This window comes from Apodemus sylvaticus, chromosome 5, assembly GCF_947179515.1.
Source record: "Apodemus sylvaticus chromosome 5, mApoSyl1.1, whole genome shotgun sequence".
In the NCBI taxonomy this organism is placed as follows: domain Eukaryota; kingdom Metazoa; phylum Chordata; class Mammalia; order Rodentia; family Muridae; genus Apodemus; species Apodemus sylvaticus.
The window spans coordinates 143,374,293-143,431,944 of record NC_067476.1 but is presented as its reverse complement, the minus strand read 5'-3'; the positions used below and the strand labels follow the sequence as shown (position 1 = coordinate 143,431,944).

At 51.1% G+C, this 57,652-nt stretch overlaps 1 protein-coding gene across 1 annotated transcript; it reads right to left on the bottom strand.

Annotated features, from left to right (window-relative positions):
• Nucleotides 1-22,575: 22,575 nt before the first annotated feature.
• Nucleotides 22,576-52,441, bottom strand: Vstm2l (V-set and transmembrane domain containing 2 like). Its single transcript, XM_052181550.1, has 4 exons — nucleotides 52,321-52,441; nucleotides 31,453-31,622; nucleotides 29,796-29,846; nucleotides 22,576-23,082 (listed from the first exon to the last, which is right to left on the bottom strand). Exons 1-4 carry the CDS (start codon nucleotides 52,439-52,441, stop codon nucleotides 22,816-22,818), a joined length of 609 nt encoding a protein of 202 aa, XP_052037510.1. The 3' UTR covers nucleotides 22,576-22,815.
• Between the last annotated feature and the right edge of the window lie 5,211 nt (nucleotides 52,442-57,652).

The window sequence follows — 57,652 nt, the reverse complement described above, 5'->3', positions numbered from 1 at the left end:
GCAGATGGTCATGGTCTGGGCTGCTGCCTGGGGCCATGTTGATGTCTGTAGGCTGGGCAGTGCTGGCCCCATCCCTTGCCTGGACAATATGAGAGCGCTGGCTCTGGTGGTGTGAGCATGGGAGAGCTATCAGGCTGATCAGCTCAGCTACCACCCAGGCCCAGGTCCAGGGCTTTGAGTTGGCCCAGCCCAACATCCACCCCATCTATGAACTGCTGGAGTATGAGAAGGGGCTGGTCCTGCAGATCCAAAGATTCCTGCAGGTCCTGAAGGAATGACACAGCCAACAACAGGACCCAATGAGGGTCCAGTGCTGACAGCATAGCAGAAAGAAGCCAGAGGCCTCCAACCAGACCAAGGACTCACTGCCATAAGCATTTGCAAGAAAGGCTGGGCAAAGGGTGTACTGTGTGACACATTGTGACACAACACAGTTTCCATAGTGAGTTGTCTGGTTTGGTTTAGATTTTTGTTTGCTTTGAGTGGGAGGTTGCAGGCGCGGATATGGAGGAACGGGGAGATGATGATGTGAAATTCACAAAGAATCAATCAAAAGTTTAAAAAAAAAAAGAGGGAACAAGGTGAGTCTGAAAATGTGTGTGTGTGTGTGTGTGTGTGTGTGTGTGTGTAAAACCTGTGTCACAAGGGTGTTGATCTTCACCATTTGGAACACACACCACAAGGTGCCTGCTCGCAGCCCTCAGGCCTTACTCGTTCAGGTAGATGTACCAGCCACTTTCCAACTGCCTCCCGTTGGTTTCTTTGCCTGAGGACATCCTGCAGAGGGGGAGGCCTCTCATCTGCAATAGCAACAGGCCAGAATGCTTAATGAATTAAGCAAGAATTGGGAACGAAGACTATTCATATCTGTAAGCTCTATCCCCCACCTTCTCGGGGAGAATAGTTTTGAGTTTCAAGTTCTGAACAACTTCCCAGGGTTCCTGGAAGGACTGAACCCCACTTGTGTATTGTGTTTAAACTATCTGCCTACTGCCCATTTTCTGGGTTACTCCCTGCTAAGGAAGCTGGTTGCTTCCTGTCTGGGACACTTCTCCAATCTTTTGTCCCCATTCTGTTTCAGGAGGAACCCACACTGAGATGCCCTTGACACAAGACACACTCATACCTCTGACCTCCCCGTTCTCATCAGCCTTGCATGATGAGATGAGACATTGTCATCTCCGTTTGCTTTCTCATGTAGGGTAGGGATTGAGTATTTTATTGATTTGAACTTAAATTGATATACATGGGATGTGATAACATTTTGGACACATAGCTCTAGGATACACCCTAACCCTAGAGGCTTCAAAGTTTCACAAAGATCAAGCTTGGTGAACTCCGGGAAGGGTGGTGGACCCAGATCTGTGCTCCACCCCACCCCAACTAGCAGAGTGACTCGGCCACCAATCCTCTTCTTTAAATTCAGTCCTTCAGTTGTGCATACTCTGTAGCAGGCAACCTCCAAGGAGTCACCTACAGGGCACAGATGGTTAGGGCAGGAGGTGCTGGCAGATCTCTCCATCATCCTGGCTTTCTCAGTGTGCACAGAAGTGTTCACATCAGAATCAGGCTTGAGGTAAGTTATCAGGACTCTATCCCTAACCTTTATCTAAATGAAAGAGTCCTGGTATCTATCCCTGCATTCTATTGGTCCAAATGAAGGCCTCATCTCTCAGCTTCCCTTGCAGCTAGGTGTAGCAATGGGAGAAAGAACAAATGACCTGTAGCTTCAAGAAGATATGCTTTGGTTTGGGCTTTTGGCTTTATTTTTTGTTAGTGGTGGTTTTTGTTTGTTTGTTTGGTTTGGTTTTTTGAGTTTTGGTTTCTCTATGTAACCCTGGGTGTCCTGGAATTCACTCAGTAAACCAGGTTGGCCTCAAACTCAGAGATTATCTGCATCTACCCCTTAAGTGCTGGGATCAAGGGAGTCTGCTACCACCACCCAGCATCAGGCAGGTAAACTGAAAGAGACTGTGTGCTTCTCTCTCTTATCCTCCCCCTGCTGGCTGAAACAGGCCCCTTGGAGAGCATAGCAACCATCCTGCAAAGAGTCAGGGTAGACACTGTAGTAACAGGATAGAAATGCCACTAGCTCCCAACAAAGCACCTTGTGACATTTGGGAAGGAGCAGGCAGGGCCCCGAACTTCCTTCGATAGGATAAAATGCAGGAGATCCAAAGTTTGGACTGCTCTCAGCTGTTCATGCCTGAGTGGCACATCTTTTATTCATGGGCTTCATAGAGTGGGGACCAGAAGCTGAGCACCTCGGGTCAGGGCTGGGATGGGGGAGGGGAGGGATGCTGGGGACGCAGCAGCAGGAAGTGGTTGCTTGGAGACTGTCCTCAATGCCTTCATCGCCATCCCTGACATTTCATTCAAAAGTGTTTCTAAAGTCACCTGCAGTGACGATGGCACTGAGCTCATGCTTTAAATATACCCTCTGCTCCTCACTCAGAAGGCCAGGGTGCACAGGCAGCAGATGCTTTGGGGAGGAGCTCCACAGTTCTTTTTTCTTTCCCTTTTGTTGTTGTTGATGCTTTCTTTCTACAAGGTCTCATGTAGCTCAGACTGGTCTCAAACTCCTACACAGTCAAAGCTGGCCTTGAACCCCTGATCCTCTCGACCTACCTCCCAAATGCTAGGATTACCAGTGAATTCCACCATATCCTAACTTATGTTTGTGTATATGATATATATCATATAACAAACATACATCATGTACATATGCATATATATCAAATACACATATATATGTATGTGTGTATATATAAATTATATGTGTGTCTATATGTGTCTACCAGCCCCAAAGTGGACACAATTCAAATGTTCATTGAGAAAGAATGGATGACCACATCCTCATGTGACAGAATACCATTCCAAAGCCAGGAAGTGTGGAAGTCCCCACCAGGGACTCATCGAAAGATGCCCCACAGAGCCCATCCTGCCTGATCACACTGGCAGGGAATTCTGACAAAGGCAGAGAAATCTAGGGGTGGGCACCAGTGATGTCTGGGCCAGGGCTGGGGAAGGGCTATAGCAGAACAAGCAAACCTTTCAGGAGTAAAGAAAATACTTCTCATTGAAGTGATGGTTATGTGACTATAGACTCGTCAAAAGCCATTGGTGTATACACTCCACTTGGTGGTTTTATTGAATATAAGTTATACTTCAGTAGTTATGATAAGAAAAAACCATCATGAACAAATGTGGAAAATATCCTCCACTTATATACTGAAATAACAATTTTTCTTCTTCTTCTTTTTTTTTTTTAAATCAAAGACAGGGTTTCTCTGTGTAGCCCTGGCTGTCCTAGAACTAGCTCTGTAGACCAGGCTGGCCTTGAACTCACAGATTTACCTGCCTCTGCCTCCCAAATGCTTTGATTAAAGGCATGCACCACCACTGTCCCACTAATTTTATCTTAAGTTAAAAAAAATCACACTCCGAAATAAGATATTATTTCCTTCGGAATAAAAACACAGTGAACACAACATAAACGGGGCTCAGGACAGGCTATGACTCTGTAGGCAGAGACCATGACTAGGAGTCCAAGTCCTACAGAGCAGATTGGGATAAACCTGGCCTCGGGGCTGGAAACCACACTAGGTCACCAGAGGGGACAGGCAACCTGAGGCAAGCCACCCATACTTAGTCACCAGGCCTGTGACGTGTCCATCCTCACCAAAGACCAAGAACCCTGAGCTGTTGATAGGAAACTTGGCTTGGAACTGGGGTCTCGAGGGACCAGCTTTATCTGAGTTCAGTCAAAGAACATGGACAGAACTATTCTCCAGAATCAAGCCGCAAACAGGATTCTAAAGGTCCTGAAAAATGCCTGACACTGAGGGAAATCCAGGTGAGCAAGGTGACTCCAGGGGTAAAGGTGCCTGCAGCTTAGCCTGAGGACCAGAGTTCAGTCCCTGAGACCCTCGTGGTAGAAGGAGAAAAGACTCCTGCACGGTGACTCTAATATGTCTATGCTACAGCACACGCTCATATACATGCAAACACATACACAAAGCCAACAAACTCAACACAAACAATAAATCTACTTGTGGTAAGTATACATAATAAGCATTCTGAAAGTCACTTTAGAATGGATTTAAGTTCCTAACAAAGGTAAAAGAAGTTATTAAACAAACCAGATATAATTACCTGTCTACATGCAAAAGAAAGAGACACTAAAAGACAAAACACAAGATTGTTGAAGTAGGTTCAGATGGGCAAGTTCACAACACATAGACAAAGTCAAAGGAACAATTAGTGAACTGAAAGTCCAGAGGAATTCACCTAGAAAGTGTTACAGAGAGAAAAAATAAAGGACAGGTGGACAGACAGACAGACAGACACACACACACATTTGAAGATAAGTCTCAAAGACTACAAGAGAATACACACTAGTCTCTAAAGCAGTGTCAAGAAAGGTGACAGGTGTTTTGTTGTTGATGTTTTGGGTTTTGAGACAGGGTCTCAACTACAAGCCCTGACTGACCTTGAAGTCACAAAGTTTCTTCTGCTTCTGTTTCCCCAAGTGCTAGAATTACACGTGTGCACCAGCACTCACGGCTCAGGAGGTTGTTTTCCTGAGCAGCACTGGATGAGCAGAAAAGTGATGTTCTGAGCAGGCCCAGTGTGGAGAGCCACTCTTTCTACACTAAATGAACGTTCCAGAAGGAAAACCAGTTACAGGCATCTTCAGCCTGTAGACTAGTTCATCACCCACTGGTAAATCTAACTTCTGTAATTCATTTGTTATTTATTTGTATAAGGCTGGGGATTAGGGCCAGGCTCTTGTGCACTATAGACATGCACTCCCCCCCTAGACCTATATTCCTGACTAATACGTTCTAGGGGTATAGGCTCAGGAGGTAGAGTATCAAGCATGCACAAAGCCCTTGGCTTCATCTCCAGTTCAGCATAAGCCAGGAGTGCTGGTTCACAACCAAGGGCAGCAGGCAAGAGGGTCAGAGATCAAAGTTGCCTGGTGTGGCAGCACATACCTTTGTCCTGGCACTCCAGAGGCTGAAGCAGATGAATCTCTGTGAGTTCGAGGCCAGCCTGGTCTACAAAGAGAGTTCCAGGACAGCCAGGGATACACAGAGAAACCCTATCTCAAAATCTCAAAAAGAAGGGGCTGGAGAGATGGCTCAGTGGTTAAGAACACTGACTGTTCTTCTGGAGGTCCTGAGCTAAATTCCCAGCAACCATATGGTGGCTCACAACCATCTGTAATGGGATCTGATCCCTCTTCTGATGTGTCTGAAGACAGCTACAGTCTTACATACATTAAGTGAATAAATAAATCTTTTTTAAAAGAATCTCAAAAAGAAACAAAACAAACAAACAAACAAAAAAGCAAAAAGAAGGGTTTCAAGTCATCTCCAGCTGCACAGCAAGGCAAGTCTGAGCTGCATGAGACCCTGTTGTACACATAGAGAAAAAAAATTTTTTTTGAGACAGGATTTTTCTGTACTCCTAACTAACGGGAACTTGTTCTGTAGACCAGACTAACTTTGAACCCAGAGATCTGCCTGCCTCTCCCTCCCAAGTGCTAATATTAAGGTCATATGCCGCCATGCCTGACAACATATTAAAATATTTTAATGATAAATGTTGGAACTAAAATTCTAGACCATTGGTTCTCAACCTTTGAGTCACAAGCCCTTTGGAGTTGAATGACCCTTTCACAGGAGTTGCCCAAGACAATTGGGAAACACAGACATTTACATTATGATTCATAACAGTAGCAGAATTGCAGTTATAAAGTAGCAAAGAAAATAATGTTATGGTTGGGGTCACTGCAACATGAGGAATTATATCAAAGGGTCCAAGCATTAGGAAGGTTGAGAACAGCTCTAGGCAGCAATAAAGAAGATGGGATGGGGGAGGGGGGACTTCATTCGGTGGTTTTATTATATTCAAGAGATTGTCTCTTCTGGAGGAACAATACACTGTTAGGAAAATTTATACTTAAGCAACTATGTTAAAAATGAAAATGAGTAAGCTAGACAGAGGGATCGGGGGAAGAGCACTGGCCGTCCTTCCGTCTACATGATGGCTCACAACTATTTGTGACTCTGGTTTCAAGGGAATCCAACCCCCTATGCTGCTCTCCGTGGGGAGCAGGCCACAAAAGTAGTGTATAGACACAGAGGGGAAACAGCTGTGCACATAAAATAATAATGATGATGATGGTGATGATGATGATTTTTCTTTAAAATGAGTGTCTAGAGAGATGGCTTAGTTCTTAAAAACCCTTGTTGTTCTTGCACAGACCTCGAGTTTGGTTCCTAGAACCTACACACACTAAGTGGTTCATAACTGCCCATGACTCCGGATCCAAAAGATCCAATGCCTCCTTATGATTTCCAAAGCCACATCTGCGTGTGCACATGCACATACTAACACGCCAGCACACACACATACACAGAAATAATACAGAGTCTTTTTTTGTTTTGTTTCTGTTTCTATTTTTGCTTTTGTTTTTGTTTTAAACAGGGTCTCACTATGTAGCTCTGTCTGTCCCAGAACTTACTATGTAAACCAGGCTGGCCTTGAACTCACAGAGATCAGCCTACCTCTGCTTCCCAAGTGTAGGAATTAGAGGTTTGGAGGTATATGCCACCACATCCAGCAAGATTTCTTTTCTTTTGGAGTTGTTTATTTTGAGACAGGGTTTCTCTGTGTAGCCCTAGCTAGCCTGGAACTTGCTCTGTAGACCAGGCTGGCCTTGAACTCAGAGATCCACCTGCCTCTGCCTCCTAAGTGCTAGGATTAAAGGTGTGCAGCCACTGCCTAGTGCAAGTTTTCTTAAGAACTCAGAGCCTAGGGCAGTGGTGGCACACACCTTTAATCCCAGCACTTAGGAGGCAGAGGCAGACAGGTTTCTTATTTCGAGGCTAGCCTGGCCTACAGAGTGAGTTCCAGGGCAGCCAGGGTTCACTGCCCACTGAGATAGGGTTACATAGAGAAACCCTATCTCAAAAAGCAAACAACAACAACAACAACAAAAAAGAACCCTACCTCAAAAACAATTGCCAAGCAAATCTAGAATCAAAAACAAAAAAGCCAAACAAAGAACTCAGAGCCTAGCTAAAACTTTCCTATAAAGTACATCCAACGTACTGACAGAGCCATACTGAAAACAGGTATAGAAGATACCCTAGGCAAAAGCCAGCCAGGGCTACATAGAGAGACCTGTCATATATATATGTATATATGTATATGACACACACACACACACACACACACACACACAGAGAGAGAGAGAGAGAGAGAGAGAGAGAGGGGCAAAAACAATCTGGCCTGCTGATGATAATATCAGGCAAGTAGATTATATAACAGGAAGCAGACCTTGGGTTAAAGTAAGCCGATACATTCACAATGAAATCAACAACCCCACAATGATGGTGGCAGACCTGGAACTGGATAGTTCCCCAGCATTTGGATGGAGCTCTTACCCAAGAATTGTTTGTTCATTAAAACAAAACTTCACGCAGGCCTGAGTCCCTTAATGTGGAGAAGGATAGGATGTGAGGACCAAGGAGATTAAAAAATAAGGTTGCTTACTAAATTATTAACCATCAAGCTTTGGACTAAATCAACATAACTGCAACTCGAACAAAACAGGCCCAGTGCATCCGAAATCACCAGCAGTGCATTTGCATATTAAATTGGAACATTTATATAGACATAGCCTAGAAAAAGACCTTTATTAAAACCTGCCCACAGTTAACACTTCAGATACCTCTGCAGCTGAACAAGCGAAGCCTCCCGCACAGTCAGGGTGAAGGACAGGGGAGGAATTGGGCTCAGAAACCAGGGTGTGGGGCAAAACCACACACAGTGACCTTGCTGTCAAGGAAGAGGAGAGTCTGCAGGCTGTCCTGAACCCTCCAGCAGATGTTGTTAAGCAGAAGCACTTCAAACCAGACCCGATCCTAGGCCTGAAATTATTTACTAACCGTATGACCTTGATAAGGTCTTTCCTCTCATTACCCACACAGACACAGGGTGCATGGGGAGGCCATCAGACACCAGGCCAGAGTCAGTTCTCTCCTGCTGTGTGGGTTTGAGGGCTCAAACTCAGATTAAGCTTGGTAGCAAGTTCCCTTATCTGTGAGCCATCTAGATGGCCTTATTTTTATGTATATCTTGAGTATGTGTGTGTGTGTGTGTGTGTGATGCAGGGATGCATGAGTGAAACATGAATGAAGCATGGGTGTCTGTGTGATTTATGTATGTATGTATGTATGTATGTGCATCTGCATGCATGTGCATGTCTTTGAGTGTGGACATGCGTGTGCTATGGCACATGTGTGGAAATCAGAGAACTACTACTTTGAGTGTGAGTCCTTACCTTCCTCCTTGGTTTTGCCTGCCAACTGTGACCAGGCTCACTGCCTGCCAGGCTTTCTGTCCCTGCCTGCCATCTCTCTTGCCATATAAGCACTGAGACGACACATACAGCTTTCCCTCTGTGCTGGGATCCAGAATCAGGTGGCCCTGCTTGCAGGGCAAGCACTTTACCACTGAACCATCCACCCAGTTCTTCCTCCTCTTGCCACTTTTTATTCGTCTGGCTCTCAGTCTCTCCAGACAGAGGCAGTTGCCTATTTCAAGGCACTATGTGGATTAAATGGCGTCCATCACAGAGACACTCGGCACGCAGTGAGCACCAAGCGTTGCTTGTGCTTCCCACCCATAGAACAGGAAGAGGGCTCAGGAGCCACAGAGCGAAACGGGATTTAGAGTTCTGGTTGAGAGACCCGTTCGTTCCACAGTATGAGCTGTCGGTGATTTGGGGCTGTGGTAATAGGAGCGTTCTATCAAAGTTGAGGGCGGCCATAACTCGGCTTACCTCAAGTTGTGATTGCTGTTTTAGAAGCTGAGTGTGTACACACATGTGTGACTGCCCTAGACCTAAGACCACTGATTCTGAAAAGGTGGTGGTCACAGGCAGCACCAGGATCAGCAGCTGCAACAGGATTTTTTTTTTTAAAGAAATGCAAATTTTTATGACCTGCTCCAATCCTGCTGGATGAAGCCCAGTAATTTGCATTTTAACAAGCTACTGTTCACCAGTGTTAGCCTGATTCAGACACATGCTGTAATTTGAGAACCAGTGACCTAGCTTGACACACGGTAGGGAGGGATCAAGGTTTCAAACCAGGTCTACTGAGTTGTGGAGGAGAGATCGTACTAATCTAAATGACAAAAGAGCTGGCTGGTTTCTCTTTCACCACAGCCTGGGAGTTAGGCTCTGATGTAGGGAAAGTAGTGTGTGGGGTGTCATAGAAACAGCAGCCCAGGCAGATCAGTGCTGAGAGACCAAAGACCAGAGGAAGACAATCCAGGACGGCACTCTAGGCAGAGTGTCAGTGAAATGGTACAGGTGACACAACAAGCTCACATTCTACACGGGAGGAAGGGGTTTGTATGCTCAGGTGGACAAGGGTGAGTTCTGACCAATCAGCATGTCCCTGGGCTTCCTATAAGCCACGGATATGTCAAACACCAGCTAGGAATAGGTCTCTGGCTCATCTAGGACTAGGAAACTGAGCCCCTCAGCTGATTTTCTTAATGGCCCTGTTTCCTGTTTGGAATATAGACCAGGGTCAGCTGGGCAAAGAGACACTCAAAGACGGTGGTTTGGGGCTGGAGAGATGGCTCAGTGTTTGACAGCATGTGTTGCTCTTGCTGAGAATCCAGGTTTGGTTCTCAGCACCCATAAGACTCACAGCCATCCGTAACACCATGCAGGCGTCCGCCCTTCTTGGTTGTCAGCTTGATGACATCTGGAATTAAAACCCAAGTGGCCGGGTACACCTGGGAGGGATGTTTGTCTTAATTAAATCCATATGAAATGAGAATAGCCATTTTGAATCTGGGCCAGGCCTTCCATGGTAGCTTATGTAAAGAAACTTTCACTTTGCCTGCTTGCCCTCACCCTTGCTGGCAAGTCCATCCCCTCACTGGCATTAAAGCCAACTTCTGTGGGGATATACTGAGGACCAGCTGAGGAAACCCGCTTCATGAACTGAATAGCAAGGATTCTTGGATTGTCTGTTGGTAGACAGCCATTGTTGGATTAGCTGGGCCACAGTGTGTACGTCATTCTAATAAATCCCGTATATATTCATTCTATAAGTTCAGTGTCCCTAGACAGTCTTGACTAATGCATTCCAGTTCCAGAGGATTTGGTAACTTCTTTTGACCTCAACAGGCACCAGCCATGCCTGTTGCCTGTTGTACACATACATATACACAGGGAAAAATACTCAAAAATACATAAAATAACTAAACACACGTGAACAAAGAAGGAGGAGGAAGAGAAGAAGGAGGAAGAGAAGGAGAAAAAGAAGGAGGAGAGGAGGTGGTCAAGCCAAAACTCTAGGGTAGACTCCAGAAGGTTCTCTTGGCTACATGTAAGAGACAGCTGATCTAAATGGCCTTGATTGTAAGGATTTGCTGATGGCAACGGGAGTCCAGAGTAAGTAGCTTCTGCGTCTGGCTAAGCCACCAACTCCCAAACCCTTGAAGGCATAGGGGCTTCCCATCAGTCATCTCTGCCTGGCAAGTGGCTCTGCTGCTCTCCTAGGGGAAACACAATGAGGGAAGAAACTGTAGCCTGAGGTGCTCAGACTTCAAGCCGAGGAAGGAAGAATACTTTCTTCTGCCTTCTTTGAAGAGTTAAAAAACAAAAAACCAAACCAAACAAAACCCGCAACTTTCCCACGAGGAATCAGTGTCATAGGACACAGTGAGCCAGTATTTGGGAAGGACAATGGAATGTGAAGACCAGGTCTCTGCCTCTGTCTCTGTCTCTGCCTCTCCCTTCCCCCCCTCACTCTGTCTCTCTCCTCCTTTCTCTCTCTCTCTGTTACACACGGCAGACCATCTGGTAATGGTATAAAACTACAGATATATCAGAATACTTTTTAATTATTTTTTAAATTGGCAAAAGAAAACCCATTATACTGAAGTGCAGTTTCTAAAAATATAGTCAAAGCATGGTATAAGAATAAATATGCTTTCTTCTTTTCTTTCTTTCTTTCTTTCTTTCTTTCTTTCTTTTGTTTTTTGTTTGTTTGTTTTTGGGTTGGTTTTTTTTTTGGTTTTTTGGTTTTTTGGTTTTTTGGTTTTTTGGGGGGCCAAAGGATTAAGGGATGGAGCCCAGGCGCTCCCACATGCTAGGTAAGTACACTACCACCAGCCACACCACCAGGCCCCCCATATGTGTCTTAGTTACTTTCTTGTTATGTGATAAGACTCCCTGAAAGGAATCTAAGGGCGAAGTGGCATATTTTGTCTTACATTTCCAAGGGATGCAGACCATCACAGCATAGAAGACATGACCGGAGGCAGGAAGGCATTGGGGGAGAGGGAGGAGCAGGAGACTGGCTGGTCATACGGCATCCACGTTCAGGAAGCAGAGAAACTGGACAGGAAGTGGGATTGGTCTGATAAGACTTGAAGGCCCACCTCCAGGGACGCAACCTCCAGTGTCTTAGGAAATGGTTTCCATTGCTATGTCGAAAAACCACAGCTGAAGCAAACTGGGAAGAAAAGGGTTTATTCAACTCACACTTCCACAATTGTCCACCCTTGAAGGAAGTCAGGACAGGAACTCAAACAGCAGGACCTCAGAGGCAGGAGCTGACGCGGAGGCCATGGCGGGGGTGCTGCTTACCGGCCTGCTTCTCACAGCTTGCTCAGCCCTGCTTTCTTAGAGAACCCAGCACCACCAGCTCCCGCATGGCCCCACCCACAAGCAGCTGGGCCCTCCCTCCCACATCAATCACTAATTTAGAAAATGCCTTCCAGGCTTGCCCACAGCCCAATCTGATGGAGACATTTTCTCAAGTGAGGCTCCCTCCTCTCCAGTGACTCTAGCCTGTGTCGAGATGATATGAAACCACCCAAGGCTCTGTTTCCTAAAGGTTCACACAACCTTCCCAAATGGTGCCACTGGCTGAGGACCAACTGCCCAAACACATGACCAGTCCATGAGGGACATTTCCCATCCAAGACACGAGGCCTGATTCTTTACTAGAACAGTAAATAATGGGACCCAGCAGCGGACCTGATAACAACCAGTTTGAAAGCCGCAGTACACGCGCACAGTGTCCTGGACCACCTGCAGAAAGCACTTCAGGATGATACAAAGTCTCTCTGCAGTTCCCATAGTGACAAAGTCACAAGCTGGCGACTTGACAGTGACAGCTAACAGGCGTCCCTTTTGTTCTGGAGAGAAGGAGATGCTGAGTTTTATAGGAGGTTAGCGAGAATGGAGGGTAAGCCTTTCCCACCCCCATGTGCAAACCTTGTGTTCTAGCCCCGGAGCACTTGGACTTCATAGGAAGAACTCCTGAGTGAGCCAGACCTTGGGGCACAGGCCTGTAGTCCCAGCTAGGAGGCAAGCTGAGTTGGTGTGCACAGGTTCAAGACCTGCCTAGTCTATGAAGTTGAAGTCCAGCTGGGTCGACTTAGTAAGGCCATATTTCAAATAGAAAAAGGGCAGGGAATTGCAGCTCAGAGGTCAAGTGCTTGTCTCATGTATGCAAGGTGATAGAATCCTGTGATGCAATCCCTCCTGCTGGGGGACCCCCTCCCCCCTCTTCTCTCCCCCTTCCCGCAGTCTAATCAAGGCCAACGTGCTGAAACTAGACAAGTCTTTTTCCGAGAAAAATGGTCTAAAAGGAGTGTAGAAAATGAAACCAAATTAGGACTAAATCAAGAAAAGAAAAAAACCTGTAAGATTAGGGAGAGAGTGGGAGCAGCTGGAGGAGGTGTGGGCGGACATGGCTCCAGGGTCTGCCTCAGTAGTGACAGCAAGGGCCTCTTTGGGGAGAGCATGGTGCAACACACGGGGAAGAGACGTTGTCAAGGGGACTCAGACACCAGATGGTGCGTATCCCAGGATCCGTGCCAGCCACAGCATCCCTTCATCTCCCATACTTTATTTACTCTTGCGTCCTGATTGGTTTTCTTCAAATATTGATCTATGTTTCAGGTGCAGATGTAATACTTACCCTTTACAAGCAGCCGGCATCTGAGCTCCATCTTTTCTCTCCCACTTATCAGAAATGACGAAAGCTCTCGCTTCATCTGTCTGCTCAAACACCTCACTCTGCACAAGGGATATCCCAGCAACTCGCCTACCCAGTGGGGCAGAAAGGCAGAGTAGCAATGCAGATTCCCAGGCCCTACCCTGTCACCATCCTATGCTTGTCAATGAGAACAGCCTCATTGAACCAGATGCCAACTTCAGTGCCTACATAAATCCTCTAGGAAATCCTGGGAGTTCAGGAAGAGGAAGTGGACCTAACATCACATACCTCAAAGGTGACAAGAGCTTGGATTTGAACCCATGCCTATCTGTTGGCTTCCAGAGTTGTACTTAGAGATGACTAGCAAAAGCCATAAAGCCATTCAGCATAACTCTGTAATTGTTTTCCTTCTGGATATTGGGTAGTAGGGTGGGGCATGCCCCTGGGACCTACCTGAAACAGCACTCACACTAAAGTGTTTAGAAGCTTTGCTAATAAGGTTGAGGCTCCTAAAACATTCTGCAAAAGTGGAACTGTTTGAAAGGATTAGAAGGATTAGGAGGCGTGGCCTTGTTGGAGGGGGTGTGGCCTTGTTGGAGGGGGTGTGGCCTTGTTGGAGGGGGTGTGGCCTTGTTGGAGGGGGTGTGGCCTTGTTGGAGGGGGTGTGTCACTGTGGTGGGCTTTGAGATTTCAAAAGTCCACATTAGGCCCAGGCTCTCGTCTCTTCCTAATGCCTGTGGATTAGGATGTAGCTTTCAACTTCTTCTCCAGCATCATGTGTGCCTATGTACAGCCGCGCTCTGTGCCATAATGATAAGGGACTGTTGGCCAGCCCCCAGTAAAATGCCTTATTTTACGAGAGTTGCCTTGGTCTTGGTGTCTCTTTGCAACAATAGAACAGTGACTAAGACAGTTTCAGGACATTGGACAGTGCTAGGGGGAAATTAAGCATTCGCATTGAAGTTAAAAGCACATTAAAGCCAGGCATGGTGGTGTAGACCTTAGATCCCAGCATTTGGGAGGAAGAGGAAAGGTGGCACACTTGCCAGAGCTATTCCCTCCACCTCCCAAAAAAACCACTCTACTAGCCCTCTCATTTTACAGAAGACACTGGCCAATGCAATTAGAGAAGAGAAAAGAATAAGAAGTGTATAGGTTGGAAAGAATTCAATTGTTGTTTACATGGCTGGGCGGTGGGCATAGACACCAAGTGGGAAAACACTGCCAATGTTAAAAATCCAATACAATGGCTGGATACAAAAGTGGAAAATGACACAGAAAACAGATTGGGGTGTAGCCCAGTGGTGGAGTGAGTGTTTTGCAGGTGCAACACTTTGGATTCAAGCCCTAGCACCAAAGAAATATGACCTACAGAAGCTGGTAGCCTTCACACATATACAAAGATCAATGTATTAGAAGACAGCAAAGGGGGCTGGTGAGATGGCTCAGCGGTTAAGAACACTGACTGCTCTCCCGAAGGTCCTGAGTTCGAATCCCAGCAACCACATGGTGGCTCACAACCATCTGTAATGAGATCTGACCCCTCTTCTGGTGTGTCTGAAGACAGCTACGGTGTACTTACATATAATAAATAAATAAATCTTTAAAAAAAAAAAAGAAGACAGCAAAGGATTTTAGTGCAATGGTAACAGCAAGAAAAGTGTGTGCTAACTCACTAAAAACTACACACGGGGGACTGAGAGATGGCTCAGTGGGTAAGAGCACTAACTTTTCTTCCAGAGATCCTGAGTTCAATTCCCAGCAACCACGTGGTGGCTCACAACCATCTGTAATGGGATCTGGTGCCCTCTTCTGGTGTGTCTGGAGACAGTGACCATGTACTTACATACCTAAAATAAATAAAATCTTAAAATAAATAAATAAATGATGCACAGACTATAAAAAGACAGCATCTTTACTATGGGATGAGGGTCTTGCCTTTGCTGATCTCAAACTCCTGGTTTCAAGCAATCTTCCTGCTTCAGCCTCCCAAGTGGCCAGGAGGACAAGCATTTGCCACTGTGTTAGGCTCAAAAGAAAACCTAAATGTTCTCTCTTCCCTCAGCATCTCTTTTGAGAAGGATTTTATTTTATGTATGTATGTATGTATGTACGTATGTATGTATGTTTGTATTTAGTCTTTGGAGCAGAGTTTTTTCTGTGTAACCCTGGCTGTCCTGGAACTTGCTATGTAAACCAAGCTGGCTTCAAACTCATAGAGATCTGTCTGCTTCCCAAGTGCTGGAATTAAAGGTGTGTGCCAACCACCACCAAGCCGAGAAGGATTTTTCTTTTAAACTATATGTATATGTAGGGTCTGGAGAGATGGCTTAGCAGTTAAGAGCACTGGCTGTTTGTTTGTTTGTTGTTCTGTTTTTTGTTTTTTTTCAAGGACTGAGGTTTGTTTGCCAGTCTCTACATGGTGGTTTACAATCCATAACTCCAGTTACAGGGGATCTGATGTTCTTTCTGACACCCAAGGTATCAGGGCATGCATACACACACACACACACACACACACAAAGTGCATATATATGCATTCAGGTAAAACACTCTCAGACACAAAATAAATTTAATCAATCTAAAAAGAAAGGCTCATAAATTATATGTGAATGCACATGAGTTCCGAGCCTGAGAAGGCCAGGAGGGGCTGTTTGATCCCAGATACTTGGTGTTAAAGAAGATAACAAATTGCCCAATGTGGGTTTTGGCAACCAAGCTCAGGTCTGCTCTTAGCAGCTGAACCGTGTCTCCAGCTCCTCCCTCAACATCTTATTATTAGATGTCCAGGACTGAGAGTGCAGCTCAGTGCTGGAACACTGACCTAGTGTGCCAGAGCCCTAGATTTGATCCCTAATGCCCTCAGCATTAAAAAATTTTAAAAAAGTTTTAATAAGCATAAAAGTTGATCTAATGATATAGAACACACCCACATACCCACCACCTTGATTCTCCAGTCAGTTTTTTCTGTATTTCACAATATGATCTATGGCAATCCACAGGAGTAGCACAGATATTTTCATTCTCAATCAACCATATTCCCGAAACACTTTTTTGGAGAGGTTCAGAAAAGAGGCCTAAACCAGGAAGGGAATGCTGAGACACATGCAGACATGGCTATGTAAGCATTTGCTACTTTAACTTACGGTTTTAACATAATTCCAACAGTGGTGGCTTGGGTGAGAATGGCCTCCACAGGCTTATATATTTCAATGTTTGGTGCCTGGTTAGTAGAATTGTTTTGGGAAGGATTGGTGGGGCGTGGCCTTGTTAGAGGACGTGTGTCAGTAGGAGTGGGCCTTGAGGTTTCAAAAGTTTCTCTCTCTCTGTCTGTCTCTTTCTGTCTCTGTCTCTGTCTCTCTGTGTGTGTGTCTCTCTCTCTCTGATTCTCCTTCTCCATCTCTCTTGCTTTCTCTCTCTCTCTCTCTCTCTCTCTCTCTCTCTCTCTCTCTCCTCTCCTCTCTCTCTGATTCTCCCTCTCCCTCCCTCTCTCTCTGTCTCTGTCTCTCTCCTCTCTCTCTGATTCTCTTTCTCTCTCTTTCCCCTCTCCTCTCTCTCTGATTCTCCCTCTCCCTCCCTCTCTCTCTCTCTGTCTCTCTCCTCTCTCCTCTCTCTCTGATTCTCCCTCTCCCTCCCTCCCTCCCTCTCTCTCACTCTCTCTGTGTCTCTGTCTCTGTCTCTCTCTCCCTCTCTGATTCTCCCCCCATTCTCTCTCCTCTCTCCCCTCTCGCTCTCTCCTGCTTGTGGATAAGATGCTAAGCTCTAAGCCACTGCTCCAGCACCATGCCTGCTTGCTGCCGTGCTCTCTGCTATGAAGGTCATGGACTCACCATCTGGCGCTGTAAGCAAGCCCCTAATGAAATACTTTTTAAATAAGTGGCTTTGGTCATGGTGTTTCTTCACAGCAGTAGAAAAGAACTGTAACCAAGACACCAACTAAAATAACAACTGGGTTTTGTCTGAGCCAAGGGTTGGATGCAGAGCCTTGGGCATGTAGAGGGAAGACTTTCTGACTCGATTCTAGTTCTAAAAGAGCGAAGCACTAAGTTCTGGAGACAGAATATTACACTAGAGCCAGGTGCACAGTGGCGCATGCCTTTAACACCAGAACTTGGGAGCCAGAGGCATGAAGATCAGTATGAGTTTCTAGCTACCCTGGTCGACATAGTGAGTTCCAGGCCAACCGGGGCTATGTAGAAAGATCCTGTTTCAAAAAAACAAGAAAAATGCTACATGGAGAGGGGAGTAGAAAGTCGCAGAACACATTGAAATGTGTCACAAAGCTGTAATAATTAACACGGTGTGATACTGAGCCATCGTAGGAATAGACAGAAGATGGGGGACGTGACCCTGGGGTGGGGGTGGAGCTTGGCTGATGGCCTCTTGGATCAGTTTGGGGGTGGGGGAGAGGATGGAGGTGCTGCTGACATTCTAGAAAGATTAAAAAGTGAGCTCATACCTTAAGACAATTTAAATTCCCAGAGCCTCCAATTTATGTTTATATAATGAAAGGTAACTCAGAAATGATAACATAATAGAGAGACTGAAACCACTTAACAATAAAAAATATTTGTCAAACAAAATGTCAAAAGGAAAAACAAGACAAAACCAAATTGAAATTCACTCCACAGAGATGCCACAAGTCAACAGGATGAGGGGCAGAGACTCAGCCAACAGTGAGACCCAGCCAATAGAGAGACAGCCCAGACTGAGCCGTCAGATCCCAGGGAGGGTGAGCAGGGGGCTGGTCAACCGGCAGAGAGCTGCTGGGTCAGTGAAGGGCAAGCATCTGGCTTACTCCACAGACGCAGAGATCAATGCCTTTGATTCTAAGGTTGTGGAGACAGGAATGAGGGGCTGGGCGCACGCTCACACACCATTTATAGCAGTGTAAATTGCTCCCACGTCCATGGAAAGTAATTAACAAGAATTAAACCAGTGTCAGCGCTTTGACCCTGCAGTTCTAAGGTATAGAGACATCCTACAGAAGTGCTCTGCCTGTGCTCTGGCTTGCCAGGTGGAACACTCCACACAACCTTGTTACTGGAAGCAGGAGATCCCAGGGACCAGCTTCTAGGAACCCTCTGAATAAATCATTCCCTGTCCAACAATGGCATAGCCTACAGCTGCTCAAACTGCATGGGAGATGTATTGAAATGTAGTTACCCTGGGGTTGCTATGTAGCTATAGATGTTCATGCGGTCTGAAGGCCAAGAATTTAGAACAAACTCCATACTGGATTCTTTTTGTGGTGTGTGTGTGTGTGTGTGTCCAGCCTTGAATTCCTGGTTTCACTGGCTATAAGGCATTTTCTTAATTAGTGATAGATGCAGAAGGGCCCAGTCCATGGAGGGTGGTGCCATCCCTGGAATGGTGGTCCTGGGTTCTACAAAAAAGCAGGCTGATGCTAGGCAGGGGTAGCACATGCACTTGGGAGGCAGAGGCAGGTCAATATCTGTGTTCAAGGCCAGCCTGGTCTATAGAATGAGTTCCAGGACAGCCTGGGCTACACAGAGAAACCATGTCTTGAAAAAAATACCGGAATTCCTGGGTTCAAGCAATCCTCCTGCCTCAGCAGCTAGAGTGACTGGGGACCCAGGCATATACCACCATACTTAATTTTCAGGTTACTCTCTGAAGCACATGCAAATGTATGTGCTTGCCTGTGGAAGCCAGCATCTCAGGGTCCTTCCTTGGCTGCCAGGGTTCTGCCATCGGACTGGACTCTATAGGCCAAGCTGCCTGGCCAGAAGCTCTGGGATCCTGTCTGTCTCCAGCTCCCCAGCCTTGGCGTAATTCGTAAGCATGCCTATGTTTTTAAAAATGTTGGTTCTGGGGATCAAATCCAGGTCTTGATGCTTGTAGAGCAAGCAATTTATCAGCTAGGCCATCTCCTCAACCCACAGGCTATTCCTGTGTTGGGTACAAAGGGGGAAAATGGCTTGCAGCATACCCTTAGGGAATGTTGGGGTTGTTTTGAACCTTCAGGACAGGCCTGGGCACCACCTTAGGACGGTGTCTCCCAGCCTCATTGTCTCCATTCCCCGCAGCCGCCACCATCAGCTGTGCCCTGCTCTCCCTAGCATTCACTTCAAGAATCACAGTAATAAGTAAATAGAAGCTCTCATTTCCCGAGCGCCTGCAGAGCGCCTGGTTTTGGCATATGGGCACAGGGCTGCAGCTAGGAGCAGTCCATTCCTTTTAACAGCTTTATCGAGTGTTCCACATACTGTATATTCATCTACTTAAAATATCTGTTCCTTGATTCAGCAAATCTACACAGCTGTACAACTCCCATGACAAGCAATCTTAGAATATTTCTATCACTTTCCTTATCGCAATGCTGTCAAGGTTCCTGTATGTATGTAGTATGCAGGAAAATGTGCTTTTTCATCCCCAAATAATATTTCACTGCCTGGATAGACCACATTGTCTTCGTCAGTCACTCGTGGGTGGGTGGACGCTAAGTTTGTTTCTGATTGGTGACGGCCATGAATTTTCATTCATAGGCTTTTATGCGGACATGTGTTTCTCTTGAGAGCGGGCCTGCTGGGAGGTGTGGAGTCTGTCACGAATGGGACTGCCTCACTTCCCATCCCCCTCAGCCGTGTGGGTGTTTGGGCTCTGCACAGCAAGCTCCCAGCATTCCCCATCTGTCCTTCGGATGACAGCCCTCCTTGGATGTGATGTTGGTTCACTGTGGTTCAGGTCTCACTTCCCCAGCCACATCACCACTACACAGAGAAGGAAACTGAGGTTCAGGAAGGTGAGGCGGGTCCTGCTGGAGGCCTGTCAGCGAGGATGGGCAGAGGCAAGACTCAAGTCCAGGCACTCTTCTTCCCCAGGGCCCTGGGCCTTCCGAGGCCAGCGTTGCCTTTGGACACTTCTGAAACGGATCACATTCACTGAATAAATGCTAGACACTGACCAGATGACCACTGGGCAGACAAGATGGCCCTTGGATACCCAGATTCTGCAACAGGTGCAGGCCCTACTGCCTCCATAGCTAGGTTAGTTACGTCTCAACTAACCATCCATTCATCTGTCCACCCACCAGCCATCCATCTACCCCCCCATCCATCAGCCCTTCCACACACACATATATACGTCAGTATATGCATACATCAGTCCTTCCAATCCTACAGCAGACCACCCACCCACCGATCCATCCATCAGCACATCTATCCAGCGTCCACCTCTTATTTATTCATCCACCCATCTATCCATCATCCATTCATCCACCCACCACTCATCTATCCATCATCTATCCTCCCACTATCTACCCATCATCCATACACCTGCCAGTCCATCCATTGTCTATCCACACACCTGTTGTTCATCTATCCATCCACCCTGCCTGCCCACCTGCCTTCAGCTGTCCTCCTCTGAACTTGTGTCCTCATTTCAAAAGTTGAGGATCCAGGGCCTGTCTTGGGGGTACCGTGGTGCTGCAAAAGTCTTGGGGGTCCCTGGGTAATGCTACTGGTTTTTGAAGGTGCAAAGACAAAGGACCTGCTGGCCATCCTGGCTAGAGAGATCCGTGTCAATTCATCCACAGGTAAATCTCAGTGGAGGCGTGGCAGTCGGGAAGACCCCAGGCATGCACGCAGTGGAGGCGTGGCAGTCGGGAAGACCCCAGGCATGCACGCAGTGGGGGAGAAGCAGTTTGAAAGCATCCATTCTTGGCAGGGGCCAAGCACTCCCACTTTTAGGCTAAGGAAGGTTCAACTATCGTGTAAGCTAGGGGGAACTATGTCCCTGTCCCTCATTTCCTCCTGTGTAATAGAGGCTTGGAGACTGTCCAGGGGAATATGAGATCCCTTTGTGGACAGCCCAGAGCACAGGCCTAGCAAAGGCTCCTAAGGCTCTCATGTTCAACCAAGAGCAGACATAGAGGAGGAGCTCAGAGCAGCAGCCTTAGATAAAGCACTCAGAAGGATCACACCCTGTCGGCCCTGTTCTGGAGAAGTTGAGGCAGGAGGATCAGGAGCTCAAGGTCATCCTCTATTAGACAGAGTGTGAGGCCATCCTGAGCTACGTGCGACCATGTTTCAAACACAAAACCACAAAGTTCAAATATGTGGGGGCTGGGATAAAGCTCCGTGGGAGAACACTTGCCTAACATGTGCAAGGAACCCCATTCCCATCACTGAAAAAGAAATTAAAATATCTCATTTAAAGCGACAGTGGGTGAGACAGCTCAGTGGGCGAAGGTGCTTCTCTCCAAGCCCGATGACCTGAGTTCGAGTCCCAGGACCCACGTGAGGGAAGGAGAGGACTGACATCCCTGATAGCCTCAGGTTGTTCTCTGGCCTCGGTATACATCCCCCACCTCACCACTCAAAGATGAATGTAACAAAAAATAAAGTGGTGTACATATAGGCATTAAAACTAAAAACAGCTGGGCGGTGGTGGCGCATGCCTGTAATCCCAGCACTCTGGAGGCAGAGGCAGGCAGATTTCTGAGTTCGAGGCCAGCCTGGTCTACAGAGTGAGTTCCAGGACAGCCAGAGCTATACAGAGAAATCCCGTCTCGGGGAAAAAAAAAATCCAAAAAAACCAAAAAGAAAACAAAAAACAAAAAACAAAAACCCCTAAAAACAAACCTGCTAATCTATAATCCCAGTCCTTGGGAGACTGAAACAACAGGACCAGGGGTCCCAGGCCCACCAGGGCTATATAAGACTCTATGGCCAAACCGATGATGATGATGATGATGGTGGTGGTGGTGGTGGTGGTGGTGGTATTACCATAAGAATCATCACTGGGAATCACCTGGGACAGTAGAGGGTACTGAGGGCCAAAGTGGGGGTCCGCTATAGGGTGATGGGTTTGTTGGGTGGCAGCTACAAAGATGTTTATCCACACGTGCAAACATGCTTCACAGATTATTCTCTGTGTGTGATTATCTCAGAATCTAGGACTAATTCGGTTCAGGCATTCACAGCAGGGGATCGACAAAGACTGTTTCTCTCCCTTTGGGGACCCCTTCCTCAGCAGCAGCAGCTCCTGCTCTCTGCAAAGCTGCCAGGTTCCTCTCAGCACCAGGTCACCTCTGCTCAGTGCTGTGACCTACGAAGAAGCCCTCCCTCCCTCCCGCCCTCCCTCCTTCCCTCCTTCCCTCCCCACAGTGGCTCAGCTCCCAGCCTCAGCAAGGCACTGTCCGGGTTGGTTTAAACCGCTTTATTGGAGTTGGCTGGTACTCACAGGTTGGGTCGTATACACAGGGCCCGCTCACCCCTAGGCAAAGCCCTGGGCCTCCCACCTCCCCTCCATCACCGAGGGTGGCCAGAGGTTTGAGCCAGTTCCGGGGCGGGGTGGGCCCAATAGAAATATTTACAAACCACCAGGGTGAGTGTCCCCTGATCGGGAATGGGGATGGGATGGGTGGTGGGGGTCCCTTGGGTGGACGTCACAGGCCCGAGAAGGGGCTGGGCGTGGGGTGGGGGTTGCCGGCAGAGGGGGGCTCGGGGAGAGCCTGGGGGCCCTGAGCGAGCCTGCTGGTGCTAACTCTGCCTGGCGGGGCAGCCTCCCGCGTGGGGCTGGTGGGGCTCCGCCTCCCTGGGGGTCCCGGAGCCGGTTCCAGGTAGAATGAGGAGGAACAGGAGCGCGGGGCCCCGGCCCGGCTCCTCACCAGGGGGGTGGCCGCGAGGACGGGGTGCACGAGGCGGAGCCGGGACGGGGATAAGCAAGCAAAGCACACGCGGGACTCCTCTGCCGCCGTCGCCGCAGGGCCGGGAGGACTGCATGCGGGGCGGGCGGGCTACAGGCTGCAGGCCTCGGGCAGAGAGCGCTTGCGCAGCTCGCGGCCCGGCTTGGGCGGCGGCGCGGGTGCGGCGGGGGGCGCATCAGGCAGCTGCAGCACCGAGTTCTCCCCGGGCTGCACCCGCAGGTAGGCTTTGACCTTGTGGTGCCGGGCCTTGCCGTCGCTGAAGTCGATCACGCGGCACTCGTAGGTGCCTTCGTCAGTGGGCTTCACCCGCGACAGCCGAAGCTTGTGGGAGATGTTGCTGCCCACCACCTTGACCACCTGGGGGCGACAGAGGCACCGTGAGAACCGGCCGGGGTCGCGAGCCGAGCCGTCAGGCTGTCCCCAATCCCACATACAGCCAGGGAGGGGCCCCAAGGTCAGCATCCGAACCGTTGAATGGCAGACGGACAAACAGAAGCAACGCTAACCCTATCCACGGAGGGTTGCGTGCAGTCAGTGGAATACCGCCCAGCATGAAGAAGGGTGAGCCAGAACTGAGAGTTCCACCGACAAGCAGGGGACCAGACTCCTGGCAAAGGCTGTGCTGCCCCGCATAGGACCGAAGCCTGCAGCCTCACAGCAGAGCTTCGGTAGAACTCAGGAAGGCTTGGGAGGTGGGGGTTGGGAAGGTGTGTCCCACAGTGAATGTGTGGCCAGAGGAAAATCTTCAGGAATCCCCTCGCCTTCCATGGTCTGGATCCCTAGAATCAAACTCATGTATTTGGCTTCATGGTCAGCGCCTGTTACCTGCTAAACCAGCTCACCAACCCAGTACTGGGCCTGAAAACCAGGGACTGGAAAGAAAGTCCAGATCTTAAACGCACTGGCTGCCACTGCACAGGACCGGGGTTCAGTTCTCAGCACCCACGGGGCTGCTCACAATTGTCTATAACTTCAGTTCCGGGGGATCCAATTCCCTCCTCTAGCAAGGGTACCAGGTACACGTGTGGTGCAGACATGTATCCAGGCAAACACATCAAATAAAAATAAGTAAAATCTAAGAAAAAGAGAGACACAGGCTGACGACGGAGCACTGCAGTTGGATGCTAGAGTTTAACTGTCCACTCCCCGGAGGTTTGGCTTTTTATTGATTTGATTATTTTAAAGCTAAAAATCTCACTGTGTTGTCCAGGCTGGTCTCTAAGTCAGGACCCTCCTGCCTCTGCCTCCTAAACACTAGATTGTAGCACCTCACCTGACCCTTAACACAGTTTTTAATTTTCATTTTACAGTTGGGGCCCTGTTCTCCTGGGTCAAGAACACCTAGCTTCATAGACAGCCTATTCCTGCTGTCTGTGGGCCATAGTTTAACTATATTCCAGACCTCTCTTGGGGAGGCAGATGCGGGTGTGGGTGGGAGGTGTGGGTGGGGGTACCAAATCTGACTCTCTTTCACACAATCAGCTGGCTCTGTTCATTGCTGTGTAGTATTCTATTGTATACTTGCCTACACAGTTTCCTGTTGGCTGGTATTCAGGTAATTTCCAGATTGGCACTCTCATAATTAAATCTGCTCTGAATATAACTCTGTTGGCAACTTTTTTTTCCATTACAAGAGAAGAAGCATCTGGAGTCAAATGCACCGTTAGGGAGACTGGGCGATGGGTATGGGGACTCTGATCTATCCTTTTGTAAATTCCTACATGTCTATAACTAAAAATAACAAAAGGAAATGTTAAAGAGGAAGGATCCTGGGGGTGTAAGGACCCAGTTTAGAGCTGAAAGCCCAGCTATCATCTCACAATTCTCACCCTTCTGGATATCACGGTAGCGGGCTGCTAACCTCACCAGCCCCATCTCTGGACGGGATCATCTGTGCTATGCCAAGTCTCACAGATCAGCTTTGGGACCTGAGTGATTCCCTGCTGTTCCCACCTCCCAAGTGAGGGCCCAGGGTAAAAATGATGGTCCCCGAGAGGGCAGGTGTGGCTTGTAGACATATTTCCCAGCCTGCACTGAGACGCAACATCGGGGAACACAGGATGGTAGATACCTCACAAACAGCAGCTAGTGTCTCTTGAGTGGAAGGACTCACCCCATCTCCTTTTTCCAATTGGAGTGGAGCCCTGATGCTGTCCCTTTGCCTTATGGTGCATACAAATAAGGTGGCGGATTTACTGAGGGGGAAACTCCAAAAAAGGAGTTTTGGCCTGGTCAGGTGCCAACCTCAGTATGTAGACAGGCTAGGAATTGATTTCAGGCTAAGCTCACCTTGGAAACAATGTGACAGACCCACAGAGGACTCCAGAGTTGGCAGCACAGGCCCCAGGAGAGGCTCCTGGTGAGGAGCCCATCCCCCCCAGGAAGCAGGAAAGCCTGAGGTGTGGTAGAGCAAGGAGCACTGGGGTGGGACGCAGACCAGACGAAACATCCCAAAGGAAAACAGGTAACTGAGCCAAGAAATAGGTGCTCCCTCTCTGTGGGGCTCCACTCTGACCGACTCCATCACCCTGACCAAGGGCACAGAAAGACCCCCGCGGTCCCGCCACTCTCTCTGGTGAGTTAGGAGAAGCCATCGCAAGTGCGCAGCGGGAGCGAATTACCTCAACATCTGTTTCCCTCACGGATATTAATTATCCTTCATTTGTCAACCCTACAAGGCGCTAATGGAGTAATAATGCGCAGCACTGGGAGCAGCCGCTCCTGGGGAGGGAGGCCTACGCCCCGCCCTCCAGGCGCAGGCAGAGACCGGCTCTGAGACCTCTGCCCCGAGTGCCAAGCCCCTCCGCCACCTCCCAGAGGCCAACCGACCTTGGCGGCCTTCAGAAGGGCAGGTGGTGGCCTCGGTTAGCACAGAGGCTACAGTACAGCCATAGGGGTACCCTGGCCATCCAAGGCCAGATGGAGGCGAGGCTGCGGCCAGACTTGGCCCTCACTCAGCACGGTGTGCAAAAAGGCAAAGACCCGAACAGCAGCCAATCCGTGGTCGGAGCACTTCACAGTAGCATGCTGTCCAAGGCGCGCGAGGGAGAAAACCCAGGCTCCCAAGATCAGGCAAGCTTGACCAGGCTCGGGGCGTGGCGTTTGGGCAGAAAACCCTCCCACCTCCCTCACCAGCCCTAGCCCTTTGTCTTAGGGACGACGCCCTGTCCTAGTAAGACTCAGCAGCAGCTGCTCCCTTGAAGGGGCTCTCTATTCTGCCTCAGTTGTTTGGGGTAATGGGAAGAGACCGCAGGGCTTCCTCATTCAGGAATCTGCGACTAGAGAGGCCAAATGACACACCGGGAGAGCAGCCTGGCTGTAAATCATAATCACAGCCCAGCATCGACAGGCCTCAGCGATTAAGCACCTAATCACGCCGAAAAAGCCTGGCCAGGTTGGCCCTGACCGCCAGCCTCTTGCTGGCCAGAGCCACACACCCCAGGCTCTGTCCTCCCAGCTGGGCCAAGAAGAAAGGCCAAGTCATCTGTGCCCATGGTGTGACCCTTTCCTCTGTGTGGCTCCCACGGGAGACCTCGGAGGGACCTGGGGAGGGAGGGAGGAGTGGGCGGGTCTAGCCAGGGCTAGTTTCTACTCCACTCTGCCATTTCACCAGGCCCTGGGCAGGGTTAAAGCCCAAGTTGGAACCCTGTGGGTCTGAGTACCTCTAGCTGGTCAGACTGTGGTCACCTTGCTGGACTGCCACTGCCACTGCCCCTGAACATGTGAGACACTACCCTTCTATGGAGACCCCACCATCTGCAGGAGCTAGGGCAGACCCGCTGAGTCCTCGCTTTTCCTTGACTGGCTGCAAGCCCCACCCACAGCTGGCACAGTGCTGAGAGCCCTGGAGGTCTCAGCCCTGCCCTCTAGAGAGCCCCCAACCCCGTGTCAGCTCAGGCCAGAGGTCTCAGAGACCAGCCCTTCTCCTCCTGTGGTGGTGGCTGCGTCACGTTTCCCTTTATCCCCTGGGAGTAGTGGATACATGGCCGGCCATTTTCCACTGGACGTAAGTGACTGTGACCTTCTGGAATCATCTCTTGCCTACTGTGACAGCAGTCATCACCTGACAGGCCCAGAGAAAGGGGAACATTTTCCTTTTAACTAATTTTTGTGAGTGTGTGAATGTGTGGGTATGTGCTTGTTTTGAGACATATGCGGAGGTCAGAGGATAACTTATCCGGGTTGATTCTCTCCTTCTATTGTGTGGGTCCCAAGGATCAAACTTAGGCCATCAGACTTGGGGACAAGCACCTCTACCTACCGAGCAGTGTTTCCTGCCCCAAAGGGAACTTCTTAAGTCAGGATGTCAGCACCATCTCTACCTGTAAGACTAGTGAATGATCAATGTAAACTCTAGTGCACAGAGCCTTAGCCTAGATACCTAATATGTGCCAGGCTCTGTGCTGGGCTGCAGAAATGCAACAGTGGACCAGACTCCTCCTGGGCCTACTGTCTCTGAAGGAGACTGATATGAAGAGAAAAATCTGGGCGCAGGGTACCTCGCTTACTGAGCAGTGAAGGGAGAGGTGGGACTAGATAGGAATCACAGCAACCCTCCCAGATCTTGAACAAGGCTGGCAACCCAGGTACCCTAAGCTCTGCAGGATGGCAGCCTGCGGGTCTGAAGGCCACAGGTCAGTACTGGAGGTGGGTTCCTCAGCCCAAGCTCATTCCAGTTTCTGGTTGTTTTTTTGTTTTTTGTTTTTGTTTTTGTTTTTTGTTTTGATTTTCTGAGACAGAGTTTCTCTATGTAGTCCCGGCTGTCCTGGAACTCACTCTGTAGACCAGGCTGGCCTCGAACTCAGAAATCCACCTGCCTCTGCCTCCCAAGTGCTGGGATTAAAGGTGTGCGCAAGCACCACTCACTCATTCCAGTTTCTAGTGTTTTCTTATATCATCTTATTTCAGAAAGAGGGCTAGAGAGTACGCAAAGCCAGACGCAGAACTCAGCTCCCGGCATGCTAAGTGTCAGTTCCCTGGTGTCATCAGGATCCTCAACTACTGTTGGTAGAGCTGACCCTGAGTTTGGAAGTTAGTCCAGTAAACCTGGTCTTTGGATAATGTGAGAATTTGAGGTGGGTCCCCTCTGGGTCCCTGTGGTCCCCACATGAGTTCCTCCGCGATCACCTGGACACACAAGTGAACAGGTGCATCGAGTCAGTCACACCATGGCAATACCCACATATACAGACAGGTTGGCATGTACATTGGACTGAGCGTATGTGAGAGATATAGTAATCAGTAAGTGTTAACTGGATACCTAATATGTGCCGGGCTCTGTGCTGGGCTGCAGAAATGCAACCGTGAACCAGACTCCTCCTGGGCTTACTATCTCTGGAGGAGACTAACATGAAGGGAAAAATCAGGGCGAAGGGAGAGATGGGACTAGATAGGAATACATTTCTAGGCAGAGAGCCTGGCCTATGCAAAGGCCCAGGGTTGGGAGGGAACAGATGGCCCTAAGCCTGGCAGAATGGTCACAGAGCCTTGAAGGCTAAAAAGAAAAGTTTGTACCATTTCCTAAGACATCAAGAACCCAGGCAGTAATGCACCTTGGGTGTGGTCTGCTCTGCCTGTGTATTTAAGAATGCCGGCTTCCATGGCTATGTAAAATGCTGGGCTTGGTACCAGACCCGGAAGCCCCAGCTGGTTGGAGGATTATAGAGATGGCTGGGGGTGACTTCACACTCCCACGGAGAACATTTATTTTATTTAACTAATTAGCATCGCATTCCCCTCTCATGAGGCAAGCAGCCTGGAATTATAATCCTCTCAATCAATTAGATAATTCTTTCTTTGCCAGAGCCCAGAGAAGCTCATGAAACAGTAGAGGCAGAGGGTGTGTCCTCCAAGGGGCTGTATCAATAGTTACGCAGACCTCTGCCCCAGAGGCTGATGGGTGCAAAGGCAAGAAGAGAGCGTGCTGTTGGCTGAGGGCAGGAGGGCAGGGTTGGCAACCTTGAACCATGGATGGCTGTAATTTCCATAGCCTTCCAAAAGGTACCAGGGAGACTGTGACCATCCATCCATCCAGGGTCTGACTTGCTGTCCCCTCCCCTGAGTAGCTGTAGGAGCCTTCTCCCTGGCCTCCTGGCCTCAGCGCCTTTACTTATCCTGGTGGCAGCCCCCAGTGCAGGGACACAGGTTCCAGTGTGGCATATCCAGCTGGCCCCAGGGCCCTGAGTTTCCCTATATTCCTTAAGAAGCTGTGGGACTTGGGAAGGGGACTTGGGAAGGTTGCCCCAATATACATGGTGGCATGTATATTGGCCAACCTTCCAGTAATCCAGCCTGGTTCTGTGGCAGCGCGCGTGCCCAGAAAAGTCTTCTCTGCTCAGTGTTTTTTTTCTCTCCTATTGTATGTTTTTGTTTTTTTTTTTTTTCCTTAACAGTTCCTATCTCTTCCAGGTTGGACTTTAGGTAGTCAAAACCCTGCAGTAACTGTCACACCCCAGCTCCTGGTGTCCCTGGCTTCCCTGGGCTCTGGCAGATGGCAGGAAGGTCAACAACACTAGTCACACTCCAGTGTTCCACTGCTTCAGCTGGCCAGCCTGTAAAATGGACAAACCTCCGCCCTCCCTGCCCAGGGTCACAGAGGAGCGGATGCCTAAGGCTGGCCAGGCCTAGAGTCCCTGTCCTGGAAGTCACACCCTGAGACCCTGAGCTTCTTCAGCTTTAGTAATGACGGGCCAGAAAGAGCCCACTCAGCCTCCTGAGACCTTGTAGCTTCCCAGTGACAAATGGGGCTGAGTGAGGCATGGAATACCACAGAGGCACACCTGGCCTTGGCCCGCCAGGGGAGAATTCGTCTTCTCTCTCTTGTCATTTATCCTGCCTGTCATTCAACGGACTTGAAAAATCTCTGGCTAAAAGACCCAGAAAAACAAACAAACAAAAACCTCACCAAGATGGGGTTAACCACCCCCCCCACCCCGTCCCTCTCCCACTTTCTCCCACTTCCTCCGGCTTCTTCCCACTACCAAAAATAAAGTCAGCTTTTTTTTTTTTTTTTTTGGCTACAGCTGTATCTTCCATTAGACCATTTGTGGAAAGTCATTATCAAAACTCACACTTATTTTGGTGGCGTCCTTCCCCGAGTCCTCCTGCTGAGAAGCTTTTAGCTGGGGGTGGGGAGGGAGGAACAGAGAGTAGAGACAGGTGTTAGTGAGGGGTGGGGGTGGGGAGAAGCACCACGGAGACAGAGGACAGGCAGAATCACCGTCAAAGATGCTGGATCTATCTCATGAAATGTCACCCTGAACCCCGTTCATACAGACACTCACACACATCCTAGTCAAAATTTAAAATGATAATAAAATAAAGGCTGGAGCGGTGGCTGAGCAGTAAGAACACTGCGGCTCTTCTAGAGGACCCAGCTTAGTACCCAATGCCCAGCTCCAAGGGATACAGCGCCCTCTTCTGGCCCCCCTGGGTACTTGCACTCACATGGTGTACATACACCCACATGAAACTAAAATAATAAATAAATCTTAAGAAAAATATAAGAAAAATAGAGATGGTGAGGTGTGGCATTGGTTCCCTCAGTTCTGTGTTTCCTGGCAATACAGGAGAGGGAAGTCAATGGGAAATGAGTGAAATCTGGAAATACCAACCACAAAGCCAGGTGTCTGAGCTCATGAGGATGCTTGGCTCTCAAGGGGGTGTGTCCATGTCTATATATAGATAGGGAAAAGTGTTCTCCATCTGGGAGTATGCTCAGTTCACCTAAACATGTTGCAGCATATGCAGTTGCATCTTTGGCCACGTCCTAGATACTTCCACCTCAAAAATACCCCAAGAATACCCTTAAACATCCCCCAAACACCCAAAAATCCTTTCATAAAGGTTTCCTCTGACCACAGGAATCTTCCACATCTGCATGTGGCAGGCTGACATACTGGGAATTTGTTATCCCCATAATCAAGACAGAGTTTGCCACAGATGCCCCATCACCTCACCAGAGGAGTGTGTGTGTGTGTGTACATGAAGGTATGCACACATCTGTTCATGTGGGTGTATATGTATGTGTATGTATTGTATACTATATGCTATATAGACATATATATGATAGGTTTCTCAGGCATGCCTAAAAGCAGACCCAGAATGCATAATGGAAGTGTACTTGACTCATTTGGGAGGGAAGGCTAGGAAGAGGCAGACAATGGCTTAGCTGGCCAGTGACACCTGAGCTGCCACCCTACCCTGCCGAGGCACCTTGGGGACACAGGTCTTATCAATGTCTCAGCCTTAGGGAGAGGAGGCAGGTTGCTAATCCACCACACCCTTTAATCTACAGATAGCAAGTGTGGATTCCCAGAGAAAACTCTTAGAGTGGTGGAGGTGATGGGCTGGTGGCAGTGTGAACTCAGGAAGGCTGAGTGTGTGTGCTCCAGTGCAGGGAGCCTATCTGCATGTAAGCATGGTGCTTGGAATGCACTGTGTGACAACGTGGCCTTATGGGGGAGCTCTCTACAAAAATATTGCAGGTGCTAGGGGGAGGGGATAGGAGGTGTCCTGAGACCCCCTTCATCTGTACCCGAAGGAGGTGTCATGTCGCAGGCCTCAGGCTCCCTGACACTAGGGGAGGACCTCAAATGACCATCACCTGCCCTACCTCTCTCAGGAAGAAGGGAGTGCCAGCAGGGTGTTGCAGAGGACAGGCTGCCAGATGCAGAGTCCCCAAGGTCCCCGCAGCGCCCCCTAGTGAAACCTATCCCAAGGTCTTACCTGGTTGGAGGCCCAAGTCTGCTTGTCAGTCCAGTCCCGGTGGCTGCGCAGGTACCACCACTGGATTTCCAGAGAGTAGGACGGGGAGCCGCTACCTCGGAAGGAGCAGGCCATCTCCACGTCCTCCCCTGTCCGCGCCGTCATGTCATGGGGCGTCTCTGTGAAGAGGGCTGTGTGGGGAACAAACAGACCAGGGCTCAGAAACAGGAGTCTGGCCCTGGGGCAGCTCTGAATGAGAAAACACTGTTCCAGAGGCTGAGGGGTACGTAGGCGGAGGAGTGATGGAGGACGGCTGACTTGGAAGAGAGTGGGGAGGCCGGGAGGCAGGGAAGCTGCCAAGTTTTGTTCTTCCAGATTCTTCCGTTCACCCCGCCCAGTGCCCAGCCCTGGTAGCCTTGCCCCAAGTTGTGGCAACCTCACCATCTCCTAAGTCAAACCCAGCCGTGAGGATCCCACGTCCCTTGGGGAGCATGCGCACAAACTCTGGCCCTCCTGAGGGACTCTCCTGTCAGGCTCCTCCCCTCCGCCTGGGGTCTTGCCTCTCCAACCTCTTCTCCAGCTCCCTCACCTCTGGTTCCTGTGAGCAATCAAAGCTCTGGTTTCAAGGTTTCAAGTCATCCTTTTGTGGGCCCCAGCAACATTTTATTCAGTGGTCAGCAGCCTGGCTGCTGCAGATATGCCGAGAGAGAAACAGAGAGAGGCAGCCACCCTGCCTGCAGGGCCCACCAAGTCACAGAACAACCAGTTCCAGGAGGCAGCAGCAATCCTGCCCCAACCCTCCCTTCCACCCAGGTCACTATGCTGCCCGCCCCCACTTCACAGGCCCGGCACCCCTTCCCTCCATATGCTCTGGTTCTTTCTCCCCAAACAAACTGTCTGAGACGCAGCAATTAGTATGCCTTCCTCCTCTCAGGAGAGATTATCTCAGACAGAAGGGAGATGGTAGATGCCTAGCAACTGCAGGTCACCTCAAGAATGTGATGTCTGTCAGCACCCTCCCCTGGACTATACAGTCCCTCAGGCCCAGCTCAGAGGAGACACTCCTAGCCCCAGAGGGTCTCCTGTCCCAGGAAAGAGGGAACCATGAGATGGGAGGTGGCACCCTGAATTCAAGGGGCATAGGCCTTACCCCCCTCCACAGGACAATGGGAGTTTTGCGTGATCAGGTTTGACCCGGCACCCACCTGGGGGCTTCTCTCTCTTCTGTGTACAAGGTGCCTGTTGTTTCTGCAATGCCTCTGGGTCAAAGCCCAGGAGGCCAAGGTTTACAAAGCTTCTTACGAAAGAAAAAAAGCTTTCCTGTTTCTCTGCAGAGTGGAAAGGCTAGCCGGGCCTGGGTCCCTAAGCAAGGCCTGCTTGATGATAGGAACATGGATTTAACCCTGGGGGTGTGGGGTGCTGTGAGCTACCTTTATGTGTGGCCATCCCAAGTGCTGGGCTGTCCTTGTCCACCCCTAGGGGGCAGGAGGAAGGCAGACTCCTGCAGGGGTGGGGCCAACAGAGCATGCCCCTCTTTGTCACAGCTCAGGACCTGTGCCAGGAGCTCAGGTTACATGGCAAGCCGCCTTTGGCTCTCTACCTCAACTCTCCCAGCTGGGTCTGCAGGAAACTCTAGGGGTGCTGGCCCAGAGGGTCTCCAGACCCCAGCCCCTTGCTGTAGGGCTAAACCGCCATTACTGTGCTGGCCTCCCTCTCTCCCTCCCTCCCTCCCTCCCTGCCTCCCTCCCTCCCTGTTTCCTGAAGACTGTTTTCATAAAGCATGCCTACCCCACACCTGCTCCCCTCTAGAATCTTCTGACCTAGGGTAGGAGCCAAAGTCCTTACAGGGGGAAGCTGGTCTGTATGTAAGCTAACATAGTGCCCGCCAAGGACAGTTTGCTGAGAGGATCAGGGACCTAGATTTTAGATTTTATTTATTTAATTAATTCACTTAAATGTAACCATTTGTGTATAGGGATGGTTACTGTCCTGGGTGGCATAGCTAATGTGTTATCTGTTCTTCCAGGAAGTAATAGCCATTTCTGACTTGTCGTCTGTCTGTCTGTCTCTGTCTGTCTATCTATCATCTAACTATTCTTTATCGTCTATCCATCTGTGTATCTATCATCAGTCATCAGTAATGGGAAAAGAGCCTTGTTCCCAGTAGGAGGTCAGTCGTACTTCTAAATGGCTAGAAAATGGTCTCCAGAATCCACATCTGACGATCCTGGGCCAAGCCGTTGTGGCCAACATCTTATTTTCCAAGTAGAAAAGACTCCAAGGGTGTCACAGAGAACCTGTCACCAGGAGGAGCCAGTGTGGCCCTGGAACAAGTGGCCCCTGGGTCCAGGGTCTTAGATCTGGGTGGCCAGGAAAGTGACCAGTAGGGCACGCACCTGTGTCCTACCCAACATGCCACTGCTAAGACTCAGAAACCAGAGAGTGGCCCTCCTTCAGAGCAGGCTCCACTGAAGATCCTGGATCTAGGCAATCGAGGCCACATCAGGCCTGACACATGACCCGGGAGGCTCCTCTCCTCCCAAAAGTGAGATTCTAGCAGCCACACGTGGCAGACAGGGCGGAGAGGGTCATCTACGTGGTAGCTCCAAGTGGTAGACAGGGGAAAGGGTGACGGGGGCCCAAGGAAGGGACATGCTTCTGTCTGTCCCTGCTCAATCTCTCTCTTGGCCACAGCCCCTTTCCCACCTCCTCCCCAGAACCTTCAGTTTCTCTCTCGAGGTTCAGAGAGGGCAGAGCAGAGGCCGAGTAGTCCAGCAGTTAGGGTCAATGAGGCCAGGTCCCAGTCTTTGAGACTCTGAAATGGCCCTGCCCTGGCCTGGGGTGGGAGAACGTGGGACAGGGCCCAACCCAGGCCTCCTTCCCTGAAAGCCCACTGCTGGTCTAAGCTAGCTCTTTCCAATGGAAATAGGCATGGAAGATTGAAACAGCACTGAGAGTCACAGGAACACTCCATTTTCTGGTTTCCTCATGAAGGAAGTTTTTTTTTTTTTTTAAAGCTAAAATTAATTTTAATAATATATTTTACTTAAATCAATTCCACAAATATTATTTCAACATTTAATAAAGTTACTAATGGGATATTTTACATCTTTTTTTTTCTTTTTTCTTTTTTTGCTAAGTAGTAGAAATCAGAGCATATCTGTTTGGGCCTCAGGCTCAGTGTTTGGTGGCCTCTGAGCAGATGTCTTAGCAAGCAATGAACTCCCTTGCCTGTCCTTGTGATTTAGAGGGGGCCCCCACAAAGTGCAACCCCCCCTATACTACAGTAGAGTCAGAATTTGAACCCAGGACAGCCTGACCCCCCCACTCCCTGCTCTATAACATACTTCTTAGGACACTCAGCTGCTCTGGGGCCAGGGATCATTTCCTTTTGTTTTATTTAAAACAAGGTGTCATTGTGTGGCCCTGGATGTCTTGGAACTTGTAGACCGGGCTGGTCTCGAACTCAGAGATCCACCTGCCTCTGTCTCCTGCGTGCTGGGATTGAAGACTGTGCCACCGAACTCCTGCATCTGTTGTCTTTTCTTGTAGAGCTCGTTCTATAAAGGGGCAGCCCTATGCCAGGAGTGAGGCCAAGCCATGTCAGTGCTGGCCCAGCAGGCATGAGGCCCTGGCTTTGGTCCCTGGAACCACACACTCAGGGCACAGTGGCAGACAACTGCAATTCCAGCATTCAGGAAGTGGAGACAGAGAGATTAGAACTCAAGATCATTCTCAGCTGCATGGTGGGTTCAAGGCCAGCCTTGGACACATGAGACTTTGTCTCAAAAACGAGAAAGAAGGGGGAGTGGTCCCTGCTGGCCAATCTGCAGCTCTGGAGGGCAGGTGGAGGTGCAGATGGGGTTTCATCAGTGTACAGGCCTGGAAAGGCCACTGAGGCAGCTTGCCCAGTCTGAGGCAATCAGGAAGACTTCCTTGAGGCGGTGTGCCCTGGTCTCAATCCCAGTACACATACCGGCCCGAGCACACGGTGGAGAGGGTTGTCAGAGGAAGACTACAAGGCCATCACTGTGGCTACCACAAGCAGCTCCCCTTCCTACAGGGACAGTGAGTTCCCTAAGACTTATCAGAAACTGCATGGTGGGGTGTGGTAGGGCTTCCCTGGATCCCCTCAGTTTTGGCCTCAGTGAAGGGGCAGAGTAACTGAGAGACATATAAGGAAGCAGGCTCTGTGCATGTGACAGAGCATCCAAGCGTCCTGTCCCCAGTCAGCCAAGTAAACACCTGTGCTGTGTCGCTCCATGCAGCCTCCGGGTCCAGTGTATGCGGGAATCCTGAGCGCACTGGGCCAGGAGCCGGCAGTGAGTTTGCAGCCTGGCTCAGCTGACTGTTCTATCCTCAGCTCAGAATGTCTCCCCATCTTGAGCACCAGTTTGTCTGTCTGCAAGATGGGCTGAGTCCCAAGGCCACTCCAAGGAGAGGACTATGGTATATATCAAAAGGCTGGGCTCTGGCCTTAAGAAGGAAGCAATTGGGGAGAGCTTCCGAGAGGAGGGGAGCTGGGTACAGACCGATGCCAGGGGTCAAACTTAGGAAAGCAAGTCAGCTTTAGGAGCAAAGGAAGGGTTGGGGTCCTGCTGGGCTCTGCAGAGTCTTGTGTGTGTGTGTGTGCGTGCGTGTGCGTGCGTGTGCGTGTGCGTGCGTGCGTGCATGTGTGTGTGTGTGTGTGCGTGCATGTGTGTGTGCGTGTGTGTGTGTGTGTGTGTGTGTGTGTATGTGTGCGCGTGTGTGTTGGGGGGGATACATGGCTGCAGGCCACATACTGTCCATCCACCATGAGCCAGTGCTGCACAGACCTCATCTCCCCACCCAGCTTTAGAAAGGGAGCTGAGAAGATCGAGGAGCTGCCCACACCCACGCGGAACCACTCCCACGGGGAACCACACCCACGCGGAACCACACTCTGCACAGACATCTGGACAGCCCAGGTACCCAAGATGGCTGCCCCTGTGTTCCCCTACTGGGCAGCCAGCTGTCATCCTAATTGTCCTGTGTTTTCCCCCGATGAAGCTGGGACTAAGAGAGGTTAAGCAACTTACCCATGGCCACAGAGTGAGTCACTGGTTAAACTGAACCCAATTTTAGAGGACCTGAGAGTGGGACCCTCGTCTAGATCATCTCTAAACACCCCTTCCAAGCCCCAAGCCCCTCTCCTTCCCACCAGCCCTCAGCCTCCCAGGGGCATCTCAGATATGAGCTCAACTGTGAACCCTCTCCTCTTTAACCACCTCCAGGTTCCTTCCAGATTAGGTTCCTCATGAGGCCACAGTGTGTCCCCCGGGTGGTGTAGTTATAGATTTTGGAGGAAGGGTATATGTGTTCTCCAGCCCTAGGGCCTGAACCCGCCTGGGAGACTCAGAGGAGACAATTAAATCCAGCATCCACAAATTAGGATTCTGCAGGAGAAGGAACAGGGGCTTGATTGAGCGTGACATCGGCTGCCTCTCTGCTGTTAATTGGGGCAGCGATACACTCATTAACCCTAGGCCCTATCGGGCATCGGCTGCAGGGACTGGTGCTGACGCCTGGCTGAGCCAGGCTTCGGCTTCTGGCAGGTACAAACCAGCTGAGGCCGGTCCTGTCCTCCAGCATCAGGGCCGTCTCGAAGCCTGCTCCTGGCCTACCCACATAGCTTTGGCTTTGGCTTTGGCTTCAGTCCTGTCAGCTCGTGCCCCTCACTGTTCGACCTGGGCCAGCCCCTTTGCCTCTCTGAGCGGGTTCCTTTATCTGCCAAAGGGCAGGGGCTGCTGAGAGAAATGGCATAAGGCAGCATGTGTAGGTATTCACTCAATAACCACACCTCTCAACCCTCGCTCCCTAGAGACGCATCCTCAGCACCTCGTGAGGTCACATGACAAAGGAGCATCTCTGGCCCTGTGACCACTCATGCACCAGTTGTGGCCTTTTTGCCCCAAAGGCACTCCTTCCTGAAGCCATTAGGGTCTTGCACACCTGAGGGACTCATCGCCACACAAATGGGCAGCCACGCCTGTCTTCCTGCTCTGAGCCCAGATCTCTCTCTCTCTCTCTCTCTCTCTCTCTCTCACACACACACACACACACACACACACACACACGCGCGCGCGTGCACGCGTGCGCACACATGCACATACACACACGCATGCACACACATACACACATGCACATACACATGCGCGTGCACACACATACACACATGCACATACACATGCGCGTGCACACACATACACACATGCACACGTGTGCACACACATACATACACACATGTACATGCATTCACACACATACATACACACACATGTTCACGTGCACACACACACACCACATCATTTAGCTCCTCTCACATGGCTGTGTTTAGTAGGAAAGGGGCTTCTGTCAGGGTGCAGCCTCTGCCTGCGCTGAGAACATTTCTGGATGGTTCTGACAACAGTGCAGCACACTGAATACACTTTAACTGTGTATTTCACACACTTAAAAATAGTCAATATGGGGGACTAGAGAGATGGCTCAGTGTACTTAAGAATACTGGCTGCTCTTCCAGAGGATCCAGGTTCAATTCCCAGCATCCACGTGGTGGCCTGCAACTGTCTATAACTCCTGTTCCAGGAGATTTGACCCCTCTTTCAGACATACATGCAGGCAAAACATTGATGTGCATAAAATAAAAATGAATACATTTTAAAAAGTCAGCATGACAAGCATATGCTCTGAGTGTTTTACCACATTTTTAGAAGCCGGCAGTGGCTTTCCTGAAGTCAGAGCAGCCACCCCTAAGTGAACATTTCATAGCTTGTAACCAGACTATGTCCCCACACTGCATCCCCTCCATGTGCCCAGAGCTTTCCTGAGCTCTTCACTAGCCTGCTGTCTTTGGGCTTGTCTCTGTTCCATCGTCAAACGGAAGCACACTCTCCTAAAAGCAGGGATTCAGGCTGTCTCCTGCTCGGTCCCAACCCACCAGGATGGTTCAAGGTACACAGCAGGTACACTGGAATCCCCCATAGTGGGGATTGCATCCCACTATGTTTGGGAGTGCAATCCCCACAGCTCCTGTCACCCCCTGCACAAATCCATGGCTGAGCCTTTCTGAGCTGCCCTAGAAGGCAAAGCTCAGAGGACCCAGGGCCTTCAGGGCTAGCCCCCTGTTGTGGCATCAAAGGCAGGATACCTATTTCGCACCCCAGTTTTTGTACAAGAGACCCTCCTTCTTTCAGGCCTGGCTAGGTGGACAGTTATCAGTCTACTTCATTGGAGAGTCCCAGTGCTCAGAGAGGGAGGGGCGGAGCCTGAGGTCACAGAGCAGGGAGGCAGGCTGTCAGCTCACAGCTCCATGGCTGGCCGGGCAATCCCCCCACCAGAGCTGGCATTTTATCTAGGCCCCCTCTTATTTCAGTGTAGGAAGTGTGACACTTGGGGACTATTCTAGGGAAGCTGCTTGGGGCCCAAACCAAAGCAGTATCCCCTCCCCCACCCTGTGCTCTCTCCATTCCTGTGGGGATAGATGCTCTCCTGATCCGATTACTTTACGGATCCAATTCTCTCACTTAGCACTGCTTAGGAGAGGGGCAACTCCCTGAAGGAAAGGCAGATAAAGAGGGGCAACAGAGATAGTCCCAGCCAGAGCTCCCCCCCCCCAGATTGTACATGCCACTGGGATCCCCTCAGGGGAGGTTTCTTCCTGGGCCTCTCTCAGCCTGACAGATTGCCTGCACTTGGAGGAGAGGTGTATAAAGTCCAAGGACTGTCTGTGTGAGAGGCAGATGGGAGGATCCCTGTCAGACAGCTGAAGGCTGTGTCTAAAGATGGCTTCCCGATGCAGGAGGGCTGAGAAAGACAAACTCTGACCCCTGATCCCTGAAGAAAGGCTCCGTCTCAGAAAAAGCTGGCCTTCAAGGAGCACACCGAGGAATACAGACAGGCACTCCAGGGGCCACCGTATGAACAAAGGCTGAGACAAAGTGTGGGTGCTGTTGAGGGCGTGTCCTGATTCTGGCGGTCTTGAGGCACAGCATCCCCCACCCCTCTGGGCTTGTCAGACTGTTTGTGGGAACTGTGGAAAGAGGCAAGGGGTCTGGAGGATCCTGAGGAAAGGTAGGTATGCATCAGCATGGAGAGTCCGAGGAGGCTCTCGGCTGAGAGGACAGGCTTGGAGTTCAAGCCGACTGATGCTGCACGGTGGGGGGGACACTGGAGCAGCCAAGGGCTTGCCACAGGCAGATTTCCACATCTGGCTTTGGAGGACAGCCTCCACTCCTGCACAGGGCGCCTGTACTCTCGGTGCTGTTATTTACTTAATATTTATTTTCAAAGCATCTTTCTCATTTTACTTAAATAAATTCAGCTTAAAAGGAGACTTTTATTACTGCCATAAATGGAAAATCAGCATTGCTTGCCATCCATAGGGGGAAATTGTAAAAAGCAACACCAGGCAAAGCAGCCTGGTGAATCCCAGGCAACAAGGCTGCTGCGGGCTCCTGCCTCTGCCTCCAGTCTGCTCCACAAACAGGGAGGCGGGAGAAGGGGAGGTGAGCCAATAGGGTTTTTGCTAAATCCAGAGGGACACCACACAGAGACATTCTTTTCCACTCAAAAGGACTTGTCAAAAAGACATAGGTCCCTCTGAAGTGTGGGTACCCATGGGTACCCCTAGTTTCCTGGCTTGGTTCTGTCTCACTGGTCACACTTAGAACTCTGAGGCCGGGCCGGTGCTGTGTCACAGACCCCAGCCTTCGCCTGCTGCTGCCATCCATACTTTGTAAAGTCCTCTCCACTTTGTGATACTTGGGGTGCTCAGAACAAGTGAGGCAAAAACCAAGGCGGGAGAACCTCTAGTCTGTTCCGCTCCGAGCAGGCACTCGACGGGCTCAAAAAGCTGGCTTCCCTCCAGAACAGAAGAATGAGGTGTGTGCGGACACAGGAGGGAGCAGAAGACAGAAATTCATGAATTTTGAATGAAATGGGGAACCTCAAGCTGGGTCTCTCCCTGTGGGAACCAGCCCCCCCTTCTTCACAGGAGCGATACCCAGTGGCTGTCTCCCTGTCCCATCTGATCCAAGGCCCAACTCACCCCAGCAGGCTGAGGCTCCTCAGCCCCTGTGCGGCTGTGCTGGCCTCTGCAGGAAGAGAAGCAGAGGGGAAGGGGAGGGGCCAGGGAGAGGAGCCCAGGAGTGCCCTGTCAGGGTGTGAGCTATAGCCTGGAGGTGTGGCTATCTCTGAACTCTGGTTCCTAGTTCCTACCCACTGCACTGGCTGAAGGCTTATTTTGAGAAGGGGATAGATTAATGAAGTCAAAGTAGCTGCTGATGTGTACTGCACGATAGGCTGCCAACACCCTCTGTTCTCTGGTAGGATTATACACTGATGAGGTTTAGACATGAGCATGTTCACACAGGGGTGGGGTCTCTGCCCACCCTGGTGTGTGTGCGTGTGTGTGTGCGTGTGTGTGTGTGTGTGTGTGTGAAGGTTGCTGTGAGATATAATACTATCACTGCCTAATAAAGGGGTCTGTTTCCAACTTGGGGAGCAATTTCCTTCTCCTTCCCCAGTGCCGGGATCAAAGACATTATGCCACCATGCCCAGCAGCCGGAGTTATTTTCAGCCCAGGTGAAACTGACTTAAAATCAACCAACCCAAAAAAGTGAAGGATAAGAAGTTTCCCGGAGACCCACAGTACTGTACAACCCTCGCTGCGGCTGTCTAGTCCCTCACAGTCTCACCACACCAAAGGGAGCGCCGGACCAGTGGGTAATCTCCCCTGCTCCACTTTCCTCCAGCCCTGGCAGCGGTACATCTGCACGGCCTTGCCCGATTGGCCTGTGCTGGGCATTCCTGTGTGGTCGGATGTGCTGTTCCACGATTGACTTCTTTCTCTGAGCACAGTGGCTTTGAGGGGAGCGTCAGTGTCTCATGACATTTGCGGTGTTTGTTTGTTTTTATATTTTTATCTATTTTACTTTGTAAAGAGTCAGGTGGGGCTTGTACCTTGGCACTCAGATGGTCAGAAGACCCTTCTGGAAGTCAGTTCTGTCCTTCCAGCATGTGGGTCCTAGGGATTAAACTCAGGTGGCCCGGCCCGCCTGGCACCTTTACCCATGAAGACGCTTCACTGTCCCTAGTTACTCTTTACACACATCAATCAGTCCTTCCCTCTTTCCTTCCTTCCTCCTTTCCAAGAGAGGGTGTCACATATGTCCCAGGCCAACCTCCAAATTGCTAAGCAGCCACAGATAATAGCCTCGAACCCTTGACCCTCCTCCCTCTGCCTCCCAAGGGCTGAGATTATAGATGTGGGATACCATGCTCAGTTCCATGGTACTGGGAATAAAACCTGGGGCTTCAGATATGCTGGGCTGGCACTCTATCAGCTGGGCTGTGTGTTTCTTGTTCTTTTACTTGCTTGAAACAGGGTTTCTCTCACTTTGTAGCTTGGGTTGGCCTGGAACTTTCTTTGTAGATTAGACTGGACTTGAACTCACAGAGATCTGCCTGCCTCTGCTTCCCAAGTGTTGGGATTAAGGTGTGTGCCACCCAATTATTCCTTTAATGCAGTAAGAAGTCCTCACTAGCCTCTTTACTTATGGGAAACAGACCCGGAGAAGGAAGCAGCCTGCTCCGGTTCTGCCAGGCCCCTCAGACACTAGGCCTGCACCGCTGAGCAGGCAATGCTGTCATCCCTCAGCGGGGGTAGGCATCTTCCCAAGGCCACCAGCACACCCAGGGAGACGGCAGTGGAATTACACATCTAGGGAGATTTAAGGAGAGCAAAAATATTCTGGCACTTGCAGGATTGTGGGAGTTGATCAGGCTTCCCCGGTGGAATTCCTGCCTCCTCCTCCTCCCACACAGGCCACAGGGAGGGAGAGGCAGACAGGTGTGGGAGGCCCAGGGAAGAATGCCAGGGCCAGCGGGAGGGAGCCAAGAAGACCGGAGTCCCTGCTGGCTACAGGCACTCTTTCTTCTAAACCTGGCCGGTCCTGCCGAAGCAGGAGAACCCGTAGAACCCTGTCCTGATGGCTAGTGGGGCTCACTGGTGTGAATGAGTGCCAAGATCTGGGCCCCACGCTGTGACTTCGAAGCTCAGGCATCTGCCTACCTGCCGCCTAACAGGTAAGAGCAAAGAACAGGCATGGAAGCTACCCTGGGTCATAGGAGGGAGCGCGGAGATGCAGCGAGAGAGGAAAGAGCTGTGGGGAGGCCAGAACGGTGCCCTGGAGCCTCAGGGGAAGGGAAGGGGAAAGGCAGAGATGAGGGCAGCAGAAGCTGCAGACAGATGCACACACCCAGGGTGTGCAGGAGCAGGAGCTCTGTTAGCAGGGACAGGGAAAGGACGGCTTTGATCTGGTGCTGCCCGCGGGCCCTACTCAGAACCTCAGATCTGCCAAGTCACAGCCCCTGTTCATCCTGCCCCGCTGCACGTGGGGAACCCTCCCCCCCCCCCAGGTGCCACCTAGCAAGGGCTCTGAAGACAGACAGACCAGGATTGTAACTCCTACTGCACTTTCTCATCATAGTCCAGTCCCAGGCTCATCTCTGTGTCTCTGTTTCTTCACCTGTGAAATGGGCATGGGAGGCCCACACTGGCTCCGAGGAGTCCTGACATGCGGCTGATGACACCTTTGCAGATCACACGCCCTCACAGGGTGGACTTGGTATGACTCCTCCCTCTCCTTCCATTCCTTGGGAGAGAACTGGCTTAGCCTAGCCTCTCTAAACCCGAGGACAACTCCAGAATCAAGAACAGAAGGGGATCTGCCCTGCCCTGGGGGCTTTTGCACTTAGGGTTCCTCTGCCTAGGCCAGAGGCACAGCAGAGAAAAGAGGGAGGGAGGAGGAGCATGCAGGACTCCAGAACTGGGTTAGTGACAGGGGACCCCTGCCTGCAGGGAGTCTAGGCACATAAAGGGAGCAGTGGGTGACCAGCCCTGCCCGAGGCCTTCCTTGGGCATCTGCCTGCCCCTCCCTCTCCGAGTCTGTGTGCCCAGAGACCATTAGCGTGGCTTTGTTTTGAGTGCCGTCTCCACTACCGAGAGCTCTGGCCGCAGGGCCTCCATTAGGGACCCTTTCCCAGGGCCGATGACAGGCGGCAAACAGCTCCCCAGCGAGCCGGCAGTAATTGCTGCTGTCTCCAAGGCCGGAAATGATTTTTTTTAAAGCCCCACAAAGCAAAACAGACACCTGGCTGCATGCTTCAGCCCTCCCGCCTCAGCCAGGAAGCAAGCCTTAGGGTCTGAGCACAGGGGTACTAGAGACTCCTGGTGGCCAAGAGTATACTGAGGAATCCAGGCTGGGGGAGGGGAGGGGCCCAGGCCCACCATGCCTCCCAGAGACTCAGTTTTCTTATCTACAAGCTAGGCAGTAGAATGATGTCAAGGGTACCTGTGGCTTGGAGCACAGGCGACCTGGAGGACAGCTAGAGGAAAGGACGACAGGAGTGAGGCAGGCAGGGAAGGGCACAGGTTTGCGATGGGGGCGGAGCCTGGTACAGACATGAGCTGGGAGAGGGCACACTCCATGCACAGGAGAGGACATGCTCTATACAGGCATGCAGGCACGCATACGCACGGGTTCCCACCTCCTCCCCAGGTGACATTGCCGCCCTCCCCAGATACTGAGCTAGCATCCCCCAAGCCCACACCCAGTGAGCCACCAACTATCCCTGGTCTTCTGGTGGGCAGCATCCCCTCCAGTCTCCCTCCCACAGCAGCCTGAGCTCCTGCTCCCCACACCGCAGCAGCCTGACCCAGGCTTTCCCTACTCTCCGATGGGGCGTGTGGAGACACGGTTCAGTGCCTGTCTTGCAAGCACAGCGACTTGAGTTTGATCCCAATGTCATCAAGGTGGAGGTGGTGGTGTATTCCGGTTACAGTGCTGGAGAGGCAGGGACGGGTCGGTCCTTGGGGCACCCACCTTGCTGGCTAGCCAGCCTGGTCTAATTGATAAGACTTGGGTCAATGAGAAGCCCTGTCCCAAAAAACAAGATGCGCTGGGTCTAAGGAGGAAAGCCTAAGGTTCTTCTCTGGTATCCTCTGCACGTACACACCTGTACACAGCAGTGGGAGTTCTCATTAGACTCAGGGGATCACAGTCACTGAGAAGAGTGGGGGGCCTCTGTCTTGGGCAAATTGTGATCCTTTAAGCCTCAATAATTGCTCGCTTATTCATTCATTCACTCCTCATTCATTCATTCACTCATTCATCCATTCACTCACTTATTCATTCATTCGTTCTCATTCATTCATTCACTTATTCACTCATTTGGTTGTTATTTATTGAATACCCTCTCTGTGTGGGTGTTTTTGAAATAAGTAATATATGTGTGTGGTTCTGAGTTGTCATTGATGAGGTATGTGGGGCGTGTGTGTGGTGTACAGACAGAAAAGAGAAATGTAGGGGGCAGGTGAGGGACACTGGGGAGAAGACCGGAATAGCAGACACAGAGAAAGCAACAAAGATACTAAGGCAGAGAGGGGAGAACAGAGAAGGGGAGGCGAAGCTCGGGAGAGACCGACCATCAGGGGAAAGCGGGCCCAGGGAGAAAGACCAGACAGATGGCAGGCACAGCGCCTGGCAGGTGGCACTGCTGACCCCAAGCTGTTCGTTCTCCAAGGCCTCTTTCAGCTCCTGAGCTGATCTCCCAAGGGCAGTGGAGGCCGACCCTGAAATGAAGGCCATGGAGCAGAGGGTCCTGGGCTGGCTCCTCGGCAGGGAAGCTAAAGGAAAGCCAGACTCCCGCCCAGCCTGCCCTCTCTCCAGGGACAGCCACCCAAACACACTGCAGGCATGCATTTAAGCAAAGCCAGCATTGCCTAGGCTGGGGACCCCAGGGGGAGCCACGCGGTGCAGCACACACACTCACAGACCCCCCAGCATTCTCCTGACAATGGCAGACTGGGACTCAGGGTGTGCTGTGAGTTCTTTCAGGCAGAACACAGCACCCCCAGTACTGGCATTCCCTCCCCCATGACAGCCTCACAAGCCAGGGCACCGAGCCAGGGCACTGTCAGGTTCGGGACCAGGGACTGCCTACACACTCTGCTGGCAGCCAAGCGGGCAGCTGAAAACTCGGCGCTTGGCTGTGTGCTCCTCCGCCCAGGCTGAGCCTGGCTGTGCTCTGCCACAGCTGTGTGTCTCTAGGTCAGTCATATCTGACCTGCCCTCAGCATCCTGAGAAACTGGGCTGCCCTTGACTCTGTGGTGATGACCACATGGTGAGAGAAAAAAAAAAATGGAGAAGTGTGTGGAGAAGAGACTGAATGAATGAATGAGCCTCAGGCTGTGCAAATCCTCAGCCCGTCCTCCCCCAGCACCCCCAGCTCCATTCACATTTGCTCCTTCAGGCAGAGCATGGGCTTTGGGGGGATTTTTAGATGCCTAGCATTTAGAAGCAAACTCAGCATTGTCCAGATGGGGAAACTGAGGCCAGGAGAGAGGCAGACAAGCCGCCCAGCAAGGCAGAGGAGAGGGAGAGCTGGGCAAAGCCACTGGTGTGTCTGCTCACCCCTCTCTCACGCTAACATTTCACTCTGAGCTGGAGTAAAACCCGTCAGGCTTGATGTCCCCGCCCCAACACAGCCCTTCATCTCCCCTCCCACCTACTCCTAATCAGCCCGTGGCGTGGCGAGCTGGCAGTGTGTCAGAGTTTTATGAACGCTCGAGGTGTTCTGGTTTCTCCACCCTTCACTGGCTCAGGACAGGAACCTTCAGGAACTGAAGTAGAACGTGTCCATGACGTCCCCAGCTCAGGAGCAGCGGGACCTGCTTGCACACTTTCTGGGCTAGGAAGCCCGCTCTATGCACTGTCACGGTGCAGGGGTGAATTCCCTTCTCTGAGCTGAGTGTCACATCCTGCCCCCCTGCTCCCTAAATAGCCTCACAGAATCTACCTAAATATTCCTTATGGGTACAGTTGTCTGTCTTTCCTACAAACCCGACAACTCCCTGTGACAAGAACCTTATCTGTCCACTTCACTAATAGTTTCCAGGAGCTGAATGGCCTGGCGTGGGGCAGGTGCTCAATTGGTGTCTGTGGAGTAAATGAATGAACAGCTTCTAACACTTGGCAGCACCCCCACCAAGGTACAGCTCTGGCATGCCCCCAAAGCTGCCCATTCTCCGTGTGGATGCCCACAGCCAGGCCTGAGTACCACCTGCACTATGATGTTCTTAATGGTTTCCTATAAACAAACCCACTATTTTTAATACCCGGTTAGTCTCATCCTAAGCAATCATATCTGTGAAATCACAGTTTTGATGTGCTGGCTATATTTTCCAGCCCACATTAAAATAAATGCATAACTATTAAAATGTAAGAGGTTTGTCTGGGCTCTGCCTGAGACCATTTCTCAGGGAGGACTCAGGTTTGCTGAGGCTCTGGGGAGGCTTTGGGAGGGATTGAAACCGAAGTTGGGGTGAACCAGAACTAAGGCCCCAGAGAGGGCACTGATGGCTTCCAAGGAGGAGAGGAAGTATTCATCTGTGTATCTGGTGGTGGGGGTGGAGCTTGAGGGATAGCTGGCTCTGCCTCCCACCTTCCTTCTCCCACGGGGAGTCAGCAGGTGGGTACTGATCCTGTATCACAGATGGTCACTGGCTGGCTGGCTTCTCTGGTTTAACCCTCTGCTTCTTTTCTGATGGGCCATCAGATCGGGAGGAAGCTCACGTGTACCCTCTCATCCACCTGGCAAACACATTCCACAAGCACACAGGGGCTGGCCCTGGCTGCCCAGCACACAGTGAAGTCAGTCTTACCCACTCCCTGCTGTGAGCAGTAGCCTTGAGGAGAATCCAATTTTGTAAGATTTTTAGTGCAAACTTGTGATACTTAAATTATCTCAGTGTTTTGTTTTGTTTTTTGGTTTGGTTTTTTTTTTTTTTTTTTTTTTTTTTTTGGAGTTTTGGTTTTTTCAAGACAGGGTTTCTCTGTATAGCCCTGGCTGTCCTGGAACTCACTCTGTAGACCAGGCTGACCTCGAACTCAGAAATCCGCCTGCCTCTGCTTCCCAGAGTGCTGGGATTACAGGCGTGCACCACCACCACCCAGAAATCTTAGTGTTTTAAAAATATATTAATATGAAGAGAGTAAGTGTGAGAATTTGTATCTGAAACCTTTACCTTGCTGTCCACCTATCCTTCCTTCCTTCTTCCTTCCTTCTCTGCACCTCCCAGAGCTGACTTGAGAGTTTTTCCCAAATCCTCATCAACTGTCAGTTTGGTCCTAAAGTCTCAGGGGTGGATGAGTACCTGGAGGTCAGGTTACTTCTCTTCACCTCTCTTCCTTTCTCTCTCTCCTTATTCCTTCTTTCCATTAAAAAAAAAAAAAGATAAATTTGGTGGCTTTTCCCCCCTAAGGATGTCTTGCTATGTAGCCCTGCAGGCCACAAGGAAATTCCCCACCACCCTTGCTGTCCCCGTGTGTAACGTGGTGTAGAGCCTGAAAGGCCACCTGTAGCTGCAGTTTAGCAGAATTGGCCCCAGGAGCCTGCTGATGGGCAAGATGTCAAAAGCGACCGGCATGAAGGCCTTGAGGTAAACCAGTTCTGAGGGCCAATTTCTCATAGGAGGCTGGGCGGCCTCGGCTCAGGCTGGGTATTTATGAGAGTATTGATGGCATCATCGCCAGTGTAAGAAACAAAGGAGAGCACACATTTTACACACCAGAACCTTCTGGAGACAGGACTTGATTTCCTTTAGTAATCCAGCCACCAAACGAGCCAGGTTATCGATAGTGAGCTACCAAGTAAGGTAAGGAACCTGGGAAGGCCAGAGACAGCTTTTCCAGAGCATGAGCTGCATGTCAAAGCCAGGAGCCCCTCCTCCAGGGCACCCCGCTGCTTCTGCCTGCCAATGCCGAGCACTTCAGAGCAGCAATCACTCACTGGACCGAGAGCCAGGCCAAGCTGGGGGCTTCATCTGCACTAGGGAGACATTAATAATTGAAGGGGCTGGGCTGGGCTGGGGGCTGCATGCTGCAGTGGGTATTTGAGGCTTCTCTGTCTAGATCACTCCTCCTTAGGCAGTCAAAGCAAGTCTGAGTGCTTGGTGTTTCCCACTCTACATCCCTAGCAGGTAGGGGTGCCTGTGGGAGGCAGGGTTTCCAAGTCTCCAGAAGCCAAGAATCACCGCGGAGCTCATTAAAATGCAGATGGAGGCGGGGACGGGGGTGGGGTGGGGGGTGGAGCTTGGTGGGAGAGTACAAGGCCCTGGGCTTGATCCCCAGCTCAGTTAAAAGAAGGGAGCATGAGAGGGCTCAGCAGGTAGAGGTGTTTGCCACCAAGCCTGACAAACTGAGTTCAAACCCCCAGGCCTCATATGGCGATGAGAGAGACCCAATTCCGGCATATTTCTTCTGACCTCCACAGGGACACCTCAACAAAATAAATAAATGGAAAAAAAGAAAAAAGAAAAAAAAAAGGGGAAGGAAAGAAGGAAGGGAGGGAAGGAGGGAGGGAAGGAAGGTCTATGGTCTGGGGGCATATACATTATCACAAATAGCCTGGTGGGATCAGACTGGGGTCCATAAACGTCTTCACAAAGCTCCTGCTTTCCTGTCCACACCCAGAAAAAGCACAGGAAGCTGAGTTATGGACTCCAGTAAGATCTGCTGCCTTCCAGAGCGCGTGGTCCCTCTTGGTGAGACATGCTACCTTACTGGTTCCCTGGGGAACAGCCGCCCCCCCCCCCCCCCCGGAGTTAGGGCTGTGCAGAGAAAGATGTTCATTACAGGATTAAGCTGAGTCTGCCCAAAGGCTGGCCTCAAGATGACAGATCCAGAGTCACGGGCACACCTTACTCTGAATGTGGTCCTCCAGTTCTACATAGGCGACCTTGGGGGAGTCGTTGGCTCTCTCCCAACTCAGTTTCCTTGAGTATCTATCTAATGCCAGCCTCACACAAATGATGCCGGCCTGCATGAGTTCACAGCGGGGAGAGGTCTGGGCACTTAGAACACACAGTCAGCATCCTGTACACTGTAGGTCCCTGCCCTCCCGCCCTGCTGGGGGCAGAGCAGTGAGCTGCCCTTTCCTTAGTTGGAAAGTCAGAGCAGCTGCCATTGTGACATATGAGGTGTGAGCCTCCCCATCCTGTCTCTGAGTGTTGGGGTTCCGGTGCCTTTTTGAGAGCCACGCACCATCCACCCTGCGAGCCTTCGTGATGCTTCCTTTGAAGGAGGTTAAGCGGATGTTGTGGGGTGGAGGGGCGTTGGAGAGTCAACAGACATCCTTGCTGACCTGCCTGGTCACAGGCACTCCGTGTGACAACCCTGGGGACAGACAGGTGCAAGGCAAGAGCTGGTGGCTGGGCAGGATTGCAGCGGAGAGAGCTGACACCAAGCTAAGCAGTCGAGGCTCATGGGCTCATCCCTAGGACTCCCTGCTTTGAACCCAGACCCTTTCTCCCAAACCCACAGACACCATCCTGACCTGGCCACGTTCCTGAATCAGCTGAGGACACGCGGAGCCCAGGAATAATGAAACGATCAGCTCCAATCTGCTAAACAGCAATTTCGGGGCTTTTTCAGCACACACAGCTTTTATCAAATTGGTATTCTCCTCCTGAACACAAATGGCTTATTAGACATGACCCACTTATTCGCCGCGTCTCACTATCATTAATAACTGTTTCTTTTTGTGATTAAGTGAGTGGCTCCAGACCCTTCCTGTGGTGACAGGGTGCTGAGCCTGGCAGAGGGGCAGCTGGGGGGCTCCTTAGCAGTCAGTACTTGGTGACTTTGAGCCTGGCAGTGTCGGGAAGGCAGAACTGGCCCCTGCAGAGCAGCGGGACCATCTCTTGAGGGACAGAGCAGAGGAGGTCCCAAGGGGTGACCCATTTACCCAGAGACACAGTCAGGAGGAGATCAGATTCCCAGAAACCAGTCCTGTTCCCTTTGTATCCAGCACCTCCCCTGAACTCCCAGTTCAGGGATTGGTCCAGAGTGGGGATGGGAAGATTAGTGGGACTGTGCACCCCTCAGCGCAGCTGGCACCAGGGGGCAGGAGGAGACTGTCACACAAAGGAAAGAGCCTGCTCGCTCAAGAGTGACCCAAATTCGGAGGGTCTGGTGCCCCAAAGACAATGTGCATAGGCCTCAGACTTCCATGTTCGTACCTCAAGGGATCTCAAACTCGGAAAGACAAGTCCTTCTTGGAGAGGCCTCCCAGTGTAAGTTTTGACAGTGCCAAGGAACTGAGCTGGAGAGAGAAGGGAGGAATTCCCAGTTTCCCCTGAGTGAGAAGAATGTGGCAGGGAGATAAATGTCCTGGACGAAGTGCTGCTTCACCTGACAGACCCTGGAGCCGGCCTTGGCTCAGCTGCACTCACTGTGTGACCTTGGGCAACTCCCTTCACCTCTCTGAGCCTTGATTTCTCATCTGTAAGTAGAGCATCAAAATAGTCCTTTCCCTGCCTCCTGCCTCTCCTGCCAGGTCAGCAGAAATCCTGACGGACACAAAGGTACACAACTGCGAGGGTTTCTGTCCAACATAGTGAGGTATGTGTAGATACGGGGATCCGGGCTTCCCTAGAAGCAGGGATTCTGTGCATGGCTTTGAAACCGCCTCCCTCTGGATCAACCTGCAGCACACCTACCTGTAAAAGGCCTTCCCTGGGTGTTGAGGCTCCAGCACACACCCCTAACTCACTCCCATCAAAAGAAACCATCCTGTTCTCAACCCTTTGTTCAAACCTCCCCCAGTCTGGGCACACAGAGCACAGCATGCACGCCGTAGCCTCTGCTGAGGGAGGGAAGGGATGGATCGAAGCAGGCTCTCCCCTGGTTTCATCCATCCCTGTCCCGCAACACAGCATGGCTCAGGGGCAGGGAGCCTCCACAGCTGCCTGCCACACACCACCCAACTCTGCAGCCAACTTGGGCTCCTGTGGGGAGGAAAGGAGCTTCTGATACTCAGGCAGGCAGTACTGCGAGCACTTGCTTGTTCCCACTCCCACAGTGCTGGAGTTGAGGTCCAACATTTCAGTCCTCTAGGGGCAAGGTTGAGGTGGGGTGCCCAAGATGGGGGTGCCAAGGGTTCATGATCACCCCCCAGGGAAAAACACCCTACATGCCTCTTCACTCCCAGCCTCGGGCTGGAAGGAGTGACCTCAGCTACTCCAGTGTATCCCAGCTCTCCGTCCCTGCCTCCTCATCCCTATACTGTCTCCATCCCTGGAATGCCACCCACATGGCAAAGGAAGCTGCCTCCTAGACTAGCAGGTCTTAAGCAACAGCATCTGGCGCCCCTCGGGACCATTCCCAGTGGTGGAAGGGATGGATCCTGAGGAAGGGAACGCAGGAGCAGTTCCAGCGTTAAACCCACAAAGGAGAAAGGCATCCGGGCAGAGAGAAGTGGGTGGGCAAAGTGTGTGCACAAGTGCGTGCGTGCATGTGTATCCGTGTCTGCAGGCAGACAGGCAAGAGTTGTGGCGAAGCGAAGCGTGTGTGCCCGGGTGCCAGCTGGCAGGGCGAGCCATCAGCCAGTGTCTGATTCGTGTATGCATAGTGGGCACAAGTCTATTTACCAGCGAGGAGAGGCTCGGAGGGGGGTGTGCAGAGTTGTGAGTGTGGAATGCAGTGAGCATGGCTGAGTGTGTCCGCGGCTGGAGACATCTGTATGGTCGTGGAGGTGTGTGTATCCGCGTGAGCGTGTACGCGCGTGGAGGGGGTCTTCCGAGAGCCCGGGCGAGAGCGAGTGTGCTCTTGGGAGTCCCGTTTTTTGCAGAGCTGGCCCGGATAGGAGCCAGGGTGGGTCCCCAGTCCCAGCAGAGGGCGCCCCGGAACTCTGGGCCGTGGCCTCAGTCGGCACAGGTTCGAGCACCGCGACCGCTAAGTTGGAGCGTCTGCAGCCCGGGTGGGGTTCAGTGGGGGAAGTCCGTGGGGGCGGCGCGCGAACTCACCGTGTCCGGAGACGTGGTTGTCCCAGGGCGCATGGCCCGCGGGCCGCGTGGCGCCGCCGAGTTGCAGGAAAAGTGCCAGGTAGTGGAGGGCGCCCAGCGCCGCGGCCAGCGGGGCCCCCATGCTGCGCGCTCCGGCCGGGGGGGCGCCGCCGCCTCACATCGGGGCTCCGCAGCCCGCAGAGCCCGCGCCCGCCGTGCCCTGCCCTGCCCGGTGCCGCCGCCGCCCTCTCCCGCTGGCCCAAGCCCGGCCCCGGCTGCAGGCAGCGAGCGCACGCCCAGCCCGCCGCCTCCGACTGCGGGACTCTTCGCTTGCGCGGAAGGCCACTCCGCGCCGCCGCGCACCCGCCCTCCCCCTCGCTCCCCGCCCTGAGCCGGCGGCGGCGGAGGGATCCGCAGCTTGATTTATCATCAAAGTTTTTGCCCAGGCTGGGATTTTTAAAGCTGTACTCGCAACTGGCCTCCCGCGCGGGAGCGGGGGTGGGGCAGGCCCGGGGGTGGAAGGCCACCTGGGGACCTAAGTCCCCGCACCCCGGAACCCTCGGGTGTTGGGAGTCGAAATCCGATCATTGGGGATAAGGGGCAAAGCATCCCACCTGCCACCAGACCCGCGCGCTGGAGGGGCCGCTCAACTTTGTCAGCTGGGTAGTGCCGGGGCCAGGACCAGGCGGGGTGCAGGACAGGTGGATGGGGATGGGGGGCGCACCCGGGCTGAGACAAAGGTGAGCAGGTTTAAGCTCTGGCAGCCTAGGGGTCCCCGTGTGATCACGCGTAGTTTCTCCTGTCTGTCCTCGAGTTCTTCGTCTGAAAAATGGGGACAGACGCCAACACCAGAAGCAGTGTGTGTGTGGGGTGTCTTTGGAGTTAAGTGGGTAAAGTGGGGACCATCGCGGCGCCACACAATGTAGTTATCATTGTGGTTCCCGTCTCTGGCACTCAGCAGTTAGTGGGGCTCCTAGGTTAGAGGTGTTGGGGTTCTACGCAGTGAACTGGATCGCCCTCTTCTGGATTGTAAGGCTCTCCCTAGACGAAAGGTCTAGATGGAGTGTGCGTGCGTGTGTGTGTGTGTGTGTGTGTGTAAACCGTGAAGCCTCTTCCATTCCCAAGAGCTGCAGTTGAATTCTGATTCCTTCCTTGACCCTTTAACTGAGGCTTTTGTGACAGGAAAAGAGGGTTGGGGGTCATTTTAAAGAAAAGCCCATTTCATCGGGACCTTCTTCGAGGTCCTGCGAAGATCTGGAGCAAGGTCTCTGACCCCGGGAAGAATTCTTTCCGCCCCCATTTCTCCTCCGCCTCATTTCTCCTCCGGCAGGAATAATTTCAGCATTGAGGACAGCACCCTTTTCGTTTCATCCTTTAAGTACCGCGGACAGAGCCTCAGGGGCGCTTAGATGCGAGCGTTCAGCACCATGGACAGACCTCCGGCTCCCCCCCACGCAGCACCGCAGGGATCCAGCCGCCAGCACAGCGCGCAGTACCTAAAGTTTGAGAGATCTAAGAAGTGGAGTGACACACCGTGCTCGCTGTCTTTATTCTGTCTTCCCGTGCCTCTTTCAAATATTATGGTGGATAGCATACTGTTGTCACCAGGATCAACTCAGGTGTCCCTCCCTGCCTGGGTGTTGCACTTTAGAAACACAATTTCAGCACCACCGACATCCCCGCCAAGTGTTTTCCAGCACCACAGACAGCTCCTCTTCGCGATCAGCCAGCAGTGCAAGGGCTGACACCCAAGAGGCTCTTTAAATAACTCCTATCCAAGACCTTTCCAGAATACTGTGGTGGCAGAATCCGGGCTCGGACCTAAGAGTTCTTCTCTTCAAACGCAGATTGGAAACAAAGAAATACATTTCAAAATATGAAGAGAGGCAGACAGAGAGACAGAGACTGAGTGAGACTGGAGGGAAGGGCACAGCAAAGGGACAGGAAGTCTCAGGTCCTTCAAGAACAGCCTCTAGGTGCTATATCTGTTCTATCATCACTGTCAGGAAGCGGAGGCTCAGAAAGGTTGAACCTGTTGCCTAAAGCAGGGCAATGCTAAGTAAGAGCGTGCTGGTCTGGGCGGCAGAGACAGCCTCTCGGGCATCTACCTGAGCAGCTTTAACTCCGTCCTCCTCATGACAGCTTAGGAAGGTAAGAAGCAGGGAGGGCTTCCCTGAACAAGATCCAAGTCCTCTGTCTCCCATCTCAGAGCTCTCCCATTACATCCTCCTGCTCCACTTGTATCCCCTACCACAGTACAGTTCACACATCATATTCATACCCGTGACTCCTGAGGCAGGGGAACCTCAGATGTTTCCATTCCCCAGCCTCCCCCGACCTGCCTTTTTTTTTTAATTTTTTTTTTTTTTATTTTTTGAGACAGGGTTTCTCTGTGTAGCCCTGGCTGTCCTGGATGGAACTCACTCTGTAGACCAAGCTGGTCTCGAACTCAGAAATCCACCTGCCTGCCACCCAAGTGCTGGGATTAAAGGTGTGTGCCACCAGTGCCAGGCCATTCCTCCCCTACCTCTTTAATTAAAATTTCTAAATTGCTGCCTAAGATTTGGATAAAGAGAATGAACTACAGTGTTAGTAATGGCCATCGAGGCTCCTGCCCCATCACTGGAGTGGCCCCAGACTACACCGGGTTCCACCATTTACACTCATGACCCCTGAGGCCAATATCCTCCTTTCACAGTCTAGAAGACTGAGGCTCAAGGAGATGGAGTCACTTGTGCAAAGCGCATGTATGAGTAGCAGAGGCAGATGCGGTGACTCTCCAGGCTGCATGCCTTCCTTGTGTAATAGTCTCTCGTCTGCATCCCTGATCCACATGCAAAGCACAGACCCTGAAACGACTGAGTCGGATGAGACAGAGGGTAACCACACATTGTCCCCCAAAGTCTCTGGGAATCCACCAGGGCAGAGCATCCCAATCACTCACAGGGCTCTGGAACTCTTCAGGAGAGAGTGAATCTCCTGTCCCCGGAGGCAACCAAGCAAACATGCAGCAGCCCTGTGGATGGTGGGAGGCAAATATCACTGCTGTTTCCCCTACGCAAGTGAGGCTTGGAAGGGGAGCAGGGTCTTTAGCTGGGAAAGGAGCTCATCTCAAAGTCGTTCCAAGCAGGGGACCTCTTGTTCTCACCGCCTCGTTGTTGTTGTCGTCAGAGCTCACTGGAGAGTCTCCACCCTCCCCTTGACTCTGGGAGGCCCAAGCCCCCCCTTCCCTCCTTGAAAGGTGTCACTTGAGCACTGTGGCTCTGTCAGTGGTAACAGCCGTAAGATTTGTCCTTTTAATCCAGAATCAATAACAAATTTCATTTAAAAATAAATTAAACCAGGCATTGGAAATCATTCACCGTGTGGGCCAGGGCCCTATAGAGCACCGTCTAAATGGCTTCCTCTCGCTCATCTATCAATGTCACGAGGTGGGAAATACCTGAGCTGCCTGATTCATGGGGAAACGGCTTAAATGTATCAGGACCTAACAATGAGCAGTGTAAGCCAGGGCTGCGCCTCGCACACCCCAGTAACACAGGAGCGAGGCTTCATGGGAGCTTATCGAGACCCCACGGTCACTGGCTTTGAGGGAGCCCATTTGTAAGGGGGAACAATGGCTTTAGGATATTGCTGCCTAATTTCTAGAATGCATTACTGAGCTCAGAGGAGCAATGGAATTCTATTAAAGCCTTATCTGCCACGGGAGGGTATGAAACCAGCAGGAAGATCCAGACTTGGCACCGGCATGCCTAAAACAGCACCAGGGCTGACCTGGGAGGTGAATAAGACAGCCAGAGGTGGGGGCGGGGCAGGCGGGGCAGGCGGGGCCCTGGGCGTGTGGAAATATGTGCATTAATAGAACTCCAGTTGCCAGCGATTACGTTTACATCAGCGAATAAAACTTGGCAATAAAACATCAGAGCTGCGTCTCCGACAGCACCTCTTTATAGCCTGTGTATTTCACTCATTCTAACAGGAGGCAGGGAACTCAAGGTGTCCCCATTTCTCCCCCTTTAATTAAATTTCCTAAATTGCTGCCTAAGATTTGGATAAAAAGAATAACTTACAGCTCCAGTAATGGCCATCGAGGTTCCCGGCCCATCACCGGAGTGGCCCTGACTGTACCAGGTTCCTTCATTATTAAAGTGAAATACAGCAAGCCTTGTCTTCCTGGGCTCTGGTTTGTAGAAGATGATGCAGCCTCTTGTTAGACGCTGGCCCAGGCCCAGGCCTAGTCCTGCCTTGGCTGTCATCTCTCCCTGTGTGAGCCCCCCTTCACCATGCACTCAACACTGTACACATACACATTCATCTGAAATCTCTGACGATTGATCAGAAGCTACAGCGACCCTCAGGACCTCAAGTACACATCACGTAAACTATTAGCACCCAGGCCACAACTAGAAACGTTAACATTAGTGTCTCATACTACACCAATGCACAGCCACTGGCTTAGATAGATTTTTTTTTTTTACAACAACCCTGGCTTGCTAGGAACTCACTACGTGGACCAGGCTGCCTCAAACTAATAAGACTCTGCCTCCCTCTGCCCCGAGTGCAGGGATTTAAAGGTGTGCGCCATCACACCCACCAAACAATTTTTGTTTTGTTTTGTTCTTTGAGACCAATTTTCATTCGGTACTCCCCGGTTGGCCTGGAACTCACAGAGATCTACCTCTCTCTGCCTCCCTAGTGCTGAGATTAAAAGTGCTCATCATTGCCAGGTAGTGGTGGTGTACGCCTTTAATCCCAGCACTTGGGAGGCAGAGGCAGGCAGATTTCTGAGTTCGAGGCCAGCCTGGTCTACAGAGTGAGTTCCGGGACAGCCAGGGCTACACAGAGAAACCCTGTCTTGAAAAACAAAAACAAACAAACAAAAGAGTGTTCATCATCACACCTGAACAGATCTTCTATTTTTTTAAGATTTGTTTTTATTTTTAAATTATGTGCCTGTGTGCGGGCTTATGTACCTGCATGAGGGTAGAGAAGGCTCCCTGAGAACTGGGGCTGCAGGCTGTTACAAGCTATTCCACGTAGGTGCTGAGATCCTCTGTAGTGCTCTTACCTGCTGAGCCATCTCTCCATCCCTGAGACAGAGTTTTGAGATGTCTGTATCTTTAGACTCTCTGGAAAGGATGCTGAGCCCACTGAAGTCTGGGCCTCATCCTGGGGGGGTTCTTGTACAGCCTAGATATTGGAGTGGGGGAGACATTTGACAATCTACCAACTTAAAACCTGCACCCCCCCCCCAGTGTGTCTAACACGTGTCATGCAGCACAGCTAGGGTAGAGGGTCCTCAGCTCCTATCTCTGACTTGTGATCATGGCTCTGTCTGCTCTTGCTCTCCTGG

What these genes read in the sequence shown, in the direction of transcription:
- Vstm2l (XM_052181550.1), bottom strand. Translation starts at nt 52,441, where the DNA reads ATGGGGGCCCCGCTGGCCGCGGCGCTGGGCGCCCTCCACTACCTGGCA. An exon ending in CAACCACGTCTCCGGACACG is followed by an intron (nt 31,623 to 52,320) that starts GTGAGTTCGCGC and finishes TTCCCCACACAG; the next exon opens with CCCTCTTCACAGAGACGCCC. An exon ending in AGGACGCCACCAAAATAAGT is followed by an intron (nt 23,083 to 29,795) that starts GTGAGTTTTGAT and finishes TGTCGCCCCCAG; the next exon opens with GTGGTCAAGGTGGTGGGCAG.